A 72089-nucleotide genomic window follows, 5' to 3' on the forward strand; every position below is an offset into this window, starting at 1 on the left:
TTTCCTTGACCCATGCTGACTGGGCCTGGTGACCCAGTTATCCTGTAAGTGCTACGTGATGGTACTCAAGATGATCTGCTCCATAACCTTCCCCAGCTCTGAGGTCAGGTTGATTGGCCTGTAGTTCCTTGGATACTCCTGGCCCTTTTTGTAAATGGGCATTACATTAGCTAATCTCCAGTCAACTTGGACCTCTTCAGTTAGCCAGGACTGCTGATAAAGGATGGAAAGTGGCATGCTGAGCACTTCTGCACATTCTTTCAATACTCTTGGGTGGATCTCATCCTGACTCACTGACTAGTGTATGTCTAGGTGATGTAGCAGGCTGCTAACTGTTTCCTTTTGGATTTTGGGAGATCCATTCTGCTCCCTGTCCCTGTCTTCTTGCTTGGTGAGGTTGTTGGGGCAGTGTTGTGGGTGCCCAGAGAACAACTGGTCTTATTGTTATAGACTGAAGTGAAGAAGGCATTGTTTCAGCCTTTTTCTTATCCTTTGTCACTACTTTCCCCTTGCACTCACTTTTAATGGTTTAGCCTCAGCCTGGCTGCTAAACTCAGTACCTCCCAGGGAAAGGGGAAAGTGAAATAAGAAGAAAAGACTTGCGGGTTGGAAACTAAAAGTAAAACAGCTTTAATGAAATAATAATAATAATAATAATAATAATAATAATAATGAAAATATTTACAAATACATGAAATTGCACCCCCATCCCACCCCCTAATGACCAAATGCCACCACAAGTACTGCAGAGCCTGCACGGGGAAGGAGTGAGTGACAGGAGGTAGCTAGGCTCAGGAACTGGGTTCAGGAATACACGAATGTGGGATCCGGGGCAAACAGACAGATGAGGTCTTCACTGGATGTCTGCCATTAAAGAAGAGAGTGAGACCCTCTCAGTTTTATACCAAGTATGATTTATCTGGGATGGAATACTCTGATAGTCAGTTTGGAGTCACTTGTCTGGTCCACCTCTGCCTACAGATGTGAACTTTTTAGTCTTTGACTTACGGTATCTTATGAGCTAGAGGATGGTGTTGATTACTATAGGAATAAATATAAGCAATGGCCTATCTAGAGAAACACACTGTCTGTTTACTTTCAGAAAACTAAGTTACTTAGATGAGACCTGTCTGAAGTTAGAAAACTGATTTTACTTTAGCTCATATCAGAACATTCCACACCTTATTCTATACCATTTACATCATGCTCGGGTCACTACTACTTATATCAAACCAGAACACCACTAAAGTATGGAGATTCTCATTTGGCCTCTTTTTGCTGATGATACATTTATAGAAACATTTTTTGTCCTTTTCCTCGGTAGCCAGATCAAGTTCTAGTTGGTCTTTGGTCCTTTTCATTTTCTCCCTGTATAATCCCATGACACTGTTGTATTCCTCCTGAGTTGCTTGCCCCTTCTTCCAGAGGTCACAAACCCTCCGTTTTTCCCTGAGGTCCAGCCAAACCTCAATGTTGAGCCAGACCAGTCTTCTTCCCTGCTGGGTTGTCTTCAACTTGTGTAGACAGTCTGTTCTTGTGCCCTTAAGACTTCCGCCTCAAAGAAAGTCCTTTGGCCTTCAGAGCTGCCTCCCTGGGTACTCTGCTGATTAGTCTTCTAAACAGACTGAAGTTTGCTCTCTAGAAATTCATGATGACAGTTCTGCTCACCTCCACTCCTCACTTCTCCAAGAATCAAAAACGCTATCATTTTGTGATTACTCTGCCCAAGATGGCCTCCAGGCATTGCGTCACCCACAAGTCCAGCAGGGTGCCTTCCCTGGCTCACTCACCAACCATATCTGAAATTTATCTTCCGCACATGCCAGAATGTTCCTAGATTGTTTTGTTTGCCCTATATTGTATTTCCAGCAGACATCCAGTAGATTGAAGTCCCCCACAAGGACAAGAGGTAAATTCTAATAACTTAAACGTCAGGATGGTACCATTTGTGATGGATAATCAAGGCAGAGAAAAAGCATGGCCCACAATAGTGTGCTAAAAATAAATACAGATGTTCCTTTTACCTTCTCTTTAAAGTATATGACAAATCTCTGTACTTATAGCTTAATGGAGTAATTATGGATAAATTCATATTTACTCTAATGCTATGTGTCTACTCGTAGTAGAATTTTAATACCTTACACAATCAGCAGAACAAAAAATAGAAATGTGAAATACAGCAAATTGAAACAGTATTTATAGAAAATATTACTTACTTCAGCATAAAATTAGATTTTTTCATTTATTATGATAAAATATTTTTTTTATTTTAAATATTTACAAATCTATTTTTAAAATACCTTTAATTTTAACAGTGTGTTTACCTGTTTTTAAATATTTATGTACAAAACCCAACAGATATATATGGATATTCAGATAACCAGAAAATTAGACTATGTTCAAATACTGTACCTGAAGCACGTTGTATGACTGTTGATTATATTTGGAGTTGTCACACTAGTGTTAATATATACAATAGTCCCAGATTTTATTTCTTATTTCTTATAGATATTTGAAACATAGAACAGGGCAATATGTGTTATCCATGGTTTAATGTAACACAAATCTTGTACTTAAACTTGTAAATGGAGTTTTTCCATTAAAGTTTTGATTTGTGGGTCTATACATTTTCTGAACAGAAATTGAAACTATCAGACTGTGTGTGTACAGGACATGCTATACATTTCATTTTACGACCTTATGTGGATGCAACCATGATTGACGTTGTAACTGAAGTTCACTGTCATGGTAGCAATCTTCTTGCAGAGAAGGTGAGAACCCCTGTTGCTAGGCTGCCGGAGAAGGCGCACGTTCTTTGTGTATGTAGGGGTAGAACCTAATTTTAGACTTAATATTTACTGCCCTCAGTACTGTTTCTTGGTTGTGAGAAGAAAATATAACTATAAAAGACTTAAATTAAGAAATAAGAATAAACAGAAAGCTTGGGGTTTTTCTTGCCTTTTGCTGCTTTTGCTTTATTTATTTTTCAAAGTCTGTGTATCTATCTTTCAGATCACCTGTATATCTATGAGTTTCCTGTTATCAAGATTCTTTTTCTTCAGGTATCGTTCCTGTTCACTGTTGTTCAGAGTCCAGCTGGGATGGAGTTAATTTTCTTCATAGCAGCCTGTAGAATGCTGTACTTTGGATTTGTGGCTGAAACAATGCTGAAATAACATTAGGCTTCTGCGGAACAGCACTTCCAGCCTGGAGGCTTTCCTTATCCCTGCTCTGCCCTCTACAGTGAACATGCTAGAGGTAGACAAGGAGTAAGGAGAGGATGGAGTTGAGGTAGCTGACCTAAGCTGACAGAGGAGATATTCCATGGCATGTGAAGTCATGCCAAGCAACAAAATCTTGGGAAAATGAGGATGAACAGGGATCTTCATTCTTATGGGTTTTGTTTTCCCAGGTAAGCACTATGTGTGTTGAAGCCCTGCTTTCCGGGAAACAGCTGAACATCTGCCTGCCTGTGGAAAGCAGTGAAAAAAATCCTTGTTTTCCTCTGCATGTGTTTGCAGACTTTACTTTACCTAGCCTGTCAACTCATGCATTTCCTTCCAGTTCTCTTCCTATCCTGCCATGGGCAAGTAAGCGAGCAAGCAGCTCCGTGGGTTCTTGGCTGCTGGAAAGGGTCAACCTACAAGAATTATTTATTCCACCCTTCTGGTTTCAAACTCTCCTGCATTTATAACAAAATGCAACTGTTTTAAAAACATTTTTATATTTTTATTTATTATTTTTAATTATTTTCCCACAGCAGAAAATGGAGAGAAAAATGTCTCTGTTTCCAACATAAACCTTATATTTATCTGTTTCAAGGTTACATGTGTGCTATTTGACACTCGAAATCTCTCTCAAGAAATGTGAGGTGAAAATCTAAATGATATCGAGTATGTCCACTGCTCTTCTGACACAGAAAATAGCATTATGCTTTTCAAAAAAATGTATTATCCATAAGGGACAGATTCTCAGTTGCCGTAAATCAGCATGGCTCCATTGAAGCCAATGCAGTCATGAAACCTTAAAACATCTGTAGTGCTCATCCACCTTTTTATTGCTTATGTATTATTAAAAAATATTTTATGTTACACAGTTTAAGAGGAAGTGTTTTGTATGTGATACAAAACTAATGACCTTAGCAGATCCTTATGATGAAGGCATGAATTTTAAGAGTGTCACTACAAAAAGTGCAGTTTTAATTATTTATGTTGTCTTTTTTTATTTATCAAGTTTATGTGCTCCGGTATTTGCGTATGTTACTTTGTATCTCAGCTTACAATGGTTCAGCAAAGAAAAACTGCTCTGTTAAAGGGATTAACTGCGGAAGCAATAGCAAAATTAATGATCTGGACATGGGCACCCTGTGTGAACATATACAGAACCTGATTGCAATTTAAGTTATATATTAATTATGGTCGGCCCAAGTTCAAGTTACTCGAATCTCTTTATAAAATTGTCATTTTTTTCACTCATTAGTGAAAATGCCTTCTCCTTGTAGCTTCTGTCCACCAGTCATTTATTTTAAACACTCCTCTCATAGGTTTAACAGACCTTTGATTTTCACCACAGTTAAGGACATCACTGTAATTCATTAAGTGTGTTCAGTGCTTCTGGGGGAGAACTGGCTACTGTATCCATTACAAGTCTTCAGAAGTTAACCTTTTGAACATTACAAGCAAGAGAAAAAATTTAACACAAGATGGAAGGCACTCTCCCTGATCGTGTAACTAATTAACATAATCATATTATTTGTGCAGAAAGAAGGCAAGCATTTAATGTTGCAGAAACCACCACATGCTGAAAAACTGACCAAACCAAATCCTTTTCCTTGCAAATTCTTGAAGTTGGATGAAAATCCAGTTACAGTATACTTTTGTCTCTTTTTATCTTTTCATTTCTTTTCTTTTTCTCTCTTAAAAATCCAGACTGTAAAGTTGAAGAATAAATACCATAGTTTTGTGTATTCAGCATGTGCAGATAAAGACAAAGTAGATACATTAGAAATATAAGTACTAATTTTACAATATATTGCTAATTCTATAGCAGTTTTCTCCAAACAAGTATTTAAAGATACAGAAAGGACCAATGAGTATTTTTAAAAATGTCTAGGCGTTGGACTCCCCCCAAAATCCAACCAGATGCTTACTTTAATTATATTTAAATGCCTTTAAAATATGATTCTGAGTTCAGTTTTTAAAGCTAATTAGGGCGAATGGAACCAAGGGTTTAAGGAAGTATTAATCACCAGGCCACTGAAATTCAGATTTCCTGCAAGTTTTCAAAAACTAGATTTTCAAGATCAACAATGCCTGAAATTACTTTTAAAAGTTGCCTTTGAAAAATATTGATCTTTGAACATGCTCTGAAAGATATTAAATACCAAATTGAAAACTGGAACTAAAATTTATGGTGATATTTCCACACTAACAATACTTTCTCAAGCAGCAATTTCTCTTCATATCTTTGCCATGTTGTTCTATTTTTCCAGTGTCTTAGTTAAGAACAATGACATAGTAGTGAGACCCATTTCCCAGTAGTTCTTATGAGAGAGAGAGTCTGTGAGTGTTAGAGTGTATACCTTTAAGTACACAAATAGTTGAACAACTTTGTCCATATTAACCGTTCTTGAAGCTTTAGGCTCTAAGTACTGACATCTGCAACATAAGACTGACTTCAGAGTAAAGAAGACCAAGCTGTTCTCCATTTGTATTCCTTTTTCCTCCTTATAATGGATGCATAGTATCAGCTGCAGTCTCAGACTGTTCTTGCTAAGCATCTTGTATTTCACAACATCAACTCAGCAGTAATAAAAATGTTTTCTACATTCATATGAAGAAAGTGGCTTCAACACTAAACAATGTAATTGTAACTTGACGAAAATTCTTGCAAACTCTTTTCCTGGTGATTTTAATTTACAGTCTTTTTGATTTATTTGTTTGGGGGAGGATGTTGTGGTAACACCAGCTAAGTAAATGCCAAACATTATCTTTACATTGCTGGGATTATTTTTGCTGTAGTTTATATTCTTTTTTTTTGGCATCAAAAGTTATTTGAAGACAAATTTTTAATTTTTTTTTCAGGCAGCAAGGAACAAGGCTATTGGAAACACTTCATTAATCTATAAAATCTTTGACAGAGCTGTTTTCTGCTTACACCTTGATCCCATAACAACAGTAGTTTTCCCATCACCAAAACAGTCACAGAGATATGAGAAAGGCTAGATAAGAATGGAGCTCTCTATATCCTCTAGATCCAAATCCCTTACAAAAGCAGGGTCAAGGTTGTTTGAGGCCCTGTGAAGCTGACTTTTGAACTTCTCCAGACAGGGAGATTCAACTCTTCCTATGATCAGCCTTATTAAATGTTTAACTGTTCTCATGACGAGGAAATTTTTTCTTGTATTTAGGCAGAAGCAACTTGTGCCTGTCACCTCTTGTCCTGTTACCTTGCAGCATAGTGAGAAGACTACCTCTGTAAATTCTCTTTAACTCTCTTTTAGCTAGTCAAAGACTGTGATTAGTAGTTCCCCTCTAGCCTTCTCTTGTTTAGGCTGAATAAACCCAATTTATTTAGCTTTCTTCATGTGCCAAGTCATTCAACTATCTAATAATATTGGCAGCCCTTTGCTGGCTGGTCTCCAATTGCTCAATATCTCTCTTGAACTGCAGAATCAAATCAGTCAATCAAATATAACAATCATCTCAAAGACGATTCATGCTGGGTGCTGCCACCTTACTGTGTCTTCAACTACTAAGAAAGATGGCCCTGGGTAATTATTGAGGAATTTGAAACTTCGTATTTCCCAAAATATCTTAAATCTTCAACTCTGTTGGTATAAGTGGTTTTGGCTTGGGCTTTTTGTTTGTTTGTGCATTTGTTTTCTTAATTTTAAATAGAAAAGGAAACAAAATCTAAATTTAATTCTGGCAATTTTACTTCTCAAAATAGGGCTTAGGTTGTATCAGAGGGGTTACTATTTCAGGATAAAACGGATATTTTCAGATATCTAATGTATTTAACATCCTTGGATATCAGTGGAGAATCTTGAAAACTAGAGAATGGAAAGCATTGTACCTGTCTTCAGAAAATGATAAAATGTGAGCCTGGGTAACTAGAGGTCAGTCATCCTCATTTTGGTCCCTGGAAAATGTTTTACTACATCTCATTTCTGGTATATGAAGGAGAAGGTGATTGTTGACAGTGAGCCCAGGACAAACTATGCTTGACCAACCTGACAACTTTCTACAGTAACGTGGTTGTATTTGTGCATGAGGGAAGAACACTGAATGCAATTTAAATTGATTTCAACAAGGCTCCACTCTCTTATATTAAAGTTAGGACATTATGGACTGGATAGGTGGACCACTTGTTTGGTAAAATTTTAACTGGATGAACAGATTCAGACAGTAGTGGTTGATGGGTCATTCTCTTACTGGAAGCTGGTAGCAAATAAAGTACTGCAGGTAACTGCTCTGTCATTTGTATATTCATGGCAGAAAGTTAACAATTGCTCAGTCTTCTTTCATGTTCTTAATATGTATGAGGGAAAAAAAGTGGATCGCATCACATGTAATAATTTAGGTTTTAATGCACTTTTTTGCAAATTTTAAAATTGTAATTAGTTTTCTTCACATCCCAGTGGACTTAAGAGGACTTTGTCACAGATATATATGATGGAAAATCTATATGATGGTTACTTTTTTTGTTCTTTTCTTTTGTTCTTTTGTTCTTTTGTTCTTTTGTGCTTTTCCTATGAATATCTACGGCTGTATCATCTACAGTAAATGGATTTCTCTGTTAGGACTTCCTGGTTTTTTAGTAAGATTCCTGTCTCTGAGCTATGGACATGCAGCTTCATCAGGTCATTACATTTTTTCAGGATGAAAGCATCGGTTGCAAAAATATTCTGAAATGTCTTGTTTTGTCAGGGCTGCCTGAGAGACTGCTAATTACAAATATAGGCTGAAAGTCCAAAGTTTTTAAAAGTGCTGTTAGTAAAGTTGTTCAAAGACTGACTAAAGAATCTCTGCTTCTGGAGATAAGCAGGATCCTTGTGCAATGGTTAAATAATAATCATCTGGGAGCAGGTATTCTCAACATAGTTGCCATGGTTTGCAGTTTTTTGTCTGTTTTGTTATTTTGGTTTTTGCTTTTCTACAAAGACTGTTTGAGATTAAATGCTTAACTCACAAAACAGAGAATGTTAGAACTCTCAATAAGGAATGATGCTGAGAATAGGAGAGATGGGAAATCCTTTCCATTTACATTGAAGATAAATTGTTGCTCAAAGGTGAGGCTGTGAATACACTGCTCTGTGTTCCTGGCTTAGTCTGAATTTCACAGAAATCTAAATTAATACAAAGAGAATAATGTTATTATCCTTCATACATATCTCTGTGAACAACTTTAAAATGTTTAAAGATTATTAGCAGTTGTATCTGGCATGAAGCCAAACTAAAATTTAACTATCAACTAGTTTGAAATGTAATGTCTTAAAAATCTATCCTGAATTAAATTTTAACTACTATTCCCAGGTCCAATGCCCGAATCCACATCCGGAACAGTATTAGTCTTTTGAATCAAAATTTAATCTGAACTATTAATTTGTAAGTTTTACTTGAACATGAACAAAAAATAAATTACTTGGTTTATATGCTTGGTTTCAAGTAAGTTTAGATACAACATCTTAATGGCATCATTTTGACAGTGTTACATGAGACAACATACCCAGTAATGATAAGGTTTCAGTTCTATAAGGTGCTGAACAACTTATGTATGCCAGAGAAGGATTAGGCCTAGACCCAAAAAAGCATCAAGCTTGTCATTCTGATTGTAATAGATGTTATTATCCTAAATAATTCTTTATATTTGAAGAGTAAAAATGTTTTTAGGGAGTTGTATTTTGAAGTGAATGTGAAGCAGGTTATTGTTCAAGTCCCAACGTAAAACATTAATGCATTTGCAACTTTTATCATGATGATTTTTTTTTCATAGCTTGTTATATGAATTACCAGACCTTTTCTTTATAAAAGAAGAGATATACTTTTAATTCTGTGTGAGATGTAAATAATATGTAATAGACAAATATGACACTTTTTATATGTCTTGACAGGAGATAAAGTGTAAGGATCATTGTGGCCCAAATTCAGCTTACACTTTGAAACTACTTCTGACAGTAGAATAGACATTTCAGATGTTCAGAGAGATGATAATAGTATGTCTAATATTTATTGAGGCATTGTAGGGTTAGACTCTAAAAATCTTTTCACTGAAAATCTTACCAAGCACTGGAATCGGCTGCTCAGGGAGGTGGTGGAGTCATTGTCCCTGGAGGTATTTAAAAGATATATAGATATAGCACTTGCACTTAGGAAAATGATTTAGAGGCGGACTTGGCAATGTGAGGTTTATGGTTGAACTCAACGATCTTAAGGCCGTTTTCCAACCTTAATGATTCTATGATTCTATTTAAGCAGGGTATACAGGATTGCAAGTGGCAGAAAGATCAATGTAACCAATCTCGCGTCTTTGTAATGCTAAACTCAATAATGTACTATGATCAAAACAAAATCAGAGTTACTATTTCATACCATCTCATATCTGTATTATGTGTTTGTTTCTTTCTTCAGGTCTCAGAATTCGTGTGTGCTTAAGAATGCTAACAGTACAGCCTTAAGAAATAATTGCTGAATAAAGTTATAGATTTTCTCATTACCTAATAATGGTGTTCTTGTACCTAGAAGATAATAAGTGTTATAGACCACTCGTGACCTGAGTAGCGCTAGGGCCCACCCCAACCTGCACAGTCAAAGAGGGAGGATCTTTTGATGGTTGCGAAGCAAATTGGAGACTGAAAAATCTCCCAAGGTAAATTCAATTGCAGTATTTATTTTGGATACAGCCAAAATAACAAACCAGATACTTGTGTGCACTCTGAGACACAACTTCTCAAAGTTGCAAAACCGGATCCCAATCTGTCCAGATCACAATCTCGGAGAAGGTGGAGGGGGTGGTAGGGAAGAAGGAGGAGCATTCAGTCTTTATTTTCTGAAGTTACATGTGCTGAGGTCCTGCTTTCCTTCAAATGGCTGATCGTCCGCCTGGCAATGGGAAGGGAAGCAGTAAATGAGTTCCGTATTTTTCCTGTGAATGCAGCTTTCATTTCTCTAATTAAAATGGCATTGTCTTGATGAATGAGTCTGTTCTCCTTCTTTCTACTTTTCTTCCCATCCTGAAGGCAAAGTAAGTGAGTGAAAGGCAGGTTGGGTGCTTGGCTGCTGGTGAAGCTCAACTCATCATGCATATCTAAATTATGTAGTCCATGAGGTTCATCATGTGTCTGGGTTCTTTGTTACCTGCTATTTTAAGAGATGCTCTATGTGTAGTTAATATGTACCACATGTAGTTAATATATTTCACTAGGAGCATGGGAAATCATTAAATGCCATTTGGTCTCTTTTGGAACAGCAGTCAAACTAAGTCTTCAACTTTCTATAATGTTTTCCCACAATTGTACTGCCGATAGTCCTGAACAGGTTTTTTGTCTATCAAGCTGCATTATTTACTCTAGAAACTAAAAAATGTCTGCATTTTGTAGTAGGAAGTTGGGATTTAGTGTGCATACATAAACCACTATCTGCTACTATTGTTACTACTGCTGTTACCACTTCAACTGCCATTTTTTTTTAAACGGTTTTACTGTTTGCAGCTAGTTTAAGAACTTCTGTTATGTAATCGTTCCCAGGGGAGAAAATCTGATGAGTGACAGAATGACTTGGTGCCATTTCTGGAAAGGTCCACTTAGGAAAAATTCAACATGCTGTAGGATTTTACTTGCTATAAATTTATGATGACTACTGGATTTTCTCTTTGTCTTTTTGGAACATATTAAAAATCAGGAAACATGAGCAATGTGTTTTAAAATGGGTGTTAGTCATAATGTAAAAGAAGAATGGAGATACAGGAAAAATAAAGACAAACAAAATATGAGAGTAAATAGTAAGGCCTGGGGATGGAAAGGATGATTGCATTCTGATCAAAATCAGAATTGATCCTACTGTGGACTTATTAAGCCAGTTGAATGTATAAGCCCGTTACCCATTAAATGCATGATGGGTTTGATGCATATGGTACATATTAGATTAGTCTCAAAATCGTCTGCTCTTTTGGGGTATAGATGAGAATAAGAAAAAAATGCTTCTGAAACAGTGATTGAATAGATTGTTTCTCATTTCAATATTTTTCAGAAAACAAAAAGAAATGTTGCTTAAGAAGACAAAAACGTGCCTGCAAAGGCTGGTACTGATCTTAAGCTATAGAAAGGTACAGCACCTAGTATCAATTAATCACCTACAGTTCTCCTGTAACAAGGAAAGTAGATACATTCAGAGAGTCATTAATCTTAAATATTTTACATATCTTGTACTCTGATGTCTGTAAGATTTTATGTAGTGTATTTCATTCTTTATACTGTATTCCAAACTGTGTAAAGCCCTGAGAAGCCTTGTCTGACTTAGTAACTCTCCCCTCTTTGAGCAGAAAGTTGGATTCAGGTGACCTTCTGAGGTCAATTTCATGAATTATTTTGATCTTATCCTCCTAAATCTGTCATCAAGATATTTTGCATTTGACAGTTATTCCTCCTAGTCATGCAAACAAGCAAGTTCTGCACACCTTATGATTAAAGGTTAGAAAACATAATTTGCTCCCATATTTTAGAGTATTACAAATTATTTGCAGTGCATGTTATTACAATTGCCAGTGTAGCTCATTGAATTTACATTGACTTGACAGCACAGGTCTCAAGATTTCTTTCCCCTTGTCTTGGCCTGAGCTGATTTTAACTATTTTTAACCGTCAGGTAGCTGCAGCAAAAAAAAATATTTTAGTTTAGTTTTAGCTTATAGGAAAAGTAAGATTGTTCTGTGTAGATTGAACTCTCTGATCTTAGAATAAAATGTTCTGTGGAAGAGTGCAGATATAGAAATCTCAAACTATAAGCACATATCACTCTGATTATTAATTTTGGACTTGGGAGACCCAGTACTGTCTTTGCTGTTAACATCATCATGCCTGTGCAACAGGCAGGTTTGCCACAAAGAAGTGATGTTATTTCCACCTGTCAGTTAGAAACAGCTGCAACTACAGCTTGTTCTGAGAAATTAGCAGAGACAGCATTTCATGTTAATACCTCATTTTGAGCCATTTAATTTGAACGTTTAGGTGCCATGAATTAATCTTCAATCTTTCTATTGCAATTATTTTGTACTATCTCTCATCCATTTATTGATGCCAACAATGTTCACTGAACAATGATAGAAATGCCAAGACATTGATATCCTGAAAAAAGAGCTAAGTGCTATTGATATTCATATTATTATTGAAAGAAACAGATGATAGCAATAGTCTAAAAAAAATAACGGGGGGAAAGCACAGTCTCTCTTGGGTTTTCTGAGGACATTATGATTCTGAGGGGACTAAGCTGACCTGGGCTGCCGCCTGTAGGATAGTGGAGAGATCTTTTCTGGAAGTTAGACTAAAGATAGGTTATGTATACTTATATTTTGGAAACACATTAGGCCACATGGTTTTGTGGTATAAATTGAGGCAAAGCAACTGCTGTAAGGGTGGTTTTGTTTTTGTTTTCTGATAGTAAAATAAAATTAGAAAGCAATATAGTACCTGAAGGGCAGTATCAGTTAACTTATGTTTTAGGTTTGAGCCTTCACAGACATTTGATCAATAAGATACACTAGAGACAAGGATTGGGCTAATTAGGTGCTAATTCTGAATCTGAGCTTAAACATTCTATTATTCTTTAAAGAGAAGTCTAATGTAACAGAGGCTATGATAAATATTTCTATACTCTTGAATAAGTATAAATATAAATAAGACAGTGCATGTGACTCTGTAGGAGGGGCTGTAACTGTGTCTGTGAACCTCAATTAACACACTTCTGTTTTCTCACTTCTAAAGAAAAAGATTCTCTTCAGCAATGAAGAAGTTTTTTGGAATACAACAAATGACATTTCTAAAGCTGATCATGGCAGTGTGTAATGCTAAAAACCAAACACTTGGGGCCCTCCATGGTCCCTGCAGGATTGTTTCTCACACTTTTTTTCCAATGCTGCTCAATTTCTATGTGGAATTATGATCTTTCTTAAACATATTTTCCCAGAAGAATCAGCAGTTTCACTGACAGGGTAACCTGTGTCTTAGGAGGGATCTATTGCAGAGCTGGCTGGAACAGACCAGAACTAGCAGACCGCAGACCCCGACCTCTTCTTACAAAGACATCTGTAAGCATATCCCTGCTTACCTACTACCACAATTTTGTGTGCACATCAAGTGCAGGAACTGTTTGATACGGTTGTGTTCTGTACTACCAAATCTAGCTTCTACAGTGAGATTTAAATGTGAGCCTATCAGAGCTTAGCATAATCTACAATTCGTTTGTTTGGGATGTGGAGGAGGACATATGGGAGTGAAAAGGAAATTTTCCTTTCTTGTGCTCATGTATGTGTTTTGATACTAGGCTTAAATATCAAAAAGCCTGCTGTCACTTCGGCTACTGCATCTTAATCCTCTAGTCATTGTGAACAATGAATCCCAAACATTTATGTTTCTACATCCAAAATCAGTTGTCAGAATCCCAGTGAAGACTTCTAAATGCAAGCGCAAAACACTTAACATTTCCTAGTTTTAGCCTCAGTGACTCCCACTCAACATTCAAGAACACTGACTTGACCTGAAGATGACCAAGATCTTTGAACAGCCATTGGTGGAGGGGATGCTCCGAGAGTCTCATTTTGCATTCATTAGTTAAGATACATCAGGTTTGGGTTGCAAACTGTGATCACCATTGTATCAACAGACAAAACTTTTGCAACGGAAATACATGACCTTTCTCAAGAAGCACCAAAGAAACACAGATACATTTCTCAATGGTGCAATTGTGTTGGAACACACAGTCCAGTATTAGATTTAATTATAACTGCAGTAGCAAAACTATGAGAGAAGTTTTAAATTATTCATATATGTTTCTATTATAAAATAAGAATTATATTTAAATTACTAGCTGGTGAATACACCTTTTAATAAACAGTTTAATAATCTTCATTCATGTTTGCTGAAGTATTTTATATATGCAACAAATAATAGACTTCTTTACTTAAATTTTTTGTGAGTTGATGAGATTTCAAAGTCACATTTCTATTTCCACACATTGCAGACAATGCATTCCATATAAAAAAGGAAGTTGAAGTTTAGATCATCCAATGTACAGTACATGGGATAAGTAAGTGGTTTGAAAGGAGCTGGAGTTTATAAAGTATTTGTGAACAACCTTTCTGTATTTGCTTATGATTATAAAACTTAAAGCCTCTTTTACTAGCTTCAGTCTTCAAGCTTACCTGCATCTGTATGGAACATACATGTTTTTTTTCATCCCAGCAGAAGTAAAATATGCATGCTTAATTATGTCAGAGGAGGAGGAAAGCCTTTCTTCTAAAGTTGTACATTACCACATATCCCTTGAGATATGATTAGGGAGAGAGAAACTTTTGACTTTTTTCCATACTTGCCAAGTCCCAGGCCTCAAAGGAAAGTAAGCTTTCAAGTCCATTTAATTTCCTAATTACTGTTTAGATAATTAAGTTGCCCTTACTGTTCAGGAGTAGCTTTCTGTACAGGAATTACACAGTACTTTAGAAATGCAGCTTGTACTTTCTTCTGTGAATCAGGGAGATTCTACTCTGCATGTTCACGTTTTTATAAACAAAAATTCTATGTTGGAATTATTAACAGTACAGTATGCAGCCCAGAAAGGAAAGCTTAGTGTCCTTTGTATGGTGAACTGCTAAACTTGCATAATGCTCATGTAAGTATAAGTACATTTGAGAGTGGTCGAGGGGGTCTGACAACACAACACGTATAAGCCATGATATGAAATAAACATAAATTTGTTAACTTTTCTCAGTACTTAATTCCCTAGCTTATTCAGAACAATTTACTGAATTATATTTCAGTCTTCTTTTGAGAGTTTTTCATTCTTGACATCATGAATTAGAATAACATTTACGACCCCAGATACCTCATTAATTTCTAATACCAATGAATTCAATTATTTTCTGTTTTGAGCAACCAGAAAGTGTTAATTATCTCACAAACCAAAAGGTGTTCCAGTCACAAAGATCTACTCCAGGTAGACTAAGAGTGATAACTGTGGTAAATAGAGACATGAAGAATACAGAGGAAAGAAAGAGGGAAGTGAAGACATCAGAGAAGATATTCCCCCTCTCAGGGCTCTTAAGAGACATGAAGTAGCAGATGCAAATCAATCAGATGCAGCTCCTACCACCCTCTCTAATCTCTCCCATCCCACTGACAAACATAGTTGCCCCAGAGGCAAGCACAAATCAGCTCCAGTCTCATCTCGGTTTCCAGTCTCTCATACAGAAGTTAAACAAAACTGGAGTCATTTTAATGTAAGACATTACATATGGATGTAAGACATCCAAAAGCTGTGCTAGTTCTACTTATTTACAAGCAAATCAGCTATCCTTGCCTCCAGCGAGGCAACACTGGTCAGGAGGGCATGGAGGAATGCTAAGGGCAGCAACAGTTTTAGTAATTTAACTTTAATCCACTGCTGCCTGCCTGTCAGAGGTCTCAATTAACCTAACAACATTCTTCATATGGTTTTGAGAGTCCTGGACCCTTAAGTAAAAACTATACTTGATTGTTCATTGTTCTCTTAAAAGTATTTATCCACCCCAAAGAGGATAAATAGTTTTGTCTTCTTTTATGTTAGACAGAAGATTGTAAAAAGAACTGTGTGTTTATATATATGTATATTCTCCATATTTTTTTCTACATTTCTTTGAGGGTGACATAAAAATATTTTCCTAGAATTTCAGTAGCCTGTACTATGAAGGCAAAATGTATGTTAAGAATCTATCTACACTATTTTATGTAGAAAAACAGGGGATCTAAACAAATTTCAACTCAATTGAACAAAAAAGTTTTGCTGGAGAAGTTTAGTTAATTATATTCTCAAAGCATCCATTTTCCAGAGTAGAATAAAGACTTAGCTTGTGGTTTCCTTTTCCTTCCCTCTCCAAAGCATAAAGTGCTTAGGTTGCATCAGGTTATTAAGCAGCTGAAAATAGCTTACGATGTTGTATTGGACATAAAAGCTCTTCAGTAGCAAGAGTTGCAGTATGTTATGTATAAGAGTAGGCCAGGAGACACCTTGTGCCACCCCTGCATGCTGGAGCAGGGACAGCTCTGAGGGACTGCAATTCATGGGTGAACCACACAATGGCATGGCTTTTCCTGCTACATTCAAGCAGGGAAGCAGTAAGAAGTAAGGAGCAGAAGAGGAAAACAAGCATGAAGGAGCCTTCTATGCTATGAACCCAACCTCCTGCAACACCTTTCGACTCACCTCACCAATGTCGGCCTGAGCATAACATGTGAAAACAAGGAGACTAGAGACTAAGAAAAAGAGAGGAGAAGTCTTTTGTTGTTTCTTTATCTTTTCTTGCATCAAATTATTCTTATAAAAAAAAGAGTCAACAACATAAAGCAATGATAGCAACTCAGAAAATAAAATAAGTAAAGGTCTGTATTTCTGGATGTATTCTTTTATCCTCATTAGAATCAAAAGGAAAACTCTCGTTTATTTCAATAGGATCAAGTTTTCAACTTGAGTTTGTCACAAACCTATAAAAACAAACTTGTTGCCGAGATGTACAAATTTTTTGTGTAGGCTTCTTTCTCACCTTTTGGCTAATCCCTTTCTGACTTCTTTAGGTATTTTATTCACCAGCTACAAAGTAAGGAAATGAGATCAGTAACTACAAATTTTTATCACAGATATAAATTATGAAAAATAGATAAAATCTTGTCTAGAGAAATAGGCATGAGTAACCAGCTGAAGTTTGAAAACTGATAATGAATAAATAGTCTGTTTAACACTTAGGTCAGCAACAATTACCCACTGTCAATATGTGTACAAAGGGTTTGTACACATGACTGAAATGAACAAATATTGCACACAATTCATTAACTTCCTCATCTGGTGAAAGTATTAGGAGGTAAAGATTTGTGATAGTAAAAGTGCCAGAAATACAGAAGTTTTGGAAAGGTTACTTGAAATGTAAGTTGAAATATGTGAAATGTGCTGTTGAAATAGTGCTATGTGAAGTCTACAGTTGAAATCACACACTGGTGGAGTTCAAGGTCCAGAGGGATGCAAGACTAGTGAGGAGTATAGTCAGTACCCTAAATTTCAGGAAAGTAGACTTCCAATTCTTCAAGGAATTACTCAGTAGGACCTCCTGGGACACAGTCCTCAGGGACAAGGGAGCGGAACAGAGCTGGGAAACATTTAAGGAAGCTTTCCACGAGGCACAAGAGCACTCAGTCCCCATATGTAGGAAATCAGGCAAGAAATGGAAGAGACCAGCCTGGCTGAGTCCAGACATCCTGGTCAAACTCAAGAACAAGAGGGAACTGCACAGGCAGTGCAAGCAGGGATGGGAAGCCCTGGACGTGTATGGAGATGTTGCCCAATGGTGCAGGGATGAGGTCAGGAAGGCCAAGGCACAGTGGAGCTGAACTTGGCAAGGGAAGTGAAGACTAACAAGAAGGGCTCCTACAGGTACATCAGTCAGAGGAGGAAAGTCAAAGAACACGTATCCCCATTGATGGTTGAAAATCGTGACCTTGTATCGACGAGGAGAAGGCAGAGGCACTTAACTACTTTTTTGCCTCAGTCTTCACCAGTAACCGCTCTCCTCACCCCTCCTGGGTCATGGGACAGGAAGATGGTGACCAGGGGAGTAAATCCCCTCCCACGGCAGAGGAGGATGAGGTTTGTGACCACCTGAGGAACCTGAAATTATATAAGTCTATGGGACCTGATGAGATGCATCCCAGAGTCCTGAGGGAATTGGCTGATGAGCTTGCCAAGTCACTTTCCATGATATGTGAGAAATCATGGCAATTAGGAGAAGTACCACATGACTGGAAGAAGGATAACATTGTGCCCGATTTTAAAAAGGTTAGAAAAAGACGACCCTGAGAACTACTGACCTGTTAGCTTCACCTCTGTGCCTGGGAAGATCATGGAACAGAATCTCCTAGAAGCCATGCTAAAGCACATGGAGGATGGAGAGGTGATTAATGGCAGCCTGCGTGGCTTCACCAGGAGCAAGTCCTGTGTAACCTGCTTAGTAGCTCTCTATGCTTTCTAACTGCAGCAGTGGACAAGGGTAGACTAATGGATGTGATCTATCTAGACTTCTGTAAATCCTTCGACAGAGTTCCCCACAATATCCTTCTCTATAAATTGGAGAGATATGAATTTGATGGGTGGACAGTTTGGTGGATAAGAAATGTGTTGGATGGTCGTATTCAGAGAGTAGTGATCAATGGCTCGAAGTCATATCATATCATATCATATCATATCACATCATATCATATCATATTCATATTGATTATTATGTAATACTATTTTATACTATTAGATACATCTTATTTGATTTTTTTAAATTTTTATTTTATATGAAAAATATTTCACTTTCACTTAAGGTAGTTATGGCAATGTATACTGTACTTAGGGGAAAAAAAATATACTTATAAAAAGATCAATGACCAAGAGCAAGTAACACTAGTATAAAAAATAAAATAGCTATAAAACAAATTCCGAACATCTATGTAGGTTTCTTTTAATTTGTCATTACCAGAATGCATGTTGATGTTATAACGTAATTATTATGTTTCTTTTATTTTGAAATGGATTGTTTAATGAAAGGTACTATATATACCAAGTACAAGGAGAAAAATTACTCAGATGAAAAAAAGCCCATTGTTTATTTTCAGATACGTGAATGTATATGTTCACATGTACATGTTTGTATGCATGTATATATACACATGCATTTTTATGTTTTTATTACTGCTTATATTGCTTAAAATACCTGTTAACATGACTGAAAAGACCACAGTATCTGGTAAGCGAACACTTACACTTTATCAGAGTGAAATACCCATTTTATGTAACATTTTGAAAAGAACTGCTGTGATTAAGAAACCCTGCATAAAGCACCACACTTTCTTTGAGTGGAATTATTAATAACTTATGGTAGATGTCATAAATATCACAAACAGAAATGTCAGCTCTAAGTGTGTTCGTAAATCTGTTTAGGGATCCAGCTGTGTACTAGGAGAGTCTATCACAAATTTGTAAGTGTTCTAACTGGACCAAAATCTATTTCAAAATCTTTTAGAAATTACTTTTGGTTTCTTGTTCTGAGACTGAGATGAAATACTAACAAATAGCAATTATGTCTATGGCACAAAAGAACATATGGTATCCAACACTGTCACTTGATTCAGTTTGCTGCAACTATAAGCTAGTATAATTAGAAGGGTTATAATGCCTCTCATGACTGGGCTAATTCTAGCATGTAGGTGAGAGCATTACCCTGGGCAGTGTTACACAAAAAGCTGTTTTCTTGGAGTGTCAGGTTTTATAAATTCAACATTAAAATTTACAATGTGCCTCACAATATATGTTCAGGGCAACTGTTCAAAACACTTGCTCTGTATGCACATTAAAAAAAAAAAGAAAGAAACAGAAGTGGAATAATTGTATCTTGGAAGCACTTAATATAAATGACTTACATGTTTCAAGCATGAACCTGCAACAACTGTGTTGACCTCCCAGATTGTCTCCTGGACTGTGTCTTCTTCCTCTTGGAAAAAGGAAGAAATGCCATTTGGAAAATTATGTAAGATCTTTTGTGATCTGAGTCTTTTTATTGTCCATGCTGTCAAAGGATCTTCAGCTGTGTCCAGAAGAAAGATAAGACTTGTATGGAAAGAGATTAAGCTTTCCACAAGATCAATACAGATCCTTTAGAATTAAGTCTTGCTGAACTGCCAGAAAGCTTCAGACATCACTACTTAACATTTTAATTTCAAAATAGACTTCACTGACATTGTCATTTGTAAATATACATTGAAATCAGTAAAAATTTGAATGCTTTAAATAAAAAAATAAATAACTTTTTCTTCAGTGAAGTGAAAAAAAAGCTACAGGAAACGTAGCTGAATTGCTTAAATTTACAGAAGTAGTTTATACAAAGATGCAAGAAATATTAGGAAGATTTAGTTTTTAAGCCTGAGCTTCACATAATTTGTGACAATATTTCGTGGGAAACCTTGTTAACTTCAATTGTCATATGCATAAATTTAAAAATTTAAAGTATTTACAATTTCATTTATATTTCATTAATTATTTAAGATTTAGTTAATATGTGGTGGGTATTTAATTTGGGGTTTTTTTGTCTGTGGTGTCTACCATAAAGACTGAAAATTGAAACCCATTAGATAGTCACCATTAGCCATCAAGAAGTATACAGTAGGTAAATATTTGTAGATTGGTCTGCCATGGAGAGCACAAGAGATGGCCTCAACACTGTGACAGACAAAAATATGAAAGGCAAAAGCTACAAGAAGTAATTGGGGCCGGGAACAAAGTAAAGACTACTGAGATGTCAAAGATGAACTCACAAGGCTGTGTTTTGGCACTAGAAATAGCTATAAAAGTAAATAAATAGTTTTAAAAATAACATTTTTACATAATAACACGTAGTTTTACAGGGAGGCTTATTACATTTTTTGTTTAATTTGCTTTCTACTTAAATGAATATTTAATTACATACAGAGATAAATATACATATATGTATAGGACAACTTGCATAAAAGGAGATGAAGTGAGGAGAAAATTTACTACTGTATCAAAAAGCTTAGCATGCAACTAAGTAAACTTAACCAAAAAAACAAAATCCTAAAAAAACCACCCCAAAATCCATGGAGAAAAAATAAAGGACTCTTGTCAGTCATTTCAGTTGGTACTTTACAAGAAACAAGAACATCACAGGAAGATACTTATACAGAACAGAATATTCTGTGCTTTCTTGCCTAAAAGCAAATTTCATGGCAAGTTTTACTACCAGGCAGAAACTATAGGAAAAATAAAATTCTGATTTAAGGAAGACAAATGTTGTCACTCAAAAAAAATGGCTTTAGAAATAATCACAGTCTCTGTGACTGGAATAGAAAGTTTCCTTTTTTTTTACAATTAGTTTAGAAAATGTTACCACAAGGCCATGATATTGTCTGATTCCATAAAATATTTAAAATTAATTTCATTAGTCTGCTTCCATTTCTTTAATGATTAACTAGGAATGATTTCCTCTTCTTCAGTATGTCCCACCCCATTAGTATATCTTCTCTGTTTAGCATTCTTGGCCCACGGGATTTGAGATAGGCTCTTTTTTTTTTATTAGGATATTATTGGTTTAATAACCCAGTAAGATTAGATATTATTGATTTAATAAGATTGTGAATGGAAAAAGTATATATAACTTCCACTGAATGGAATATTGGAATAGGAAAAAAAAAAAAGAAATAAAATTATATACAGAAAACCCAATCTACTCTTTTCTCATTAGTGACAACATATGTGTTTGTTTTATTTATGTATGAAAATTCTAATTTCAACAACAAAAACGTTGTTTGTTCTCAGGAAAAATGCTGACAGAATTGAAGTGCTTTGTGTCTGTTCATTTAACCATGCATATGTATAATTTCATGCAGGAATCCAGCATGAGCTCATAGCTTGATATATAAATCCTGATATTAAAACTGTAAATTCACAAAAATTAATTTTTTTTCTGGAGAGAGTTTTTCTTATTTAATCTATATTCTTCTGTCATTCAATGTAAGGTATTTGCATTCTAGTTAACAGACAAGTGACAGACACTTTGCATATGCATAAACACAGAAATAAATATGCATACATGTGCGCACACTAAACTGATGGTAGTGCTGAACTTTTCTACTATAAGTAGTTACAGATTATTTGATATGTTCATCTGCAAACAAGTAAAAGGGAACTGGCCATTTCATTACAAGTAGAGATAAGGATATATTTTTTCCTTTTAAGCTGATTGTTCCTTGATGTATCTCTAGAAAGATACAGCACCGAAACTGCTCTCCACTTTCAATTTATTATTCTCATTACAAGTTCAAATATTTGGTTATATTCAAGTCTATTTTAGCCATTTTCCCCTGTAAATAAATAAATATGTACATACACATATGTTTGTCTTTTTCATGATAAATTTTTGATTAATAAAAGCCAGAAGGAATTTAATGAAAAATGTTATAAATCTTGTCTTAATTATGAAACACAGGAAACACTAAAGACATGTTATTATACAAAAAAACATACAGACCCCCATCCTCCTGTCATAGAGGTATATTTAAACATGAATGCATTTTAAAAAAAGAAAAAACAACCAAAAGCCATTTAGTTCCCCAGTCAGCAACAAGAATTTATTCCTCAGGATAGCAAATACAAAGAACTTGCTTGCAAGTGACTTTTACATATTTAAGACAGTCATTGTTGGTACCTGTAAGTTATTTATATATAGGTAACTAAGAGGACAATGGGAAAAGATTTTTATGTATTCAGAAAAACAGTGCCGATACAGTCCTTATAAAACAGAAAAGAACAGAAAATAATAGCTTCACCTGAGTGTACAAGTGAGGAGGTAGGAAACAGAAGAGTAATGCTTACTGGTCACTCTTGATCAGACTCAGAAAGCATAAGAATTAATTACTAAACTTTCACTGTCTCTTTTCTGAGTTTACATTTACTTCCTCTGCTTATTCATTAGCATTTTGTGCTTTTTAATTTACAAATATACTTTTCCGTAATCTTAATTCCTCTCATTTATTGTGCTGAACTCGGAAATATTTTGTTTCCATTCGGTTCATAAAGAAAATACAAGTGCTTCTTGTAGTGTGAGATAGTGTCTTCAGGATCATGGAGAAAATGCTGCAAGACTCATGGAAAGGTTTGCTGATTGTTTACAGAGTACAGTTACTATTTTGTGTCCAGGAACTCAGTAATTTCTTTAGAAAAGCGACATTTTCAAGCTGATACAGCTTTTGTCTCATCAGGTCTCCTTTACTTGTGTGTAGTTCTGCAGTCACAGCTCAGAAATACTGACATAATTTTCCTGTCTGAATCCAATGCATATTAGCCCAATATTTTCTCTTAGATCCACAAGAGACCATAAAATGAAAGAAGAATAAATAATCTAAGTATAAGACAAAATGTGGTTATCTTTGCTTGTGAAACTCAACAAGGACAAATGACGAGTGCTGCACCCGGGAAGAAAGAGCTCCCAAGGAGTGACAGAGCCTGGGACCTAACTAGCAAGGAGACAGCTCTCTTGACAAAGACCTGGCAGTGCTGGCTCACCGGAAGCTGGGCACAGGTTAATTGTGGTGAATTTGGCACAGAGTCAGTAGTGGGGTCAGGGGTTGGAGCATTTGCCCTCCGAGGAGAGGCTGAAGGAGATGGGATTGCTCAGACTGGGGAAGAGATGGTTTTAATTCCCTAAGTGATGAGGTCATTGAGAAAATGGAGGCATTCTGCATGGTAGGAGGGCAAGGTGCAACATACATAGATTAAAATGAGTGAAACTTTTTCTGCAAGAGGACAGTCAAACACTGAAACAGGCTGCCAGAGAATTGAGACCTCTTGATATTCCCGGTAAACTGAACTATCCTATGATCTTAAGAGTAGTAATACATAGTGAGTAAGAATGAAAACCTATGACCTAAGTATTAGGCAAGGATTATAGGTTCTTTTTATTAGAGACCTTACTTGAAGTCTTGGAATAAAAGAGTTTTGAAGACTACATTCAAAGTTTAAATAAACAAAATCTCCACTGTGGTGTTGTGCAGCCTAAGAAGAACTAAAACTTCAAGGATCTTCTTTAAATTCTACAGATACCAAAATTCCTACTGCTGTTCATCTGTGTAACTAAGTTCTAGTACAGGAAGAATATTATTATCCTTACTACAGCCTCAAGGTTTGCACCAGGCTAAAGTTGAATATCCATGATATATACATAAACTAGACTGAAACAACATTTCCACACATGCTATTGAGAATAACTAAGCTTACAAGGAAAAATTTTACTGTAAATCATCCTTTACCTTGAGAAGATTGTATGACCAAAAGCATTGGTGTAAAATCCACTAAACTGTGAAAATAGTAACTTTTTTTTTTAATTGTAAGATGCAGATAAAACTTATTGTATGGTCTTCAGCAAAATTTCATATTGAATACAAGTGTGTACAGGAAGGAGTTCATGAGGTCTTACTCTGTTGAGTGGCTCAGAGATCATACCACTTTAAAAAGGACTTTTAATCTGCCATTGGTTTTCAAAAGGTCATATATAGAAGTTCTGCAAGCACAAAATGCACAGATCTATAAAGTATGACCACAAGGCATTTGTAGAGCCGATGCAAAAGAAACAGTGACAGAGTTGACTATTTCAAGTTTCTTCAACTGTTTGTTTTAAATAGGGATTTGATTTAAAGGAAAAATTATGAGTGGATGAAATTTTACTTCTTCATATACAGAAAAAAAAATCCTGATGGTTAAGTTCTCTATTTCTAGTTTTAGGACACCATTTATCTTTTTATTGGCTCTAAACACAGGAGTTTTGGTTAGGAGTTGAATCTGCCAACAAAATGCTCATGTTGCTTAGTTTTTTGGTTTTTTTTTGATAAACTAAATGGAATGAACACAATGAAAACTTTCTGGAAAAAGTGAAAGGTTTATTGTAAGTTTAAAATTACCTTAAATTAACCTAGGCTAATATTTATAAAATGTTATTAATAGAAAAGGCTTTTCACTGACTGAAGAGTAAACTATTGGAAAGAAAGTATTAATAAATAAAATTGTTCATGGCAGAGATTAACATCTGTGAGGCTTATTAGCGTATCTGCAAAGGAGAGATTAATTGTCAAATTGTTGAGTTTCTTTTGCTAAAAGCAGAATAATTTTATTTGAAACTATGCTGCACATTATGTTAAAAAATAAATATGTGTAAATTTATTCCTTTTATCTAAACAATCAAACAAAACTGTTTTAGAATAGATTTCTCTTTTTACAGAGGATTAATAAACTAGAAATAAAAACAATATATTCTTGCTATGGTACAGGAACCAAACCCTGTCTCTGTAACCTTAGGAATACAGGACAGTTTAATATCTGTAATCATTGTACATATTACCAGAGAAGAGTACTAGTTTAGAAAAAAAAGAAATGTAATCTGCTAAACTTTTGTAAGAAATTAGTCAGAAGCATTACTCTTCACTTTAAGAAAAGAAATAGAACATTTTTCCCCCTGGAATTTATTCTTTATAGATATGACAAGCACACAAACCTCAATAGTATATTCAAATTAAAACCACTATTGTTACATGATGATAAGATGCCTTGCAAGAGTGTTTCATATAAATGTGAGTAACTAAGGGCTGCTATCAATTTTTAGAAATGTCTTTTTCTAAAATTTTGCTCAGATTTTTTTTCTTTATTATGGAGAGAGATGTGTTTCTTACTGAGCTTAGCCAACACTTTTTATTTCTATCAAAGACAGGACAGAATGACAATTTCCTCTCAAGTTAATCTGCCAAGTGAAACTTACTAAAACTTCATTGTATGTTAAAGGTATACAGGACAAAAAAGAGAAAAAAAAAACAAAAAAAAAAAAAAACGAAAGCAAACCAACCAATCAACCAAGCAAAAAAATCCAAAACAAATCAAACCCAAATCAAACCATAAAAAAACCCCTTACCAAAACAAAAACATCCCACACCTTTCTTTTTGCAGTGTTCCCTAACATCAAACAGTTTGTCCAGGGAAATAGTCTTCAGACTTACTTGCAATTTAATTTCTCTTCCAATGTCTTTCCATCTTCCTTTACCTATTTCCTTTACTTTTAGACATAAATTTACAAAAAAAAAGAAAAGGTGCAGGTCTTAATTACTTCTGAATATTCATATAAATTCACAAATTCTACTAAAAGCTTTCCTAAGCATTTGCAGCAAGGCCAACTATGTCTGTAAAAAAGAGAGAAGCAATACATTTTTGCTTTATCTTCTCTCTGACTGCTTTGAGTTATTGTCTATAAATAGCAACTTTTACTGAGCTTTAAGCCAAAGAGTTCACTCTAATAGCAACTTTTACTGAGCTTTAAGCCAAGGAGTTCACGCCAACATTTCCCCATAATTTAATTTTATAATTATAAATAACAACAATCTAATTTTGAAGTTAAATTCAAGTTACCAGAAATGGAAGGTATTAGTGATTTTAATATGGACTTTTTAGAACTATTTATTTCTTCAAATTATAAAATATAAATTTCCTATTAACTGTAATTCAGATAAGGGTAAATTTATATGTATCTAGCCCTTTTTTTCCTCTTTGACAAACAAGAACTGTTTTGAATAATTTTAAACCTAGAAACAAACCCTCAAGTATTAGACTAAAAATAAAGTCTCTGGAATTTTTATGTTTTATTTTTCTCCCAGCTAAAAGTGGCGAAGCCTGCTGCATGCACACACATAGGCTAAGCTAATACATGAACATCCATCATGTCTTTTGCCTAGAGCAGTGGTTTCTGACCTTCAGGCTATGCTGAGCCAAATCATCTCTTCCTTGGGTTTGGAAAAGCCTGGCAGCAATTATGAGGCTCTCCTGTGAATACTTATACACAGGAATGAGATTTTTTTTTTTATAATTCATATACAATCAAATCTGAAATCTGCTCTACATTTTCTAAGTGGAAACCAACTTTTTATTTTAGGTATGCAGCAAATGAATTTAGTGAGTAACTTTTAAAAAGGGTGCTGTTAGCATTAACAAATGATTGTTGTCATTATATTCACATTAATAAGCCTGAGATGTGGTGTAAATTAATGACGTCTTGTAACCTGTGTTAGATTGCTATTGTGATTTTAATATGTTCTTCAGTTATTCTTTCTTGGGTTTTTTTTTTTTTGTTTGTTTGCTTCTGAGATATTTTCCTTCCCATTACTCAGAACAATTTCAGTTTCTGTTAAACCAACAGAAAATAGATGTGCTTCTTACCACAACATTTGTCATCTCTGCTAAGGTGAAGTCAGCAACATTAAGGAAAGTAACGCAGTATTAATTTTTAAAATTTGACTGACTTTTGAGTTTCACGGTCTTTTCTTGACATCTTCACATGTGCTTACTGCTTGATTTATTACAAGTGGGAAGAAGAAATTAATTGTTCCCCTATGACTGTGCCTGTGCTTTCTTGGACATAACTATTTAAATCATTGCTAATCCTAAAGAATTGTCCCAGGTCAGTTGAGAAGAAATATACTCAAGTAAGGAGTCCTGAAGAAAATTAAGCATCTTGTGAAGTAGAAATTAGAGTGGGGATAGGGGATGCACATTGTTAATCTCTCAAGTGATTCTGTCGTTCCCGTGGGTAGAAACTTGAGTTCACATTGGGTGAGGATTCACTACACATTTATGAGCTTTGCCTTACTAGCGCATCTCCACCTATTCCTTGTTATTAAAAGAAGATGCTAAATTCCAAGTTTGCAGATACTGTTTGCACCCCAGCTGGCTAAAAAGCCCATTCTTATTCCTGTCGATGCCCACAGAATTTTTCTCTGACTTAAATGAAAAAAAATATTAGAAATGTCATTAAAATTTAGGGACAAATTGCAATTATTTTTAGTTAATCTGTAATTAATCCCTTTCTTCATGAATTAGCTACAAAAATCATAATTTATATGAATTTCTACCTAATTTGAAGTCATTTGCACACATTTTATATGATCATAATTTATTATGTTGACTGTTTGTAAACTTTAACCTTTGACTGTGTCTTAATTAATTCATTTTTCTTTTTAATATTACAGTTTATTTTGTATGTACTCCATATGCAAATGAAAGGAAACTCAGCAAGGGAATCTGTTTGACCTAGAACAGATTTCTTTAAATCTTTGTTAGATTGAATTATGTTTCTTTCAATCTCAAACCGTAAGAATATAATTGGCCGGTTCATCTATGTTTGCCTCCATTGTGTTGAACTAATAATTAAAGAAATCAAGATGTCTTTCCTTATTAATAAATCAAGATGTATAATTTTCTTCTATCAATTAATTTAATCTCCTACTAAGGAGTCACAACCCTGCTAAAGAGTCACAACAATAGGTTGTCAATTGCTGTTGATGGTTCCTGGTTATTACAACCAACTGTGTTTCTAGAATTCATGTTGAACTGTACAAATCTGACATAAAGGAAAAATAAGTAGTCAAGGGCTATGTTCTACAGTGCTCTCAGCTGTTTTATGAATTTCTTTGGAGTCATATTTTAAAATCAACATATATATTTATTCAAATCCTGATAAAAATGCACAGCAAAAAAACCCAAAATACATCACATTATAGACAAATGTCTTTCTTCTGTTGCCATCTTTTTTTTTCTTCCCTACATACACTTTCCAAGAAACACTGTTTCTGAACTCCAAAATGTTTTATTAGGGATTTACCAGTTTAATTAACATTTCCTGAGACCCAAAGTGAAATATCTGTCTTATATTAGAGAGAGGATCTTCCTGAAATTTTCTGAGGCACAGTAAACATGTCCCAAGCTTGAGCTTGCATTTGTATTGTTTTTTTTCTGGGACAGATTTACTTTTCTTCATAGTAAGTTGCTCGGTAGTACGTTTTGAATCTGTAACGAAAAGTGTTGATAATAAAGGGGTATTTTAATTACTGCTGAGCAATGCTTATACAAAGTCAAGGTCTTTCCTACTTCTCATACTGCCCTGCCAGTGAGTAGGCTGATGGTGGGCAAGATGCTGGGAAGCAAGAAGAGGACACAGCTGGGACAGATGACTCCAAATAACCAAAGGAATATCCCATAACATGTGACACCATGCTTAGCAATAAAAGTTGAGGGAAGAAGGAGGACAAGGAGGGACATGGTATCTTTCTTCCAAAAAAACCTGTTATGCATGATGAAGCCCTACTCTCCTCAGGATGCCTGAACACTTGCCTGCTGAAGGGAAGTAATGAATGAATCTCTTTTTTTTTCTTTTTTCTTGCTTGCTCATGCAGCTTTTTCTTTACCTATTAAACTGTCTTTATCTGAATCCATGAGTTTTTCTCAGTTATATTCTTCTGAATCTCTCCCCCACCCAGCTGGGTTGGGGGTGTGAGTGAGCAGTTGTGTGTGGCTGAGCCTCCTACTAGGGTTAAACCGCAGAACTGAGCTTTGGTTCAAATCTTCAAGGATCATCCCTGACAATGAAGCTGTGCATTCTCTGGAAAAATAGTGCATCTATGCTTCTTTCTTTCTTCTTCCTCCATGAAAGGAGTTCATGAGGATTCAGGTTTTGATGCTTTTGTGTACTAAAATGACACTTCATTTTCATTCTGGAAATGAAATTCTGATTTGGGGACAGTCCTTGAAATAACACTGATATATACGTTGACTTGGTGTTACTATTGTAAGAACCTGCTTACTGTTACCAACCTTTAGTAATTGTACTCTTATTTTTCATCTTGAATATCTGTCAGTGATTGATTTTTTTTCCTTGTGTTATTCTCATTGATATTATATAATAGGATTTTCCCATACAGAGCCTAGTCCAAATATTTTCTTTACAACTGTGATAATGATTGATGCTTTGTTATGAATACTAGACACAAATATTTAAAATATCACGAAATATTAAAATTTCGTAAAATATTTACGAAAAGACATGTACTATTTCCTTCCTTGCCCTCCATATTTATTTTTTTAATCATAAGACTATTTCTTATAGAACTAAACTGACCTGAATTGTATATTTAATTTCTTAGGGCTAGTAGGAAATGCAAAGAAAATAAACAAACAAACAAACAGACAAAACCCAACTCGTACTTAGAGAACCATAAGAGTAGCTGAATTCCATTTTTAAAATACCTGGTGTTTACTTACATCTATTATACAATTATGATAACAATCAAGTAGAATGCTTTTCTTTTTTGGTTTGAAGCAGTATCAGTCCATAGGTCTCAGAATAATATCCTAGCTACAGAGCTACAGCCCATGTTGGAAAAAGAGATATGCTACTTATATTTACTATTCTGTATTTTACAGAGAGGCAAGATATCCCTTAACATTTAATGCCTAGTGGTATCTTGGCTCTGCGGCCTGGTTTCTGCCCGAGGAGATTCCTCCAACAGATGCAAATTAGACTTTTACCCCCCTGTAAGGCAATGTCTTCTGGCTCCTGCCAAATTCAGAATGAGAAAAGGCAAGTGACACATAATCAGGTGAATTTCCACCCTGTGAAATGCAGTGGCTTCAAAATACTGCTGAATTCTGAACTAAAGCAAAAGACCACATTGCAGTGAGGGCCTCTGTTCCATGTTTCTGCTGAATCTGTAATCCAGTTTGAGATAGGCGTCAGAAATTCTTGCGCTGGAGAGAAATGAAGTACCAGAGAGCTATTTGCTGGTCAGGGGTGTCTTTTCTAGGAGGGTAAATATTTCCTAAACCAAAGTTCTCTACTAGGTAGGTTGGAACAGATGATCACTTGTGTTCTATTAGTGTGTCCAGCAGTAACTCAAACTGGGTTCTTGTAGTGATTCCAAGTGCAGTTATTTCTCTCCCTGAGGAGTAGTATTATAATAACATTCAAAGTTGAAAGAAGTGATTATGTTCATGACCTTCATACATTATACTCTGCCAAAACACCTGTGAAGACAAAAATTACGTCTACATGTAAAATATATAAGTAGTCATTAAAGCAGATTGCATAGCCTTTCTGTTTAGTAGCTAGGTTGTGTAAATTCAATTCGTAGTTGCAGTAATCCTAAACCAACATTAATTTAAGAGATAGAAGTCTCAACACTTTAAATTTACAGATTGTGATACTTACTGATTGATGATGGTTCTTGATCTCCTTGAAAGTGCAGGGCTGGATTTCCAGATTCACAAGGGCTCTAGAGAGTATCTCAGATATAATAGCTAAATACTTAGCTATTAGATAAAATTCTGTAATGTCTAGTAGAACTTCTGTTTATTTTTTGTTAGTGAGCTACTTCTGTGTTTGTGCAGATAAATATTTTCAGCACATTCTAAGGGAATTTGCAGACAGGAAGACTGCACTTTCATTTTTAGGCAGAAAAAACTGCACATTTTAAATATTTTATTTTATTTAGACTACTGGGATTTGCTCACTACTTCTTCAGGCAAATGCACTTTTCTGTCTTTAGGCCTGCCCAGAATTACATTGAACATAAAAGTCGTATACATGTTCAAGGAAATTATTGTAATGACCCAGCTCCAAGATTGATTCTATATCTAAAAACCTTAAGCAGGTACACACATGACCTTATATTTCTGTCTTAGTATAAAGAATACTTTTTTCTCTTTCAATCAATTTTTCAGTTTTCAGTCTTGTGGTTTTTCTCTTTTCTCTTTTTTTTTTCTAATGTATGTATTGCTTTAAAATATAATTTTCTTTTCTTATTGTGTTTCAGTTTAGTCCCTCAGGGTTTTATTTTTCTCTCCAACTTTGTCTTCTATTTTTTACACAATTTTGACAAGTATAGTATTAGAAATTTATTTTTAAGGAATCCTCCACTCTAGCTACCAATGAAACAAAAGAAAATCTCTATTTTGTAGATCATTTACTGAACCTACACTGCCTGCATACAGAACAAATATCAAAGAAAACATTACTACTAAACAAATGATAAATGTTATAACACAATGAATCTTAACTTGTACTAGCATTCGGTAACATACTACCCTTCCTGCTATATTGAACTACTTACTCGGTAATTTGATTTAATAAGAATATATGAAGATGTGAACACTCAAATTTTGAATAGTGGGTATTTAGGAACATGAGAGACTAAAATAAGAATGCTGAATTTCATGGCGTCTTTCTAAAATTGAAAACCTTGCGTTGCAGCTACATTTGACAACCATAAAAATGTGGACACTTTCCAGGAAGAGGCTTCGTTTGGAATCTAATGCAGAGAGAAATTCAGGGAGGAAGGATTAATGTCAAATATGAATAGTAGCTTCAGGAGACTAGAAAGACTCACTACAAAGATAACAAACAAATAAAAACAATTAGATTTTTAACAGCTGCAATAAAGAAAGAAAACCACACACAAAGAAAGCTATTTTTCCTGAAAAGATAATTGCTTTAATGTAACAGAGTGAATCCAAGCTAAATATTTCTGACAACTGTGTTACAATTGCCTTACAAGGAGAAAATTCATGTATATTTTCTTTCAAAGCACTTGTTTAATTGTATTAGCTTAATAAAACATTTTTCTATTTCATTGTTTCAAGCTTGTTTTGGTGTGATTCCTGATATGCTCCCTGTAGCAGTCTTTGCTCAAAAGGGGGTTAGCAAGAAGTCAAATACCTATACTGCTTGGCTTTGATGTCACGATTTACTATCTACATAAATTTAATAACCGATTGTCTAGTCATCGGTATGCCTTCTTTTATGTAAAGGATTTTGTTTGAAAAGATGAACTTCCTGAATTTTACAAACTTTCTGGGCAGTTCTGCTAAAAACGTCTCACCTAGGGATGCTGCAAAAGCAGTGCAAAGCACTCCCATTAACAGGTAGGTCCTTCTGGATAACTATGGAGACTTTCAGATGGACTCATGAGCTCCAGAAGGAATTTCATGCTCCCTTACTGCCTCGAGAGATGGAGCAGTGATAAACTAACTAAAAGTACACGGAAAAGAAGTTCCTTTGAGATTCGAAAGGGACATGGATCTCTGCAGGCAGGGTATTGTGAGAGACTAAACAGGAGACAGAAGCAGAGAAATTTATTTAAAATGCATTTCTAATCCATTCTGTTTTCCTTTTAAAGGACAAAACAAATTAGCTTAGTGTTCTACCTTCCTTACACTTTAGAGCTCTTAATTTTTCTTGTAGAGAAAAAGCACACTCATTTGGAACACAATTCTCTTTCCTCTCCATGTCCTATTCATTTGGCTGCCAGAACAGGAAAACTCAAATCAGTCAGAGTCTCTTGGAATGCAGCCCAAAGAAAAACACCAAGGTCAAGTTTTGCAAGGTAAGGAAACAAAAAGCCAAAAATATGTAGTAAGATTGTGATCTTAATAGCATACTTTGAAGAGCTTTTATTCTGTCAAGTTCAAAGTGTTCCCTCAAAATCATAGTGCTTAAATAAGCTCTTATTCTTGTCAAATTACTTTTCCGGTACTCATATAATACCCTTCATTATGGCTAAGCTTGCCTGTTTGCTTGTACATACTGAAAACTGCTCATTAAATGCATACATTTTTTTGAGAAGCATTGTAGGGGTAAACAAGTTTCAACCAGGTTAATAAGAAAGAAGGTAAAAGCATAACAGTGCTTTGAGACAACACCTCTCCATTCTTCCCTGATTTTAAACAAAAAAAATCAAGCAAATGGAAAGATGAGAGCCTGATGTATTGTCTGTAGCAAATAAATGACAGTGCAATCTGAATGCAATCTGATTGCAAGACACACTGTTTATGTACCCCAAAATCTAAAAAAAAAAGGAGAGAAAAGAATGAAACTTGAAGGATAGAACACAATATACAGTTCAGGATTCTTTTTTGTTTTCACATATATATAATGAAGTTAAATATCACTGGTTTTAAATCTAAAATAATATTTAAAGGCATAAAACCACAAATAGTGATGACTGAAATTCATTTATGATTTAAATTTTAAAACTGTACTTTAAGTACTAAATTGACCATCTGGTCCTTTAAAGATAAATGTATTAACTGCATGAATTTACTTCAAGCTAGTGTGTAATCTAATTTCCATGAGAAAGTAGCATGCAAATGTGGGACAAGAAAAACTTGTCTAAGCTTCTTTATTTTTAAGTGTGAAGAATGCCAGAGTAAGGAGGTTGGAAAATTTTTCTAGCATATTAAACATAACTAATGTTCTTTTTGAAAAGATAAATTGTTAAACTCGTCAAACTTCTGCTTATTACATTGGACATACAGTTTCTCATGCTGCATCTTTAACCGTAATTTTTCTGTCTTTGTTTAGTTGAACATTTGAACAGTTTACCGCTAATTCTTCTATGTGTGTTATCTTCCTTCCAATATTTCCCTATGTTAGACCACAAAATTTAATTTTTATCTAATTTTCAGCAAAAATACAGAAATAGTTTAAGTGCAAGTACAGTATAATGCTCAATGAACAGAAATTTTAAGATCTATACTATATATTTCATTCATTAATGTACCGTTACAGTTGTAGGGGTGTGTTTTTGCACTTAACACTTTGGAAGGTTATATTTTCATTTTTAGGGCTCTAATTACCAATTTTTTATGAGGAATATTTTTTTCTGATAATGGGTGTGTCAAGGGGGAATTTGAAGGTGTTACTCATTGCTCCAACTACTGACAGTCATAAAATTTCATTAAGAAGTATAATGAGATGTAAAATTTATTTGATAGCTAGGATGGGAAAAGGAAGTAGGGTAGAAATTTTTATTCTAAGGTTTTTTTATGCTGAAGCTTCTGTGCTGTGATTTGTATTCTACGACACTCTCATATTTCAGACTCACATTAGTCCAGGTCACTGCCTTTGTGCCACTGGTCCAGTTTAAACGTACCACGTGGCATGTCTGGTGGCCCAGGATCTATAGGCAACAATTCCACTTCTATACTGTGTCAGAAATGTATGCACAAGGTGCTCCTGGTAAGGAACTACTTTTTTTTCATTGTTTATTGCTTTCTAATTTAGATGGTTGGGGTAAGACACCAATGTCCTTGTTTCTCAGATCTCCCCAGACCAGGTTCTTTGACTTTCTACATAGTTTTAGGCAATTAGTGGTTGTTGCCAGGATCATTAATAGTTTCTGATCTCCACCTCAGACTTGCTATAAGAATTAAGAGAAAAGTTAACCCTTCACCTGAGCTTTGTTTGTTTCCTGTGAATACCTAAACCATTAGAACAGGGCTGAAGTAGTTCAGAACTTTGGAGTAAGACAATCCCATAACAATTTTCTGTGCTTTGTTTGCTTTCCCAGCACATACCAGAATGTAACTAGTAATCTAACTCTTATAAGACTTAGAGCTGTGCAGGTGTAGATAAGGCCTCACTTAATTGAATTGTGCTTTTGAATAGGTTTCCACCTACAAAAGAGGTGTCAGTGTCAGTGCCAGGGTTCATTATCTCTACTTATAATCATTTTTCTTTCTAGATTCCCTCACTAGCCACCCCAAGACCCTTAAGTCTCTTTTGACCACCCCTAGGCTACATACTGCAACTTCGTCACCTCCCATGTGGAGGAGCAGGAGTTCCTTAGTGACATCCCTAACCCTTGCTCCTGGAAGGCAGCAGACTTCCCTGTGAATAGGACCTACTTGGCCTACTGGGCCTTCTGTTCCCCTCAGCAGGGAGTCTCCTACAACCATAATTCAACTTTTCTTCTTTGTGGTAGTGGTAGTAATGTGGGGGGTTATGTTGTTCTGGTCTTGGCCCCTCCTCTGGTGTAGATGAATCGGCATCCATACCATCCACTTACTGATCCTCCACAGCTATATTTATGAATAGAGAAGGCTAAGAAGTTGAGTCCTGTGTTATGATAACACTGAATACCTAAATTACCAAGAGGATGAGAAAGGTTCAAGTTTTAGTTTTGGACTTAGAGTCGTAGAGTTTTGATGTAGGCCTTAACTTACCATATAACTTGTCAATTTCTTTACAATTCAAGGTATCTGGAAATTACCAAACTAACACCTGCAGTGTCCACAAAATTTGCATGGGCAGGTTTGAGAATTAATATTCCAACAGTAATGATAGTGAATTTCAATGGATAGCAATATGCAGGAAGCTTTTAAGACTGTGTCAAAGTAATAGAGAAGAATACCTGAATGCAGTGAAGACTCAAATAAACTTTTCACAGACCTTATTTTTTGTTAGAAGTTTAAACAATCTAAAGTTGGAGAGGAGCAAAACCTGATGATCATCAATTAAAGTTCCAGGTTCTTGCCTATTTTTAAAAAATAGGAAATCTTTGGAAATAATTATTAGACACAAAATAGAATTTGACTTCAGGGTCAGATCCTCAGTTGATGTGTTTCTTAGGATTTTATTACAAGTGAACTGAGATTTTGGTAATGCCCTTATCTTTTCTGTTCTCCTTATGGATCACATTATAGATGTGACTTTGTGATGCCTTTTTTCTGCAGGTCTTATGTTTTCCATAAAGATATTGAGAAATATTTAATGGTTTGTTGTGGAACAGGAAGCATTACTTTCCACACAATTATGAATTAACTATCCACTGCATGATTGCCTAAAAATGGAGGAAAATTAACTCAGTGATGATTAGTCTGCCTGTCCTTGTTCAGTATTTATTTATTTCTAAAAGCTTCTGTGTGCTATATTTTCTACATATAAGTAGCAACAACACAGTAAATAAGTAAGTATAGCTGCTAGATTTTTATTTATGTTGTTATTGATTATCAGTCTATGGTGATGCAGTTTTGTAGTGTCTCATTTTTTCCTACATCACATATCACAGTGCTATCAATAAACTCTCTGCAGAAAGCACACACTTAATTTAACTCTTCAGTAAGAATTCTTTTTTATTTATGTTTTCTCTTCCTCCATGATTTTCCTTTGGTCATACTGGTTAAAGAAAGCATCAATGAGAGGATGCATATTCATCTCTTCTTTACTAACACAGTGGAATTTTTTTGCTGTTGTTTCAGTCAGAGAGATAGAATAAGGACAAACGGTCATTGCTTGCTTCAGGGTGTGTGTTTCTTTCAGAAACACAGCTCACCAAATTGCATAACATATTCAGCCATGCTAGCACAAAGACATCCTTAAGCAGGAAGCAGAAGATATACGTGTAGTTAGATAACAGAAATAGCATATGAAAGGTTAACACAACTTTACAGAAAAGACAGACCAACAAATGCTTATAGTTCAGGGTAGATAAAACAGTTGATACTTTTCCCAGCAAAAAAAAAAAACTCAAGAAAAGAACTCTGTTTCAGAGATGATTCATTGTAGTCTGTGGAGTTTGTAATCTCAAATCTCACTAGAGATTCTTTTTGTCTTGCAGCGAGGCTCTTTCTCCAACCATTTTCTACGGTGTATGTATAGATGTAGGAAATGAAGTTGCACACTTAGAGAAAAGACCCAGAGGAATGCATGAGAACTACAGTGTAAACACAAGAGAATACCCTGACTTAAGTGACTATTTCTTTTCATAATTCATAATTTTATTTTACATCCCAAATTTGAAATTCTGATTAAATATTAGTTAAAAAACTGTCATATTTTATTGTTAAATTGATAGTTTTAATATAATTTAAAATAAATATAATAATGAAACTATACAATCCAAATTAACTGTCTTAAACATAGAACTAATGCATTTTTATCCCATACAATAATACTTGTACAATAGTATATTGCTATGACTTTTTATAATATATAATTAGTAAGCAAGTGTTCTCAGTTTCTCACACTGCAAAAGAGAGAGAAATTTTACGAAGATTACTGTTTCTAAAAGGTTTACTTCTATAATTCTAAACCATTGGTTCCAAATTCTAAAGCACCAGTATCTACATAATCTGTGCATTTTTTCATTTAGTATTTTGTTTTCCCTCCTATCTATTTTAACCAGATGACATACTGCCACGGAGTCTAAAAGTAGGGTTAAGAGCTGGTCAAAATGGCACCAAATTTTCCAAGTTGTTACCCAGAGCATCATGAGGAAGTACGTAACGACAGATGTGTGGCTTCTGAAAGAGAAGGCCTTAAGGTTCCAAAAGAAACAACCTTCTGGCTCATGATGAAAAGAGAGACAAACACAGATAGAATGGTCTCCTGGGACTATTTCTTCCTGCTTCACTCTTTGCTGTTTAATTCTTCTGCATGCAGCTTAAATAAAAAAAAAAAAAAAGTAGGTAAGAGAAGTACAGAGTTCCAAAAATTAAATTTTCTGTAGTCAGTATATCTCTTCTACATCTATATCTATGGCTTAAGCAAAGTAATTATAGGGTAAAGATATTGCAATACAATTGTATGTAAGTAATTTGCACTTTGCTCAATTGATTTAGAAGCATTACAGTTGTTACTCCTAGATGTAAAACAAGATCTCAGGCTATCATGATATCAACTATAGGATCAATTTAGGTGCTAAAGCATAAAGATGGGAGAGTGCCGGGGAGAGCAAATGATAAAAACACATCTACAGATGCGGATATTCTTCAGAATCAAGGACCTAATGTGAGTGCAGTCATGAATTTTGTGTCAAATGCTTCTACTAATGAAAGTGTCACAGTTTTAAAAGAATAAACTCTTTTTTTTTTTTCCTTTCTTACTCCAATTTGAATCAGGAACTTGAACAGTTCCTGTGGTGGACTGATCTTGGCAAGGCTGCAAGCCATCCAGTGGCTCTCTCATTCCTCTTCCGCAACAGGATGAGGGAATGAAATAAAATGAAAAATCTCATGGGTGGAGATGAAGACAGGGAGATCCATTACCAATAACTGTCACAAGCAAAACAAAGTCAACATGGAGAAAATTAATTTATTTCCAACTAAAATAGAGTAGGGTAGTGGGAAACAAAGACAAATTAAAATAAACTTTACTCTCATCACACCCCTTCTTCCCAGGCTCAACTTTACCTCTTCATTCCCAAATCCCCTCCCAGCCCTCTGAGTGGCACAGGAGGGAAGGGGAATGGGTTTCATGATCTGCCCACCATAGCAACTGTCTGCTGCTCCTTACTCCTCACACTTGTCCCCCACTGCAAGTTGGGGTCTTCACATAACTGCAGGCCCTTCAGGAACACCTGCTCTGGTGTGGGGTCCTCCATGGTCTGCAGCATGGAAATCTTGCTCCAGCACAGTTCTTTTCAAGTGCTGCAGGGCTGAACCTGCACCAGCACCAGGAAAACCTCCTCCATTTCTTTATTGCCTGACCTTCATGTTCAGAAGGCTGTTTCTCATGTTGGCTTTCCTCATTCCTAACTGTTCTATGATGTTGTAAACCTTTTCCCAGAGGAACCACCATCTTGGTGGAGGGGCTCAGTCATGCCCTGTAGTGGGTCCGTTGGAGCCAGCTGGAACCAACAGTGTGCAGCACAAAGCAACCCTGGCTCTCTTCATGCAGCCCCCCCCCACACTGTCAATACCCAGGCATCTGCACACCATACAGTTCAATACGTTCCAACAATATCTGATTTTTTTTCCTGAAATCTGAGCACTTTTACTTCTCTAGAAAAATATGCTCCTTTCAAAAGGGAGAGAAAGTGAATTTACATGACTTTTACAAGAGCTAAGCTTCACTATTAAATAAATAATAAATAATAAATAATAAATAAAAAAGTTGACTAGGCAAGCAAAAAGTATTTTCCCACCTGAACATTTAGCTGTCTAATTGGTCAAGGCTCAGTCTTCCTTACAAGAGATGTACTTTTCAACATTTGAATTAAAAAGATCCTGTAGTCAGGACAGAGCAGATACCACAGATTCGCCATCAACTGGACATTCATTTTTGTGGCAGCACAATTAAACCTCTGACTTTGAGAGAGATGTGTATTTGTGCTGCCTGAAGTCTGATGAAATCACTATGAAACATTTTATACAGGTAAACAGCTGTTCTTCAAAAGGGTTTTGTAAATCTACTTCAAAATTAAGTAAAAACTGAAAAAAAACCAGCAGGATATATTACCTGTGGGATCATATAAGTTATTTCATATTATTTTACAGCAAAAATAGTGCATAATGTAAGAAATAGCTAGGAAGAAAAATCTTTGCAGTAAAATTTGAATGTTACAGTGGTGATTCCTAACATGAACTACTGACTCCTCAGCCTTCACATTGGTATTAATAACTTTATTTTTACAGAATTATATTATTACATGATAGAATATAAGCGTATAGTGTAATGCATTGTACAGAAAACAATGGCATATGTGATCCTGCAGGTCTGTGAGAAAAGCTGATAACAGCATCAGAAAAGCATCTTTTCTTTCAATGTTGGCAATTATACATATTATGCTGTCCCAGCTAACTACACGTGTGAGACACCCAGAGCTTTCAGCAAGCTACGTAAAAGATGTGTACCTCGAGTCTGACATGTGGCCTGTGATTTGAGTAATCTGTTGTTAAGTTACAATTATAATTATACTGGGTGAGCACAATGTCAATCCAAAGATGGACAGATGGGTTTTAGCTGCCCTGCTTCTAGGGAATAAAGTAGGATAATTGCTAGTGTTATTAAATATTGACCTGATTGAGAGATACTTTGTTGGGATTTTTTAACATCTAAGAATAGAAATCTACAAAATCTGACAAAGTATATTACCTCCTATTGTTAGTTTCATATGTAAAGAACTAAATATTATATATCCACAATGTATAAATAATAGTTACAACAAGTGATAGAGGTCTTCTTTAGATACAGAAATTTATCAAATTTCAGGGACACTGATGGTCTCAGTACAGGCTTAATGTCTTTGAATTATCTCTCTGCATCCCTGCTGTTAATAGTGATGATCTTCTACAAAGACTATCTTCTTCAATAATCAGACATTTAATGCAGTTGACTACAAATTATTTTTAATTCTTTTTTTCCGGTAGGACAGCATTTATAGCACTTTATCATCACTTTATACCAGAATGAGGTCAGTTTGTAGAATACTGAACAAGCAAATAGTTGTTCCCTAAATAACTGTTATATTGAAAAATAAATCTGTGCCCTTTATTTCTCCCAAATCACAATATAATGGAGATACATTAAAATTTCAAGCTAAAGAGTAACAGAATATGAAACTAAGGTAAACACCGTGTATGCATCATTATATGATGTTTGGTTATGAGATTCTGTCCTTTCTTGTTAGTTAATCATCAAACTCGCTATTTTAGTCTCATCAACATACAACTGTAGTATTTGCTGGATTAAAATATCAATCATATTTCTGAAGTAAGACTTGTTATTTAAATCTTGTATTTTTCTTGATCTTTATTTAATTGCATATAGGTACATAAGGAGATAGCTAAAGCAAATCAGTAATTGGATACTATCAGTGGTAACAAGGGTCCAATAAATTCCCTGGTCAACAGTTTCCAGTAGTTAAAGCTTTTCTGGGTGATTCTAAGCCCTAAGAAGAGCACTGAATTCATACATATTAGCATCTGAGAAACAGTACGAGGTCTTTTGTTTACAATTGCTGTAAATTTACTTTGGCTCGGTGTTCACTTCTGAGTAGCTACCTGCTGTGCAGACACAACACAGGTGAGACACAAACACCTTACTTAGCCATGGTTTGTTTGGGTCTCTGGCATGAAGTTAGAGAAAGTGTTTCAGAGTTCTCCAATTTTTCTCCTTATTCTGAAGAAATGGACTTCGCAATCTTTAATTACATAGTACAGACAACTTCCAGTATGGGTATGGTTTAAGATTATTATCTGCAGTAAATTTTTTTCTAATTTACAGAAAACTAAAACTGCTACTGAAAAATTAAAATAAGAAAGTTGTTCACTAAGAAAATTATTGCATATATTTAATATTTTCCAACTATTTATTCAAATCCAGTATAAATAGACATTTACAACGTTCTCATCTACCCTGTATTTAATGGCAAGATATTTAATATTTATTTTCTTAAATTTATTAGTTGAAATATTTTGACATAAGCATTGATTAAATTAATTGATTAAATTTACATTTACAAATTTATGACATAATTGAGCTTAAGCATTGGAGATAGTTGTTCTAGCCAGGAAAGGAAACTTGATGGAAATGTATATACTATGTTAGCTCTTTCTTAACTTTATAGTAATTCAATTTAGCATATTTTTCTTCAGCTTCTTAGAAATGTACATTCTCCTCGATACATCATGATCTATGATTCAGGGTCAAATATTTGTCCTACTATTCAAGTAGTTGACACTATTAACTTAAAAGATATCTTGGTAAGGATGTAAGATGCAAAAATATTCCCTGCCCAAAATCGCTCATTTTCCAAATATATCTTCTTGACTTCAGTTTCTTCCACCATGAAACATTGAAATGTATTGGTGCATAACATAAAGGTCTCATAACACTAATGAATTTTGCCTTCCATAAGTACGTTTCTTCAGATCAGGTTCCATCTTTCCCTTCTTGCATGATTTTAACATTCATGCTAGAAATAAAACTCAGAAAAAAAAACCAAACCAAAACTAAAATCCCCAAAACAGAATTCTGTAATAAACATCAGGTTAAGCTCAACTGTAGTATTTCACACATATATTCTTGTGTATGCAGCAGTCAGATATCCAGCCAAAACCAAGTGTTTACCATACATGCATTAAATGAAGGTTTAAGTGAACCTTAAAAAGGATGTGAAGTAATTTAACTTATTTTCTACACATCCTCTGACCTCTAATTTAGATATTTTCAGGCATCTTTACATCTTTAGCTGTTAGAAACACATAATAAGGAGTTTCAGTGAAAAGTTCTGAGTGGAAGATATTTGACTTTATTTTTAATGTTGATACCTCATTAGTTCAAAACTTGGCTGTAAAGTGTTTGAGATAACACATGAGATAAGTGACGGTGTTTCCTTGTCTATTTGATTTAGAGGGAATCTAATCAGATTTTTTGGGGTTTAACTTTCAAACAACTATTTATTTTAGATAAGAATAATCTGAAAGACTTGTTTTAAGAACTTTCGCTGGGTCTATAATACATAAGCTTGGGTACTGCCTCTCCAAAATGTACACAACACAGGTGTCGCTTTGACAACCTTTTGCTCTACAGATCACCTATTTTATTGTGCTGCTTGTTAAAATGGATACAGCCACAGACAGAATATCTACTTGTATTGTACATTCTACTGTAAAGTGTTTTAATTTTTCTCATCAAATTTAATGAGTGATTTGGACTGCTGAATTGTGATGAAAACCCATTCTTAAATCCTCTTCCTGATATGAGGGCACCGTTTTAGATACAGAAGGACAAAAGGAACTCCGGTGTCAATGACTATAAAGCAATAAAGTAGATAAAGGTTGTTTCAGCGTCTTCATTATACCAGGTTACATTTGAGGATTTATAGCTGTGAGCAGATAATTCTCATTGGATTCCTGTGTGGCTGCCTGCACACATCTTTGTGTGAGTAAGCTAAACCACAGAGACATTCACTGTCCATATGAACTAGATTAAGAAACAATACTGACAATCTGAGAACAGGCTGGGAAAAGAAAATGAATCAATGAATCTCTCAGGAGACCAAGCAGGTTATAATATGAACAAATCGGATAAATTGAATACCAGTGAAGAATCACGATGTGACAGTTTCACATACCAAATTAGTAGCTTAAAAAGACACAATATTATTGGCTAAGAATGAAAATCTACAACATTTAAGAACACTTGGAATTCATATACTCTGGAATATTTAAAAAAAAATAATTAAGAATTATTTTGTGGATGATAAAACAGGTTTTTAATTTTTTTCTATGGAATTGACTGAAGTTAAGTTAAGATGAATAAGGAGCTGAATCATTTCAACTGAATCTAATAATTAATCTGCTTGCAGGAGCTATTAATGTTTAGAAGACAAGAATAAAATTATAATAAACCAGTTCAGTAGCTGTGTTAAAGTAGTACTTGAACAATGTGCAGAAAGATGATCCCAAAGGTATAATCTACCTAAAAATAATTTATTATCAATAATATAAATAGTATCAATTTTAGCCATTAAAATGAATCAATATTAATAATCACATAATTGTAGAAATTAAGACCTTCAAGGGTCCCTTCCATTCAACTAGACCAATTTTCTAATTAAGTCGTAACTTTGACTAGGACTAAATTAGTAAAGCTATGGTTTAATTAGCCAAATCTTGAAAAAAAAAAGTAAGGAATGTGGACTACACCACCACCATCACGACAGAAGGCCTTAAGATGGTCAAATACAATGGCCTTTAGTACATCCGTGATGACTGTTCCTGACTGCCTTCTTGCCTTCACAATGCTTGCATTTCCTGAAACTAATACTCTTTATTATCTAGGCTGTTTTGCTGTATTTGACTAGTTACTCTATCTGATACCTTCTTTTTGCATTTGTATTAAGATAAATGAACAAAACCAAGCTGAAGCTATCAACTATTTTGTATACTTTTTCTGATTATTCTCCTTACAAAAAAGGATTGTTATAAAATTGGGATAATTATCCTGATTATGCTAATTTTCTGTATCATATATATTCATGCTTAGCTTTGGTGAAATTATATTTTGTAAGAACACATTGATATGCTCAGAATTTTATATCATTATCAGTTTGGAGTATCTGTTTCTCATAAAAGGAAAATAGTCTTCCATCTTTTAACATCAATTTTCCCTTTTCTTACCCATGCCATTATGCTTGGTCAAAACCTTTCATATCATGCCTTCTTCTGCTTAATATTTTTACCCTTAAAATAAATGCTAAATATTGTTTGACAATTTCTACATATAAAGAGAAATTACTAGTGAATCTGCTACATACCCTTTCAATTCCTTTTTCTCAAGTGTTCCTAAAATGGTAGGTTGTTAATGAAAAATGAATTTCTCTTCTGACAAAATAATATCACTATAGGGCATAGTAGAAAACATACTTGGATTTTTTGCTATTTTTTTTTTATCTAGCAGAGTGACAAAGACACCATCCTGCTTATCAACTTATATGTTCTTCTTAAAAAAAAATGGCATGGGCAGAAGCAAAACAAATTCTCTCTTCTATGAATCTCTTAAATATATATATGTAAAGTTTTCCAAATTATCATGTATAGAAAAAATAGTGGGATTTTACAGCTTTGTGGAAAGAATAGAAAATATATAAAAGCCAAATAAATGTAGAAATTGTAATTAGTAATGATTCAACAATTAATTACTTACAAATCATATAGAGGACACTTTCTTGGGGGATTCTGTCATCATCATGGGTGATGGAGCTTTCTATTGTATGTGCCTGATTATTGCCACGCAATTTAGAATCTCCAAGTTATTTCTTTGAAAACAGACTCTTCGAACCAATAATGATCTGCTTTCTCTGCATCTAGAAGAATCTGAGGTTTGACTGATTCAAATCTTGAAGTAATAAAATTTCTGACTCACAGATAAAGACATTAGCATATTCAAATGCAATATCTGGTTATTAAAAATAAAAAAAGATATATTGACAACAAAATCTAAGGATTATTATGAATCAATATCATATTATGTTTCTTTTTTCCTAGCTGTTACACTAGATATAAATATTGTGACTGAAGATGAATCAGAAACCGTTGTGGTTAAGGTTAATTCTTTTACAATTAGTAGTTGATTCTGTATGCACTGTTACTACTAGAGGGCTTGAGGGTTATTAGTTATCATGTTATTTTAGAGTTAATTATTTCTTCTGTAATTTTGAATTTGTGTGTTGTCTCCATTGATTATTATTGAATACTGGGTTTTTTATAAAACTAATGCAATTACAAGGGCTATTTTTTCCCTTTTTTCTTGTTTGAAATATTTTTATTTGCATGCTTTAAAGGTATAGATTTATTTTTCTTATTTTTTTTTAAATTAAATGTAGGATTTGACTTTTAATTGAATAGTATTTTTTCATATTTTCACACCTTTTCATGTTTCCACTTTGAAAAACCAAAGGAGGAAAGCTTTCTTCAGAAGCTGTTGTGATTCACTGCGAAGGCAGCAGTTGTATATTCAGAAGTCAAGTGGAACACATTTTGAAGTTTGGTATGAATTCACTGCACGCCAGAGAGATTAAAGGAGCAGGAAAAGAGGACTTCTCCAGGAAATGTTTCAGTCTAGTTAAGAACGTTGCTCAGTGTGAATCTACCTAATGTATCATGCCCCATTTCTATTCCCACACACTGGTGTCATAGGCCTTGAAATGTTCCCTACTCTGCTCTCAACTCCTGCTTCTTTGTGGTCAGGATCTTGCTCATACACTGAAACACACTCCATTGACCAAATACAAGTAACACATTGTAGTCAATTAGTTTCTCATTTAGTATTTATCCACATAACAACTACAGGAAAGTAGTGCTATATAGACCGACACAAACTGGATCTAAACAACCTGTTAGCTGCGAGTATAATAGAATCTAATCTCAGATGCACAGCTCTTAGTGCAGGCTCATTTACTTTTATTCTTGCTGACATCTAATGCCAGTATTACTTAGGTATACATGGCTGAGATAATTTATTTACTTCTTTATTGCCAGGCAGTTCTGTTGTGACATGTACATTCTTTCTAAAGGAGTACATATACAGATTATCCCTAGCAATACTATCAGCGCACTTTTGGGAATTTCATGTGTATTACATAGTCTTTAAAACTTTATGGAATTTATAAGAATATGATCATTATACCTTCTAAACTGTAGTTACTCCTAAAAGAGCTGGTTTTAATTATTTTGCTGATTAAACTCTATGACCTCTAAAACAGTGGTCGGAGCTACCAGTTTTCTTGTAGGCCATAGTTTGATATAATCTGTCTGCCACTAAATAACTATAATATTTCAAATAACTTTCAAATAATTAAGAACAATTTATAATTTTCAAAATTATATCTGCAATCTATACTAGGATGAATTATAACTGCAATACTTTCTGCTGTTCTTCAATTCTCTTGCTGTTTTTTGCACTAAAAAAATAGTGTTAGGCTGTTATTTTAGCTGTGATCAAGCAAAATTACTAAAGAAATACCTTGTGCATAGTTTCAAGCTCTGCTAGCGAAGGAAATAATTGTTACAAGGTCACACTTTCTTTCTTAGAAGAGTAAAAAATACTGTCAGTTTTACCAACGTAGTGTTGAATACTTTTTTACCGTATGGGATGAAAATGATTTTTTTCTGCTGCCTCTTCACTATCTTTTTTTGTTGGTTTTTTTTTCTGTTGTTTTGTTGTTGGTGCTTTTTTTTATTTATGGTTATGTACCCGAATGGATATAGGAAGACAGAAAGTTCCCACTACTAGCAGATCAATATCGGTAGCCCTCTGCTTTTTGCTGGCAAACTGTTGGGTAATTCATATCAAGGAATCACAGAGTTGGACTAGTTGTTTACTTACATGTGCTACATTAGCAAGTTTTCTAAGGTTCTGTATGTCTGATAATCACGGTGAATGAAATGGAAGAAATGAGATTTGTCTATAACAAAGAACTTAGCTGTATATCTCTGTAGACAAATACTAACCGATCTTTGGTAAAAAATAACTAGGAAAGAACACAAATTTGAATAATTAATTCAGTCTTTCTTAGTCTTCTAACATTACTCTATTTTTGTGAATGGTTTGCTGAGATGTGTATATGTCTCTAGTTAAGCATATAAGCTAACACTTTAAATCTTTGTGCCTGCAATTAGGTTATACATCTATGCACAAATATTGTAGTAATTCACTTTTCAGTTTTTTTTTAACTACAGATCCATGGAACTCAAGGAGACTTTTGAGAAATTAGAAATATTGTAAATCAACATTGTGAATCAACATGTCTGTACTTTCGTGTTTATGTAGAAATTTAGGATCGTATATGTTGATATCAAGCCCTTTAATGTAGTTCACCTGTACCTCTGGATACTGTTATACTGTTGTCTTATCCCTTGTAGGGGAATGATTGCATTCGTTAGTTTAAAAAGGTACGAAGGGTTAATTTTCTGCCTTTGTGTCAGTGTTTTAAACTAGAGAAGAATGCGTTTCCTGAAAGAGTATCCCTGTAGTCACTTTAACTATCTAATTATCTCAAATATTTATTACTTTATATTTCAGAGTAGGCAGTTGGAGTTACCTGTATCACAGAAACTGTAACCAATGTGACTGTTTCCTTTCTTTTTTATCTCTAAATAATGTAATTGTGTTAGAGCTTCCAGCTGCAAAGCCTAGCTTTTTTAGTTGAAACAGTAAAGATCTTTAACTCATGTGATCCTGGCACAATCTCTTAAATTAAATGACAGAACAAAGGAGTTGTAGCTGTTCAATTCATATTAATTATGCTGTATAACAGCAAGAAAATATTAACAGCAGTTTTTTAATACTTTGAAACATCAGTCTTCATAGGTCAGTTCTGCTAAATATTAATAAAAGCCTGCTTTACATTTGATAAATAATTTTCTATGATGTATCTATTTTCAGTTCAGATAGAAGACTTTGCTTTCATGATTTTTACCTGTTATGTACCTGGACGGATGTAGGAAGACAGAAAGTTTTTTAAGGCCTGCTTTACCTGTTCTTAGCTATATAGAAAACCCCCTATCTTTATATTGCAGTCCTTCTAGAAGTGCTAGTGAATGTTGATAAATAAAGACAGGACACAGACTTAATACTTTGCAGGCATAGAGTAATTTCAGATAAATTATGTCCATACAGCCATCAGAAACAATTTAACCTATTATTGACTTTGAACATAACAAGTAAATGAAAATAACTATCTGTACATTCCTGAAAAGTATTGCATAACCAGGAAGAAGCTATGATATCCATAAGCAATTAAAATCTAGCTTATATTAATCATTATGTCTGTCACCTCAACTTTCTGACATAGAAATCAAAGACAAACACACACGCACACACACAACTACAGACAAAGGACTAAAAGAAGTCATTATTATCAGAAAAAAAGCAGGAGAACTGCATGTTTCAGAACCAATTATTAAAATAAATATAAAATTAAAATAATATTTTTAAATATATTCTATCTTTGTTCTGTTCAGACCTTGATTCTTCTTTGCACTTCAGCTTTTATTTTTCCTCTTCCTAAACTACTAGAGGGATGGAGCTTTGTAGTAAAGGAGCATCAGGCCATAAGTATTTTAGAAACGAAGACAGAAAAGGATGGTTTTGATTTTTTTTTGCTTGTGTTTCTTTTTATCTTAGCATGAGATGAACTTGCTCAGAGTCACAGAAAAATTACCAATGCCATCTTTTAGAATACAGTGAGCTAATAATAAAATATTATGATTCTTTGGAGAAGTCCAAGCTTATTTTTCATGTTAATACCATTGTTACTGTTGTGTATTAGTGCTTTTGTGATTGTGAACCAAGTTATTTCTGCAGATATGTGTTTTACACCCCCCCTCCAGTTTTAATTATTGTTGTTGGCATTAGCTTTGCATTATTCGTTCCTAATACACTTTCTTTGTCAATGTAAGTTGTGGAGTGGGATGTCCTAAACTTGCTGCTAAGAAGGAAGGCAATCAGCCTTAAAAGCCTAGTTCTCATTTCATAGAATAGTTTGGGTTGGAAGAGACCTTCAATCAAATTTACTTCCAGCCCCACTACCATGCCCAGGGACACCTTCCACTAGAACAGGTTGCTCAAAGACCCATCTAACCTGGCCTTGAACACTATCAAGGATGGGACATCCACAACATCTCTGAGCATCTTGTTTCAGACTCTTACTACCCTCACAGCAAAGAATTTCTTCCTGATATCTCATCTGACTCTACCCTCCTTCAGTTTAAAACTGTTAATCCTTGTCCTATCACTGCACTCAATAAAGATTTCCTCCCCATCTGCCACATCACTCAGCTTGGTGCCATCTGCACACTTGCTGAAGGTGCACTCAATCCCACTGACCACGTGTGGGAATACAGATAAATACAGAAGTAAAGTTAAATGTGGTGTGAAATCAGAATCCTGAGGTTTTCTGAATACTCCCCTCCCACGATAGACTGAGTACAAGGCAGTTTTTCTTTAAAAGCAAAGTTAGTGGAGATGCAACATGCACAGATGCAGCACACTTTTCATCAGAAAGGGATGCAGTCAGGACATCTTGTGAAGTCAGTTACGGGACGTTTGAAGATGGATATAGCCATCCCCTGCTATTAGTAAGGAACATTGTGCCCAAGGATAACTGCATAATTCCTTTCCAAAAACACTAATTGCAGCTCCTACTCTGGCAATCCTGCCCATCAGTTGGTCCATACTCATTATAACATCATTATAATACTAAAATACAACTCTGCACTGAAGGCTGCTCACTTTCTCCCTGCCTCTGAGACAAGTCACTTCCTTAACCACTCCCATTGGGCATAAGCAGTCAAGATTTGTCATAGAAAGCAAGAACTTTTGCTCCACCAGTCAGCAGGCTTTAACATAATGACTTCAGTCACTCTAGCTTCACCTAAAACTCTGCCTTTAAGGTGCAAGTTATTATAAAAATGAAAACAAATGGGAAATTCAGGTGAGAAAGACATCAGTGAAACTTTTTGGGATCAGTTGAAGGGTTGGACCCCATTTCCCCACACATTCCCCTACTTGGGATGTCATTTGGGGTAAAATCATTGTGTTACGCACACTAAATATATATATTAACATCAAACTAATTATTAGTAGCTCTCTATACTTTGACCTTAGCTACATATTTCTTACGTGCATATCACTCCTATTTGTGTTCGAGTGTTTGACTATATATTGTTACTTAATGTATTTTTGCAAACAGAATCTTATCCCCAGACACCATCAAACCCTTATTTAGTCATGAATCGCAATAATAGAATTGTTATAATAAAGCTGACTTGTTTGCACATATAAAAGTCTCAGGAATCTTACTGACTGTTAAGAGGGATTTAAAGGGAGTTTCTGATTCAAACTCACCAAGCTGGACAAGATTAATTGAGTACTAGCGAGATTGGCGATAAAAGCCTGAGTAAAGCAATGTTGAGCAATCTGTATGAGATTAATTGTCCCGGTGCAATTGCTTAGTGTTTACTGTGACCTGACAAGCTAAATGATTTATTTCTCTTCTAAGGTCAAGCATTTAAAATGGAAGTTCATCTAAATTATAATGACTAGATTCTATTCATGCATAAAAATGACTGCCCTTCCAGCACTGTTTATAAGAATAATAAAATAAAGTTATATTTGGTCTTCAGAAGTTTAGGGGTTCCTTAAAGCACTCCGTGTCTGAGTGGCTAAGTAACAGTTAATGTATGATCAGTCCTAAAATTAAACTTACTTAAAAAATACTTTATTTTTAAATTGAGTAAAACCTGTTATTTTTTTGTGGGTTTGTTTCAGTACTGAAAGATTTGTGTGTTTATCACATTTGGAAAAGCACTTCATGACTATGTCACCTGTCAATTCTGCCTTTTTATAAAAAAGTAAATCCAAATTTCATTACATACACTTCTGAATATTAAGAAAAATATGCTTGAATTCTTGTAATGTTCTGTGATTATGTTTTTTTTAAATATAATTGTAGGCTTTTGCTTGTAAGAAGAACCTATCACTTTTATCAGATTAGTAAAAAGATCCAAAGCTAAAATGCAGATCACATTATTTTTTTCAGTCTCCTCCATCTTGAGGTTTTATGGGAAACATACTGATAGCATAGTTTGCAAAAACAAGAATGATTGGGGGGGTTGCTGTTCTAGATTAATGAATTAATTTTTCTTTCTTCTAAAAAGGTATGATCCAATTGTGGGACCACCTGGACATATGTCATCTTAATTAAGCAGGACAATTTTCTAATGGCAAAGTCAGTTCTTTTTCCTGCCAAAAACTCTACTCTATACTTTTTTACTTTCCATTATTTTTAAGCTTAATACAAATAAATATATAACTGTGAATGTACATATCTCTGTCAAACCAGGAAACAACTTCTGGGAAAACTTTACCCATCTCCTTTTAATTTGTTCTGAAGAGCAAGAATCTAGAGAGAATTGTTCAGAATGTTGTTGAATAACATTAACAAAAATTATACTGCTTGCTTTCTTTGCAATCTATGCTAGCAAAGAAATCTTTATTAATAAAAAAAAAAGATGTAACTTTTGCAATTGCCTGAGACTATTTTTAAAGGGAAATTAAATATTCACATTTGTTCAACATAAGAACTGCTACCTAAGTAAAAAATAACTTTGTTGTGTTCTTTTATGAAAAGAGCAACATCTCAGAAATACAAAGAACTTTAGAATTAAACCTGAACTTGAAGGATAGCCTCAGTCTTTGATCCACAGTTGTATAAACTGATGTCTTTTAATTGCATATTTATTAGAACTATTATATATTATATTCTCACCTCTTAATTTCAATGGATGTCCTTTCAAATACTTTCATCTTGTTTCATTTATTTTCTTTTAAGCAAGAATTCAAGGAACGAAGAATTGACTGGAATTCTCAGGAGATACAGCCCATTTGTACAGATCTGCTTCTACAGTCTCAAATCATCATGAAGGTATGGTGAGTGGAAGCTTGCAAAAGTTTACCACATTGTAAGAGTTTTACATTTTTATTGCTCATATTCCTCAATTATTTGAAACGGAAATGTCATGCTTTAAAGTAGTGGAAGTTTTCTGTCACAAATTAAAAAGAGTACTCAGGAAAGAAACAAATTAAACTGAAAGATCTAGAGAAGCTTTTAGTAAACTCACATTAATATATAAATACAGATTAATTTCTCCTTTTTAATACAGCTTTTAAAAATCATTTTTCTTTGTTTTATAGGACTCAGTATGATTTTCTCACATTGTCTATTTACAAAACCATTAATTCCTTCTCAATTAATATTGAATAACTTAGTGTATTACTTTTCTCATTTACAACTTACTTTGTTATAAATTATATATGAAAAGATGATTAATTTAAAATTTTAACCCTGGTCTTGACTTATCAAGAAGATGTTCACATAAAAAATTATTCATAATCAGTAGAGTTTTATAACCTAAGGTCTGTTAAAAATCTTCCCAAAAAATATATGATGATAAAATAGATGATAACAGAAATAATTATTCTATATTATTTTTGGGATTTGCATTATATCCATAGACCATAACGGTAATTGTTTTACCCATCTTAATTATTTTACTCATAATTATATCCTCTGAGGGATGACGAAAGAGTCCAGGTGACTAACCTTGCAGGACTCATAACTATGAAATGTCACTAAAACCCAAAACATTTAAGAGCTAGCCAGTCAGTTGCATGAATTGGGACTTCTATTCTTTTAGGGATATTTATTCATTCTTAGCACTCTCTAATTTATATAATCATTAATTTATGGAACATTTTCTTATAGCAAACTTTTATCTCAAATTTTAGAAATATGTATACCTGGCGTATTACATATTATGTAAAACCAACATTTCAGAATCTTGGTACTATTAATAGCTTTAACATTTCTATTCCTATCAAAAGACAGAGAGGTATTAATTATTATTTTTCTATTTGTTTTGTGTATTTGTTTACTGAGAGTCTTTTTATTGCAGAAAGACTCTTCTTTCTTCATCATACAGACCTTGTCTTTTTGCAGAAAGGAGAAGATCCATGCTCTGAATAACTGTACTCTTATTTGCGTACCCAGCCTGCCTCTATGGTTCAAAGTCAGAGTGAAAGACTGTAGCAATCACAGCTCAGTGGGGGTGGTCTATGTACTTGATGTTTCCTTCTGAGTAGGTTTTAGATTACACACCTAGCAAGATCTGGGAGACTGAGCCCAGTGAAAGAAGAAATCATTTGTTAAATGATATGAGTTTGAATATTAAATAAAATATAGAATTCTGACATAAAGGTTTTTTTAAAGGGGTGGTAACTTTATCTGGTTGAAGCCAGATAACAAGGACTGGTACAATGGTCAGAGGAAGGACCATCACCTGGGCCAGATAAGGCCTGAAGACAGCCTAGGTTCTCTAAGAGCATGCATAAGGAGGAAAGGTGAAAAGTTCAACACGAGGAAGAGTGCCTGTCTTCACCCCCAAAGACTCTATTGACCACTACCACAAGAAAATGCACAAGAGCTAAGAGGAGGAGACCTATGATAAAGAGCTCTTGGAATTAATCTTACTATGATAATAAGTTCCATTATCTTACTAATCTTACTAACTCTACCCACTTCTTGGAAAAGTCATGACTATGTATGTTAACCTAATGCATATGTATAATATAGCACAATAAATATGTGTTGCCTTTGACGCTTGGAGGAAAGATCCCTCTTGCACCCTGTGCACAGCTGCATATCTACACCTAACTCTGTGTTTGGTGTCGTTATTCCATGAGTCACCAGTATCTATCCAGGACATGCAAAGAACATAGGTCTTTGTACAGATAAGTAGTTTCAAAGTAAATATATACTATGTCTCATTTTCTGTCAGAAAGTAACATTTAAATAGATGTATAGATGGTAAATAAATATGTGTTATGATGTGGCACTAAATCATAGAATCAGAGAATTCTAGAATCCTTAAGATTGGAAAAGACCTCTAACATCAGCAAATCCAACCGTTAGCCCAGCACTAAATCGCCTACTAAACCACGTCCTGAAGTGCCAAATCTGTCACGGCCCACTTTAAAAAAAGATGAGCTCTTTAGCCTGGTATGGTGTCAAAGCGATCCAAAATCACTCAGGAGGAGAGTGTAAATTATGCTTTTTATTAAACAAGGTGCATGCCCTTAAAAGACTGGATTCAAATGACAAACAACCCCTACTCAACAGAGCACAGACAGAAAAGCCACAGCTGTGGAAAGTTACTGGAACTGCTTAACGAAACCACAAAACCAGCACGGAGACCCTTAATACTGCCAGTCAAAACGAGAATAATAAAACCCTGCCAGCTACAGCCCCCTGCAGCTGCGTGTGTTGCAAAGAGAAAAGGTAGAGAAAAGGGAGAGAAAGAGAAAAGAAGAAAACGAGAATAGAGAGGAAAGGGTAAAAGAGGGAAATAGTCACATGAGAAATAGGAAAGATGAGATATAATTACCACCTCTGGAACTCAGCACGTAGTAGCACGTTTCTTTGTCCAGCGGGTTTAGAAGATGGTGGGTGTTCACACCAAGACACAGACACAAGACATCAGACAACACTAGGTCTCAGGCTTAGCGGGGATTTTTAAACTCCCTGTCCCTGCCCCTCCCCTGATCAGGTGGTGGAAAGACAGGTAATAGGCTTGGGCATGCCCCCCACTAGGCACATCAAGACATGCTTTCCAGCCTTTCTGGTCTTGCTGATGAGGGCTAGGGACCATTACCTGCTATGAGCCATTAACGCACACCATGTTGGGTCCATACTAACATCCACATGGTTTTTGAACACCTCTGGGTATGCTGACTCCACCACTTCCTTGGGCAGACTATGCTAATTGTTCACCTCTCTTCCACTAAAGAAATTTTTCCTAATATCCAGTCTAACTCTTCCCTCACACTACTTGAAGCCATTTCTTCATGTCCTATCACTTATTACTTGGCAGAGGAGACAAACACTGACCTTGCTACAACCTCCTTTTAGGTAGTTGTAGAGGGTGATAAAGTCTCCCCTCAGGCTCCTCTTCTCCAAGCTAAACAATGCCAGTTCTCTCAGCCATTCCTCATAAGACTTGTGTTCCAGACCCTTCACCGGCTTTGTTGCCTTTCTTTGAAGATGCTCTAGCACGTCAATGGCCTTCTTGGACTGAGGGGCCCAAAACTGAGCACAGCATTCAAGGTGCGGCCTCAACGGTCCAGAGTACAGGAAGACAATCACTTCTCTTCTACTGCTGGCCACACAATAATAACGTGAATAATGTGAAAGTATCCTTTCTACTGTAAGATCAATTTTCCAAGCTATTCTTAAACTTCTTATTATAGTCTGTAATTTCCTTACAAAGTTAGGGACAGGAATAATCTCTTTATTCTGAAATAGAACTACCATTTCTAAATCTTAACAAATGCAAATTTTTATTTTTAATGTTTTTCCCTTAAATTCTATTGCCAGTGGCACACAATTTAGACTTCTATTAATTGAAATATTTTATTCCTTAAGTTTCATGCAGGATTGAAGCATAGTGACATTATGCTGAACTATGAAAAATGTAAGGATACGTAAACTAACAATCAGTTTTGGACTATCCTATAGGAAACCAGAGAGGCTAGCATGAGGTAAAGAAACTATAAACTGCAACAAATTTGGAATAATCCCTTGGAGGTATGTCTTTACTTTTTATTATTATTATTTATTTTATTTATTTTTGCCAAAATGTAGCTCATGCCCTTGAGCATGAAGATCCTTTCCTTTCTTATGTACAAAATTTGCATGATCTATATACACTTCAATTCCAAAACAAAGTGGCAATTAGTTGATGTCTATCTCCATCCAAACACACCTTTATTGGGGCTCTCTAACAGAAAAAGACAAATTCAGAAAGTTAAATTATGCAATAAATATTCAAAAAATAAATTACAGGTCAGTTTAAGTCTTTTATTACAGTATCAACCTTGCTGTTGTTCTCCCTGGTGAGTCACTGGACCTTACCTCCATACTGTAGGTAAGGCACACTCTAAATCCACTCTCGCTCTTTTCATCAGTTTTTTATAGTGCTGCTAAATAGTTAAATACTTGTCTTCAAAAATATTCTAATTACCTTACACTTTACTACAACAAATTAAACTATTTACAAAGGGCAAATGGTTAATTTCCATAGTTTATTCTTAAAGGGAACATTGTCCCATGTTCAAAAGAGCTTTTTTATTTTCCTTCTTACCATCTGTGTACCACTATCAGGTTAAGTCTTCTTTCACTCTTCTTTTTCTCTGTTGGTCCTCTTTATCCCTACTATTTAGGAAGGACAAAGACAACTTCTTAAAATTCTGCTTATATTCTTGGGAAATGTCACTTGTTTGGCAGGAATCCTAAACAGCAGCACAGCTTGATCCCGCTGAACAGCCCTACACTCAGCCTGACATCAGGAAGCTTTTTCCACGACAGGCATAAATTAGCCGAAACACAGTTGCAGAATAATGGATGTTTCATAGAATGGGCAGTCTGAAAAGCAGATTCCGATGGCTCTTTAGCAATTTAGTTTCCTCCTCTAAACTTGCCTTAAAAGAGATTTCATAAAAATAGGCTTTTTAGGGGTAGAGTAATGGTGGGCTTTTGTTTGTGTTTGGGTTTCAGCGTTCAGAGGTGGTTTGTTTTTTTTCTAGAGGATGTGGGAAAGGGAGCTGTTTTTGTTTTTCCTCTTGAGGATTTACTATGAAATTATTTGATCAAAGCTGTGAATTGCCTTGTTGCAAATGACCAAACTGACTTTTGCCATACCATGTACACAGAAATTTTTAGAAACCTTATTGAAATCTTTCATGAAAGTTTGCAATAAAAAGGTGAAGATCCCATCTGCTCAGGCCTACCTGAGCAAGGTTATGTTCAAAGGAGACCTTTTTCTCCTATTCACACCCTCCTCCCCCTGATTTTGATACCAAACCTTTTAATTAACCTGTTTCTCAAATACAAAGCTGTATGTGCCAAGAACACTTCAGCAGCGTGGTAAAAGGCAGTGCAAAAGAGTGTTGACCACTCTTCATTTGGCCCTGTTCCTAACAGCAAGAGGGCTGCTGTTATAAAAGTTGCAGGGAGAGAAGGTGGTAAGCACCCAAATCCAAATGCCCCGAGTTTATAGTAGATTAGCCGCAGTTCGATGCTGTATATACTGGCAGTGTTATGTTCGGATCCAAGTTACTAAGACTACCCTATCATCAGTTTGACAAGACTTTGAGGAATCTCTGTACTGTATGTAACCACAATACTCAGAATAAACCAAAATAATTTTCTTCATGGACAGAAATGGTAGAGGAACTGTCTTGCTTCCTCCAACAAAATGCCTCAAAATCTTAAATTTTTATTTTTGTGCAGAAAAGACTGAAGTTTTTCTCATGATCTGATACTTTTATTATTGCACTTCCAAATTAGACCATTGGAAACTATTTGCTTTATTCAAACCTACAGCTCAGTGTTCAGCAACTTTAAGCAGTCTGGTTTTGAATAGATATATATGCGTCTAAATATATTATTTTTTAAATTGAACATTTAGAGGTCATAATTTACTACAAATAATGTATTCAAAAGAAATAATAATTTCAAATTAATCTAGATATTCTACCTGGATGAAATGTTTTTAGCTCTAGCAGAACATTTATATTAGCTAGGATTTTATCTTCTAAGCCCCGTGAAGTTTAGTGTTCCATTTCAGTATGTTCACATAAATGTATAAACAGGGGCAGGATGGAAAGCTTTTCTCCGTTGTAGAAACAACAGTAATATTATAATCTATTGTCCTCACAGTGAAAAAAAGAAAATTAAAATTTCCAAATACTTTATCAAAACCTGTATAAAACAGTCAGGAACAGGTTGTTAATAGTGAATTTCTCACTTTTTGAGTTAAATAAGATTGTTACCTATGCGAGGACTAAGCCATCACAGCTGTATTCTATGCATTCTCCAGTGAAGCTGGGCGGTGAACAGAACTGCAACTGCAGCCAGCATTTGATCTTTGGTAACCAGGGCTGTATACAGTATTTACAGAAAAGAAAACACAGAAATGAAAACCCAGCGGAGGTCTGCTGACAATACCCAAACTGAACAGGGTACAAGTAGACTTAAACAGGCTTTAAAGCCAGGGCACTTCATAAAGATGAATTGAAAGGGTACAGTAGGAAATGAAGTGAGCAGTCATGATTTTTGCTCTTCCAGATATCCCAAGAGTACTTGAAAGTGCTTTGTCTCTAAAGTGGATTCCAATACTTTTTATACTTAATAGAAAGGATGAAAACTTACATAGAAATGTAGACGAGACCATGGGGAAGCAGGAGTCACAATCATATTGACAAGAGTGATACAATTTATGACCAGCTGGAGAAAAGAGGAAATGCAATTGTGAGGAATTTTTTATTAGTTTTATTTGATTTTTAAGGTAAAATCTTTACACAGAATCACAGAATGGTAGCAGTTGGAAGGGGCCTTTGGAGATTGTCTAGTCCAACCTTCCTGCTAAAGGAGATTCACCTACAGCAGGCTGCACAGGAGTGCATCCGGGCAGGTTTTGAATATCTCCAGAGGAGGACATTACACAGCCTTTCTGGGCAGCCTATTCCAGTGCTCTGTAGCTCTCACAGTAAAGAAGTTTTCCCTCATGTTCAAGTGGAACTTCCTGTGCTCTAATTTGTGCCCCTTGACCCTTGTCCTGTCACTGGGCACCATTGAAAAGAGTCTGGCCCCATCCTCTGGACACCTACCCTTTACATATTTATAAGCATTGATAAGGTACCCCCTCAGTCTTCTCCAGGCTAGACAGACCCAAGACTTTCAGCCTCTCCTCATATCAACGATACTCCAGTCCCCTAATCATCCTTGTGGCCCTCTGATGGACTCTCTCCAGTAGTTTCTTACCTTTCTTGATCTGGGGAGCCTGGAAAAGGACATAATATTCCACATGCAACCTCACTAGGGCAGAGTAGAGAGGGAGGATAACCTTCCACGACACACAGGCCATAGTCTTCTAGATGCTCTCCAGGACAGTATAGGCCTTCTTAACTAGCTTGTTGTCTACCAACAAGAAAGACCTCCAATGTCCTTCTCTGAAGAGCTGCTTTCCAGCCAGTCAATCCCTAACTGGTACTGGTGGTAAATGTGGTCATTCCTCCCTAGGTGCAGGACCCTACGTTTGCCTTTGTTGAACTTCACTAGGTTCCTCTCTGCCCAACTCTCCAGCCTGTCCAGGACCTCCTGAACGGCACTACAGCCTTCTGATGTATCAGCCACTTCTCCCAGTTTTGTATCATCAGCAAATTTGCTGAGGGTATACTCTGTCCCCTCACCCAGGTCACTGATGGATATGTTGAACAAGACTGGGCCAAGTACTGAACCCTGGGGAACACCTCTAGCTACAGGCTTCCAACCAGATGCTACTCCACTGATCACAACCCTCTAAGCTCCGCCATCTAGCTAGCTCTCAATTCACTTCACTGTCCACTCATCTAACCCACAATATCTAAGGTTAGCAGTGGAAAGTTATGGGAGACAGTGCTAAAAGCCTTTCTGGAGTCGAGGTAGGCAATGTCCACTGCTCTACCCTCATCTACCCAGCTATTCATGACATCACAGAAGGCTATTAGATTGGTCAAGCATGATTTCCCCTTTGTAAATCCATATTGACCATTCCCAGTATTTTTTGTCCTCAACACGCCTTGAGATGACATCCAGGATGAGCTGTTCCATCACCTTTCTAGATATGGAAGTGAGGATGACTGGCCTATAGTTTCTTGGGTCCTCATTCTTGCAGTTTTTGAAGACTGGAGTGGTACTGGATTTCATCCAGTCCTTAGGCACCTTTCTTGTTCTCCATGATCTTTCAAAGAAAATGGAGTGAGGCTTAGTAATAACATCTGCCAGCCCCGTCAGCACTTGTGAGTGCATCCCATCAGGGCCCATGGATTTGTGGGTGTCCTATGGGTGAGAGATGATCTCTTACCTGATCCTCCTCGACCAAGGGACAGCCTTCCTTTCTCCAGAATTCCTCTCCTTCCTCCAGGGTTTGAGATTCCTGAGGGTGGGCCTTAGCAGTAAAAACTGAAGCAAAGATGGCATTCAGTTATTCTGCCTTCTCTGTATCCTCCTTCATGGGGGCACCCACCTCATTCAACAGCAGGTCCATGTTTTCCCTATAATATAGTATTAACTTTATATTCTGCATAAAAGTTATATTCATAGTCTGTTTCCATGACATACACACCAATACATACACCACCCTGGCACTATGTGTGCAGATTGTACCAAGGTTACCTGATGACACCTCTGACAAAAGACGCAGATGATTCAGAGTCTTAAAACATTCGTGACTATACTACAAGCAATTGTGTTACAGGATTCAATACAGAAGATTTGCAATATATGCTTTCTAATGTCCATTTTATACAGAAAATAAGAAGAGAAAAATCAGTTACCTAGCTTCAAAGGCACAAAACTGAAAACATATATAGATTTCTTTACAGAAAACAGAGGTCTCCTCAGTATGTTTACTTCTTTGCTAGAATTTAAGCTTACAACACCAGTAATCAATTATTCCTGTTCTGGGATGTTTAAACTGATGTTCTATAAACTTTTCAAGAGTCAAAATATTTCTCCTAACAGAAAATTTATCAAAAAATATATCTAAATTGAAGTAGAATTAAGCTGAGAAAAATGACCCAAGAATATCAAGACAGGATGTGGTTACAAATCACTCAAAACAAGGATTAATATGGACACAGTTATAAAAACTTACTGAAGTAACCAAAATGGATAAGTATGAACTCAAGAATATCTTGGAAGCTTGAGGTAGATGTTTTCTTTGCTGGAATACCATGACCCAATTCAAGAAACTACAGGACTATACCACATATAACATAGATAGTGTATAAAAAGAGATACAACATAGATGAGAGGGCAAATAGTAATAAAAAGGAAAACAGTCCTTTTCTGTTTTAGAAATGAAGTAACTTATTTCTTATTCATAGGGTTTTTGTGTACTACTCCGGTAGTTTCTTAGCAACCTGGCCTTCTGAAATATTGACCTTGAAAAGGGAAAGTATGTGGAAAGGGATGCAATTTCCTATGAACTCAAATTATGGAGTTAGGAAGTTGGTCAGTAAATGACTGCCAAATAGAGATATAACAAAATGTCCTTTTTCAGAAAAAAAAAGAGTCAGAATATCTGAGCTCAATATCAGTTGTCTGCAAGCCTACTTTTATCAAAAGGCTGAATTTACTAAGAGGCTCACAATGAAGAACAAGAGAAGGGAAAACAGACAAAAAATGCTCAACTGAGCCCATAGAGAATTTCAACAAATAGTAGTAAATATATAGTAATATTTAAGAAAAAAATCCTTTGTCATGATCTTATTCTAGGTGAAGACTATTCTCAGTGTAATACAAAAAGGAAAATGGCAAACTTGGCTTTTCTCATTCCTGATATATCTTCTACTAAAATGTGCTTTGAATGCTTCTTTGTCAGAGAATAGCATTCCACAGGACAGCCAGACCCTTAAATTAAACTAGTGGTTAAATGAGAACCTTATGACTTGTTGAGATAAGAGTTACCTGTTCAAGTCTCATTTTACTCTGGCTACACTGATTCTTCAATTTATTACATCCTATTCATGCATTTTTATAGAAAAAAACTAACAATAAGCTATTTTTTCTGCCTTAAGAATATAAAATCTATTAAAAGGGAATAAATAAACAAATGTATTTAAAAACATTGTTATGGGTAACTATAACTCTACCTTGTTATGGGTAGAGTGAAAATAAATAAAAATAGATCCTCTTAGAAAATCGTAGAAACCAAATCTATGCTTAAATGGTCCAGTAAATATGGCTTTATTGATATTCTTTTTTAAAGTCAGATGCTGAATGTAATATCTTAAGTCTTTTAAACAGATCCAAGTCAACATGTTTTTGTAATACCAAATAATCTGAGAAAAATTTAACCATATTTATGGCTATCTTCATAGATATCTATCACAGATCCTGATTCAAAGCATGATATTAGAGACTACTCATCCGCACATCTCGCTTGACTTTACATTGTTATCAGGAGTGGTTTTGTATAACAATACATTTTCTATGACAATAAAAATATGCACTATCCAAATTTTGTCATTAAGCATTTGAGTTGACAGTAAAAATTTCATTGGTTACAGTTATAGCAGATACAGCACAGAGGTATTAAATTTTATTATTTTTCATATTTAGAAACAGAATTAATTTTTTTCTTTTTAAAAAGATGTCTTATTCTAAACATTCTTATTTTGTGAGAAAGAGTTATAAACTATGCAATGCAAAGTAAACATGTAGGAGCTCTGTGTATGAAGAGAATAATATTGAACTTGACCCTTTCAGAAAGACCAGTTGAAAATCTTAACTCTGACAAAAAGCTGAGCTAGAAAAGAGTGATGAAGGCATTCGAATGAAAGTTTTCGTAACATTTACTCAGCTATTTTAAGAAGATATCTTCAATTTCCTATGATAGGGTCATAATTTTTATAAGCCGACATATAAAAGAATTTCTGTGAGAAGAAATTCTCATGACAGTGGGCTAGAATTAGATAATCTTTAAGGTTCCTTCCAACTCAAACCATTCTATGATTCTATTAAGATTCTGTGACTAATGCACAAGAGACTCTTACAAACATTGCTCATTTTCTTAGATTTTATATTAAAAACTAATTCTGCTAAAAAAACTGTAGGTAAGATAGGAAATCTGGCCTGCATATTTCTTTTATTATTTATTTATTTATTCTTTTTTACATCATTTAGAAAACTGTATAAATTTAGAAAACAGCACATCAATCAGAGGTATGGTGAGACTAACAGGATTAATGCTTAAAAAAATTCCTTCGACTGCAAATAACTGACTTTGTATTGTATTACATCTTGGCCATGAAAACAATTATCTAGTTTTAAATTATTTTCTCTATCCATTAAAGTTTATAAAGGATCATTTTCTTTAGCTTTAGCTTTTTGTGTCATTTTCTGCACGTCTCCAATTGTCTAAACTCTATGCAAGTATTTTTTCTGTACAAATTAGTCTCCATGAAACTCAATTACCATCATTTTTGAAAGACATAATTATGTTATTTGCTTTCTAATTAAGACCATTAAGAAGGCACTAAATAAGTTACATCTAATAATGTGGTTTTTCTCAAGACAACTATGTCCAGTTCAAAGTTGGAGTTTACATTTATAGCACCTACTCCAGTTTTCAATCTACCATCTAAAATATAATTTCTCTTATGTACAATTTGCCCTTCCATTTCAATTATTAAACTGATGTTAGTGCTATGAGGAAATAAATTATTTATTTGTAGGAAAAAAAAAATGTTTTGGGGTTAGTTTTTCACTTCTATTCCTGAGGGAAAAAAAACCAAAACCCACAAACAAAAACCAGAAAAGGAATATCAAATTGTAGCAAGGAAGACTAACTTTAAAGGGGTTTTTTATTCCCTTTAATATAGCTTATACACTTTTTTTCCAGTTCTGGCTTTTCACAGTGATTTCTATTTATCAACCCAATGAATTAAGATCAGTAGGTTCCACTTCTGAAGAACATCATAAGGTAATATTAAGAATGTCTTTCATGGTAGAAACATAATTGTTTGGGGAATTTATGATCACAGATCTCAATATCAATATCTACTATGGAAAGGAATGATATTTGATGTTGAAGATGGTAAATTGTTCGTATTCTTGTTATTATTTTGGATTTTTGTCTGAAGTATAAAATAGATAATTAAATCAATTTACCATGATAAATGACTTAAGAGATATTTATCTTCAGAATAATTTGCTAACAATCTGGACACAAAAGTGGAATTTGAAACAAAGATGACTTTCAGTGAAGGAATTACTTTCTTAGAGCTACCTTTTGCCGTGTAACTCACAAGAAGTTAGGAAAAAAAACAAACCTTTTTTTCACCATTTAGTAGGTCATTTACTCCGCCTAATACCTAGAGGTTATTTTTTCCTGGCCAGTTCCTGTGTTCTAGCATAAAATGTCAAGTCTTCCTAATTTTGTCACCTCTATGAAGAATAGAAGCTAGAGTACATTCATCCAATAGCCTGGTTGTCAATCTGTTCACTGCTATTAAATGCTATGGGATTCTCCATAATTCTTATAAAAATCCGTTAAAGTCTGTGACAATAAGTGCCTAGCCAAACAGGGTAATGGTATAGTGAGAGAGGTAAAATGTAATTGTATAAATAGTCTGTATATATAGAACAATTGCCAATATACAAGAATCAGGATATATAATAAAATCAACATGACGTTAAAGTCTTTAGTGTTTTTTTCCATCATTTGTAATATTTTATTTTTAGTATTTTAAAGCTTGAGACTTTTAGGATCATATTTTTAACCTTTTTCTGATAACCATTCTGCTCAGAAATATATTGTTAGATAGCAAATTGGTTAGTTTGTTTTAGGAGAAACAGATGGCAAACATGAATTATGAACAGCTCAAGAAAGATCAGCCCTTGAGCTCATGTGCTAGGAAAGGGCTTCCTGCTTCTGATCAGAGTAAGATGAGACCATGTTATACTTCCAGGATTTGTGGTAACATGGAGCAAGTAACCCAAAACTAGGTTACTAAGCTAGTAATAGATTTGGTGCCTGCTCAAAATCAACATGTCAAGCTGTATATTATCTAAATGCTTTATTTTTTTCCCTCCAGGATCAGTAGAGCTTAATATAATATATGAACAAGTTGATTAAATAGGCTAGAAAGTCTGCTACCAAATGAAGCAGATATTTTCCTAAATAACTCCATCTTTCTCAGAGAAATCTCTGCTTTCTTTTAGCAGACTAACAAGACAAAGGATGTTTTAAGGACAATCAAGAAAGTCTCCAGAATAAGCAAGTTAATATGATTTTTGTCATTATTAATAAAATATTACAGGCTTTGTATGGACCCGAGTATGCTCTCCCCTGTTTTAACCTCAGCCTCTCAGGTTCCCTTGCACAACAGATACAAAACTCTACAAGTAGAATCAAATCTTAATGTGGATGATGGGTCTCACAGCCTAGAAACATTCCCTAGCTTAAGACACCCTAAGCCACCCATCAAAATGGCTTTTGTAAAGAAGAAAACATGGGTCATTGTCATAGTGGACTCCCTTCTGAAGGTAATAGAAGGCTTGGTATGCAGACTGGACCCATTACATAGGGAAGTCTGCTACCTACCTTCCAACTCTGGTGAGGTCCATGGATTTACTATCCACTATTGATTTTCCAAGTAGACAGTGATGAAAACCCAAAAAGAAATCTGAGGGCAACTAAAAGGGACTTCAGGGCCTTGGGACATGTGGTGAAGGGATCAGGTGCACAGGTAGTGTTTTTCCCCTTCATTCCTATTAGAGGAAATGACGAGGGAAGGAGTAGGAAGAGCCAGGAAATAAATACTCTGGCTCTGAACCTAGTGTGAGGAACAAAACTTTGGCGGTTTTGACCATGGGTTGGTGGCCTGAACAACACCAGGCTTGCTGAAAAAGTATTGGGTACACTTGTCCCCATGGGGCAAAATAATATTTACCAAGAAGATAATAAGGCTCAAGTCAATATCCTATGATACCCTCAATAACATATTTTCATTAAAGAACATAATCAGGGGTATCTGTCTGTCTGTCTATATGCACATTCTCCCTCTCTACCAATGAAATATGCCATTTTATAGAAATATATATACTTCTATTTTTAACCTTACAGACTGTAAAAGAAACTGAAATTGATTAGTGAAAACTAACTCAACAACACTCTAAATCCAGACTTGTCTATTTCCTTGAGAATTTAGATTTCAAAAGTTATTACTGGTAAGATGAATGCTAAAGAAGGTGAAAGCCATCTTACATGAAATGATGGAAGTATTTTTTTCCCTTAACTTTGACCATCATGCAGGAAAATGAACAAATCCCCCAAATGGCCTAGAGGCCAGTTGTGGATCAAGAGGAATTTAACAGGAGCCTGTGGATATGTAGATAGAAGAAGACCTGAATCTTCTGAGTCTTGGCTTATGTTTAGCTGGTATTTCCATCACAGTAAACAAAAAAAAGTAACTTTTTTCATTTTATCATTCTTTATATGTAGCTCTGCGTCTGCTTTTAAAAGTACACAAGAGTCTACATATCAAACAAGGAAGAGATTATTGAAGATCATAGAATTTAAAGAGTAGGACATTAAAGAACAAAAAAGCAAGCAAATTAGATGACATTCATAAAAGAACTGCAGGGTCTAAGCAAAAATATATTTGTTGATGTTTGCATAAGTCTTGAGGATGTCTGGAAAAGTTTGCATTAGTTATTATGTACACATTTATTTATAGACTAGATTGACTTCTTGCATTGTGACTCGGCCAGTTTATCTGCTCTATAAATAGGATACATTTGTCTTCAAGTTTAACATTCAGAAATTTAGAGATTTCTCCTTAAGATGCAGTCATTGACAATATTAGCCTTTAAACTGTCTGCAAAAATTTATTAACCAGAGTCTAACACATACCAATTATTCAAAACTCTTTCATATTTTGTTTGTTATACTGCTAGTCACTTCATTTGATTTATTAGTTACCAGGAAATAAGTGTTAGGTGAATTTATCAAATTTATCCACCTATGTAAATTGTAAATGAATGTAATGATAAGAATGATATATGTTTCATTAAAAAAATAAAAAAGAAAAAATGTTTTAGTACTAAAATGAAAGTTAAAATGTATAAACACAGTGCAAGAATAGTACAGACTAGTGCTCTGGGTATTCGCACAAGTTTTGAATAGTGGTGTCAAATCAAACTCTTCATATCGTATCCTTCCTCACAACTATTTTTTCCCCTCTTCTGTATCATCTCCTATACTTTGATGTAATATTCTTTTGTGAAGATACACTATGAGTTTGATTATGGATCTGATATTGTGAATTTTATTTTTTTGTTTGAAGTGTGTGTATTTATGAGTTCTCCACTCTTAGATCAGATTTATAAACTAATTAATTGTATGAATGACTAAATATTATTGTACTACTGGGGTTGGTATATATAAACGTAGGTGTGAATGTTAATATATGGATATACGGAATTATTTATTTATCTATGAATATGAAATATATATTTTATACCTGCATTGTTTAGGGAGTAGGGGACAGCAGAGAAAGTGTAGGTGCAGGCAGTGGAGTCAATTTGGGGCACGTATATTGGTATTGCTGCCATATAGAAACCCTTTATTTTTTTCAGGAATAATGTATACTAGACAGAAAACTACTGGCACTATCCACTGTTTGAATATAGGATGAGAGATGATGTGATTGAGAGCAGCCTTGTCAAGAAGCTTGACATAAGCCAGCAGTGTGTGCTTGCAGCCCAAACTAACCGTATCCTGGACTGCATCAAAGGAAACGTGGCCAGCACGTCAAGGCAGGTGATTCTGCCTCCCTATTCTGCTCTTGTAAGACCCCACCTGGAATATTGTGTCCAATTGTGGAATCCTCAGTGTAAGAGGTATGTGGAACTGTTGGAATGGGTCCAGAGGAGGGCTACAAAGATGATCAGAGGGCTGGAGCACCATGCAGGAGCAGGCTGAGAGAACTGGGCTTGTTCAGCCTGGAGAAGACTCTAAGAAGACCTTATAGCGACCTACTATGATGAGATATATTGCCCAACCAATTGCACTACTGTTTTTTTCTCAAAAGAGGAAAATGAGGACAAAAACAGCTCAGGCTTTCACAAGTTGCAGCATGTTTGCGAGACAAAATATAAAATTAACCTGCCATGAATTGTTTCATATTTGTTCTACACACAAAGGCAGAGGTTTTGTTTGCATTTCTATGTTTCAATCTAAGTGAAATCAAGCACAGTCAGTGCATTTTTATTTTAGTTTTTCTTACTTGAAATTTTAAGGTGTCAGGGAAAATTAGATCAGTCTGACTTTGATTTTGATAAAATCTAATGTCAGCTCAAAATTCCCAGCCAGTTTAAATGTATTGCTTCAAATATAGGCATGAGACTGAATAAAGACAATAAAACTATAATTCCTATATTTTATTGTATACACTACTACAATATCTTTTCCTTTTATGGTTCTTGCAACTGCATGATTTAATAGAAGACAATTTAGTCTCCTTATGATTCAACACACTGAGAAACAAAATAAATATTTTAAAATGTTGAGGGTTTAATCTTTCCAGATTTTACTACATATTACTAAAAATTTACAATAATTCTGCCTCTTTTTTTCCAGTTATTATAACAGGTTTTATTATAAACCACTGTGTTCATTTTCTGCAATGCAGTGTGTTCATAACTGAGTTAGAACATCATGACCATATGCCTAGCACTGCAGGGAATGTCTATCTGGGAGTTGAAATAGGATGGAACAGAAAGTAAATTATTGTCAGAATTACAGAAGATTGAAAGCTATATTTCATGACAAAGAACAATCAAGATTTTTTGGTTGATTGGTTAAAAGATTTAAGAGGTGGGCCATACTCTTGGAGTAATCAAAACTGCATTTAACGTGTATATATTAAAATAACATCAAGTGATGTTGGCTTTTATCTAACAAATGGAAATTATAATTAATTCTTAACACAAGCAATGTAAATCATAAGCGTGGATGGAGAGATTCCACCTTTCTAAATCTATGAATAGAATTTAAGAGACCAAAATCAGTCATGTTTGTTATTTTATTAGCCAAGATATACATTCTTCATCAAATTTTATTACCATACTGAGAATATAATTTAACTATAATGCTTAAATGGTAATTAAACCATCAAATATTCAAGCTTGATAGTTAGGTGTTATTATTGGTTGTGGTTGTGTTATGGTCTGTTATGGTCTCATAAGGTACACAGGAACATTTCTGGCTTTGGGCAGTAACAGAGCATGCTAAAATTAAAACTACTCTTTCTCTGTTCTGAACTTTATTTGCCAAATATGTGGCAAACAAACTTGATAATTTATTTTATTTGATTATTTAATATTCTTTGAAATATTCCTAATTTTTTTTAATTTAAAAACTATACTTAATCTGACATGTTTCATATTATCCTGTCCATAGCCTGCTAGCTGGTATTATAATTAATCTGCATTAAATAATTACATATAGTTATAGCTCCTGAGTTGCCCTTTTCATGACCTTCAACTAAGGAAAAACATTCCAGTGTACTTTCTATCTGCCACACAATTTCAAATTCAAGGAAGCACTTTGAATCTCACAGGTACCTGATGTTCTTAATAGCTTACATAAGGAGCTTAATTTAAAGGCTCTGGGAGTTCATGAATGTAGTTGCATGCGTTACAGAAAAAAATCTTTTTGAAACAATTATCATACAAACAATGATGCGTTAAGGAATGGAGCAATAAGTGTTATAAAAAAACACTCACAGATATAAACTTTAAAAGGTCAGAGGGTGATGATTTCCAGTAAAAAAAAAAAAAAAAAAAAAAAAAAAACAGATAAATTCACCATCTATTGAAAGAAATCAATTGCAAAGAAAGTTTCTAAATGCATCTCAATTCCAAACTTTTTTTTTTGGTGGGTCTTGTGAGTTGTCTATGTAATGCATATTGATTCTGATGCCATGGCAAAGGTATCTTCAACAACGAACTCTTAGTGTACTTTAGTACAGCAGTCCCGCAAACTGCTCTTTTATTGTGAGCAGACAGTATGGCAGTAATTGAAACCCCTTGATATGTGAGTCCTATCTGTTTTAGTTTTAATCACTGTGGTCAGCAATATGACAATATCTCAAAAAGCATTATATAATCTGTATTGATTAACAATGTAAAAAAAATTAACTGTGCTTAGCAAAAAAGTATCTAATATTACTTCATGAGATAATATCAATAAAACTATAGAATTTATGTATTTATGCCATATTTTCTGTCTTAAGTTTATGACATATTTTCATTATTTCCCAGGGACTTAATGTGAATCGGTTTATGATAGGACCCTAAGAAACTACTGTTTGCTACTTCTAATAGCAGAAAAAAGAATGAAAACACAATAATTCAATGTTACACATGAATTACCTTATAAGTAGAACCAAAATGCAGTTTATAAACACCTGTTGTCTTCAATGTTCTTATTAAGTTAGATATTCAGTGGTTGCACTGTCATTTTTCCTGCAGTAAAATTGCTGGGAGTATTCCACAGTCTGGAGTAATCCAGTATTCTATTTCACCTGTTCCTTTCCTCCATAAGAAAAGAGAAAATTCTTAATATTAAGTTAAACTCCCCATTATTTATCTGCAAGTGCTTGGAAAACATTTATATCTTTATCCTTGCACCCAAATCTGAATATTAACCTATATTGGAAGCCCTTTGCTTCCTCTTAGATATTCCATGAAATATGATATTTGTTCTTTTCCTTAAGTTGTAGAGTCCTGACTTGCCAGGCTCTTTGGAAGTGAAAAATGTCTTACTACAGAATTTTTGTTGTGAATACTTAGAATGTGTTCAGGTACATTTACAATTAGACAATTATTGTATAGGCAAAAGAGTTCACAATATTTACAAGGGCATTGATGAAGAAATAAAAACTTTATCTGCTTAAACATTGATTAGATGAGAAAACATATTCCTTTTTATCAAGCTGACTTGCTATAGATTTTTCTAACTTGCCAAAGTCACTTCAGGGTAGGGTTCAATAAGATAAGTTGAGCTGATCAGTTCATCGTTACTGAAAGAAGTGGTTACTCACTAAAACAACAGAAACTAATCTGGCAAAAACTAAAGGAGTTGTTGTTTATTTTTGATATAATGATCTGGAATTGCTCCCCAAGAGGTCAAACAACTGCCAGAGCCTGCACCACAAATAACTTTCGCTGAAAGATGGGCAGGAGGAAATAGGACTACTGATTCAATGACAGTGACAAGACAGATCAGTTCATTTGCCATGTCTGATTGCATCTAGCAAAGAAAACATTTTTTGGAGGATCATGCTAATTTATGTCAACACTTTCTCCAGTTCTACAGAGGAACTAAACACATGTACTCAGTTGTTGAAGTGCTTATTGTTAAAATCACTGTGAAGTTAAGTGGTAGTTGTTGAAGTAATTTCTAATTTTTAATGTACAGATCATGTCTTCACAAAGTAAGGAGATAATCTAGCAGTTTATCACAATAAGAAAGACATAGTTCTGCTTTTCATCATTCTAACCTACTTTTCCACTTCTAATTTCATACACCTTGCATTTATCTTGTGTCTTGTTAATTTTTCAGACTGTTCCCTTAATGATTTAACTCAGTTCCTCAGCAGAAAGGAAAAAAAAAAAATCCAGAGCCCAAAAGATGGTTAATTTTTTCTTGTATAAGTATTTCGAATTCATTTGGAAAAATTATTTAAGAAACCAGAGCCAGAACAAGGCAAGTAAAACATCAAAATGTAGGAAGGTATGAGTGAAGTAATTCCAGATGTGATAAAAGAAAGGAAATTTCATCTTTCACCTTAGTTCTGGTGTTGTGAACTATCAGGTTATAATACTGAATATAGAACCACAGTATCAGTTTTTATCTCTCAGTTGGAAATGTTTCCAATACTGAACTTTGAACTTTGAGTATATGTGATACAAATGTATCCGGTAAAACCATAAATCACTACTGTCTGAAAGAAAACACAATGATAAATAGCCATTAGATATGACAGCAGATTACAGAGAATGATCCATCTAATACTCAGCATCTTTCTTCTAAGGAAAGGTAAGATTTTGCTCTCTTGAATACACAAAAGGACTAGAATTAAGTAGCGTGATCATCGCCTTATTTGATTTCGGGGTGACTGCAGGCACTAAGTACAATACAAGCCAACAGTGTATACGTAGGTTAAACAAGAAGGAGGGCATCCTGGGAAGTTAAGAAA

This window comes from Cuculus canorus, chromosome 4 (assembly GCF_017976375.1).
Source record: "Cuculus canorus isolate bCucCan1 chromosome 4, bCucCan1.pri, whole genome shotgun sequence".
NCBI classification, from domain to species: Eukaryota; Metazoa; Chordata; class Aves; order Cuculiformes; family Cuculidae; genus Cuculus; species Cuculus canorus.